Below are 70,009 nucleotides of genomic sequence, written 5' to 3' on the forward strand. Positions count from 1 at the left end.
AGCACTATTTATAACAGCCAAGACACAGACGCAACCTAAGTGTCCACCACGTATATATACACATATATATGCCAGCACTATTTATAACAGCCAAGACACAGACGCAACCTAAGTGTCCACCACGTATATATACACATATATATGTATATATATATATATAATGGAATATTACTCAGGTGTAAAAAAAGAATGAAATATTGCCACATGCAGCAACATGGATGGACCTAGAGAGTATCAAACTAAGTGAAGTAAGTCCGAGAAAGACAAATATTATATATCATCTATATGTAGAGTCTAAAAAGTAATACAAATGAATTTATTTACAAAACAGAAACAGACTCACAGACATAGAAAACTAACTTACGGTTACCAAAGGGGGAAGGGGGGAAGGGTTAAATTAGGAGTGTAGGATTAAAGATATACACTACTATATATAAAATAGATAAGCAGCAAGGATTTACTGTATAGCACAGGGAACTATTTTCAATATCTTGTAACAAACTATAATAGAAAAGAATCTGGAAATATATATGTATATATAGATATATATAACTGAATCACTTTGCTGTACATCTGAAACTAACACAAAATTGTAAATCAACTATACTTCAAGTAAAAAAAAGAAAGGAATGCAAACCAAATTCACAAATCATTTCACACTTCCTAAGATGGCTATAATAAAAATGACAGATACTAACAAGTATTGATGAGGATGTGAAGAAGTTGGAAATCTCATACACGGATGATGGGCAGTTCTCCAAAATAAACATAGAGCATCACATGACCCAGCAATTCTATTCCTAGGTATATATCCAAGAGAAATGAAAACATATATCCACACAAAAACTTGTACATGAATGTTCATAGTAGCATTATCCATTAGAGTGAAAAAATGGAACAAACCTAAACATACATCAACTGATGAATGAATAAATAAAATTTGGTATATCCACATAGTGGACTATTATTCATCAATGTAAAGAAATAAAGTACTAACAAAAGCCATAACATAGATGAACCTTGAAAACACTATGCTAAGTGAAAGAAGCCAGATATAAAAGGTCACATATTATACAATTCCATAGATATATATAGAGAGAGAATAGGCAAATCTACAGACACAGAAATAAATTAACATTTGATTAGGGCTGGGGGGATTCAGAGGCAATGGACAGTGACCGCTAATGGGCATGAGGTTCTTTCTGGAGTGATATAAATGTTCTAAAATTGATATTAGTGATGATCTCAAAACTCTGAATACATCAAAAACCATTGAACTGTATACATCAAGTGGGTGAACTGTATGGAATATGAATTATATCTCAATAAAGCTGGTATATATATAGTTTTAAAATCTCTTCCTGATAATCTGATGCCTCCAGAACTTGAGGCAACATTCATTCATTCATTTATCTGTTTATTCAATACATATTTATTGGGCTTCTACTATTCAATCATTTATTTACTCAACAAATATGTATTGACCACATACCCTGTGCTAGGCACTGTTCTATACACGGAGGATCCCACAAAACATATTAAAAGAGCTGCTTACATTCTTGTGGATGGGCCATAAACAAACTAGGAGGGTCTTATACAGTGTAATACATTGAAAGTAATTGATGCTAGGGAGAAAGATAAAGCCAGGAAGAGGGATGGTCAGCAGGGGAATAGAGAGGAGGGGTCGCAGTTATAAGCAAGGTGGGCAGGGAGAACCTCACTGAGAAGGTGACATTTGAGCAAAGATCTGAAGGAGGGAAGGGAGTGAACCACGCAGATAGCTGGAGGAAGAACATTCTAGGCAGGGAAAATAGCAAGTACCGAGGCCCTGAGGTGGACATGCCTGGTGCATCTGAGGAATCTCTAGGGAGCAGCGTCAGTAAGAAGGAAAGTAGAGGATTCGAAGTTAGAGAAGTAAGGGGAGAGACAAACTCCGTTATCCTGTTGAGGTAGGGCGTAGTGGAGTGTGTACATCTGAAAACAGCAGAAATTATTCTGGCCCCTGGCTCCAAGCTTCATGCACATACAATACGCCCAGTTTCAAGATAAGGCTGCGATCACTGGCGTACTGGAGCTGACACACACCAGTGGCGACAGAATTTTTGAGGAATCTGGAGATTCAGTTGATAAACACAGCTCTTATTAAAAATTCAGTTATCGAAATTTATAATTAAATAAATTATATTAAAAACAAAAGTATTAAATACTGGCAACTTCCAAATTATTTTGCTACATCTAACTACTATCTAGGCTGTTACGGTTATTTATGTCTTTTGTATCTGTACAGTGGGAATACTATAAAAGGGGAGCTCTGCCCTTCTATTCCCAAATCTGCATCACGCTCAGTGGTGTCACACTGGTAATTTGAAACGGGCCGTGGTAGGAGTAGTTACACCACAGAAATCGGCAAATGCTACAAATTGGGGCTTGATTTATTGTCTTATTATCCAGACATAGGAAAGTGAAGGAAAAGGTGTTAATAGTGCAGCTTTCACTTAAAAGTTTGTCACATTTGGGAATGCATTACATTGCACATAGAACAAAAAAAGTGAGGAAATATTTTCCCAGGATTCAAAAACTCTTACCCATTTCAGCAAAGAAGTCACTCATATCATTGATGACAATGAATGGACTAAGTGAAATTCTGACAAATGTCTTTGTTGCTTCACTTTAACCTTGACGATATCAACCAACATCCATGTCTTAACACACTCATTCGTCAATTCCAACCACAGGTTGGCCACAGATGGAAGAGTTCAGCAAAAAGCAATGAAAGCATTCTGAAGGAATCAAACGGCTATACAGAATTTACAATAGAGAGTTCTGTGGGTTTTTTCATTTGTAAATTGTGTGCTATACAGGTCTTTGACATCAGTAAGATTTATACTATGTGTGCGTAATACATTCATTTTTGGAAAGCCGGTTATTAAACATTTCCTGGCGACTAGCACACAGTCCAATTTCTTTTTTTTGGGCTGCGTTGGGTCTTCGTTGCTGCGCACGGGCTTTCTCTAGTTGTGGCGAACGGGGGCTACTCTTCGTTGCGGTGCACGGGCTTCTCATCACGGTGGCTTCTCTTGTTGCGGAGCACGGTCTCTAGGTACGTGGGCTTCAGTAGTTGTGGCGCATGGGCTTAGTTGCTCTGCGGCATGTGGGATCTTCCTGGACCAGGAATCGAACCCACGTCCCCTGAGCTGGCAGGGGGACTCTTAACCAGTGCAACACCAGGCAAGTCCCACACTATCCAATTTCGAATCAGCTTTTACAGAACTTAGGGACCAGACAGAGGGGAGAGAGGCTGCTCAGCCAACCCTCAGAAAGGGATGGAGTTAATTCAAAATCATTCTGCTCTAGAATTCAGAGTCAGCCAGGCTGGAAACCAGGAATTCCTTTGTATTTATATGGATGGTCACCTTATTTTTATTTATTTATAAATTTATTTGTTTTATTTATTTATTTTTGGCTGCGTTGGGTCTTCGTTGCTGCACGCGGGCTTTCTCTCATTGTGGCGAGCAGGGGCTACTCTTCGTTGCAGTGCGTGGGCTTCTCATCGCGGTGGCTTCTCTTACTGCGGAGCACAGGCTCTAGGCGCGCGGGCTTCAGCAGTTGTGGCGCGCGGGCTCTAGAGCGCAGGCTCAGTCGCTGTGGCACACGGGTCCAGTTGCTCCACGGCATGTGGGATCTTCCCAGACCAGGGCTCGAAGTCGGGTCCCCTGCATCGGCAGGTGGATTCTTAACCACTGCGCCACTGGGGATGCCCGGTCACCTTATTTAAGGTAGGTGAGTCTAGCTCTCCGTTCACGGTAGTGATCCAGCTTCCTTTTCAAACAAAATTGCTTACCGTACCAAAAAAAGGTCATTTCCAAAAAAATATTAAGTAAATGATAATACAGGTAACACACAGAAAGGGCCAAAATTCGGCCTGAATGACAGAGAACCCAGCCTCTGGAGGTGTGCACCTGGGCTCAAATACAGACATCCCTGGTGACCCATGGCTTTGCCCTCGTCTGGCCCACGGGGGCGACACCTACTCCACAGGAATGTTGTGACAGTCAGTGAGCTCAGGGAAGCCCAGGGGCTGGCACAACCCAGCTGAGTCAAGATGGGCCCCAGGGAGGAGCCTGGTCTGGGCCTGGCCTCCTCCCTGATCCAAAACAGGCACGCCTTCAACTCACCCCCAGCCCTCCTCCACCCCCCCCACCCCCCCTCAATATGTGTCAAATGTAAACATTCACACACACGCAGCATTCTTCCTTCTGTAATCACCTCCCCACGGCGGCCAGCACCTGCACTCCATGACTCAGCATTCCGAGCCTCAAGTTGCTGTTTTGCTCCTGTCCCTGGAGTTTCAGCTGCTTCCTGTAGCAGGCCAGCTGCCCCGAGAGCGGGGGAAGAAAAACCCACCAGCACAGTTCGTATATGAGTTTTGCTCTTTTATCTTTTTTTAAACTTCCGGGGTGGGGGGCGGCCTCAAAGGTTTTGGAGTTGGTAAAATAAACTTCAATAGATAAACACAGTGCAGCATTGGTTGCGAGAGTCCTCATCCCCAAGTACAGCTTCAGGGGGCATCCAACAGCTCGCGATGTAAATAAAAAGGCCCGATGCTTCTCCCGGGCGCAGGACAGAAAGCAGGAGCGGCCTCTGTCCTCCCTGCACCACTCCCTGCACCAACGGTTGCCCCGCGAGTGAGGGAGACCAGCTGTCGCAGCACAGCACACTGTGTGCTCTGTGGCTCTCCTTGCAAGGGATGAAGATTTGTCAAGTCTTCAAGTGACATGCATTCATGGTCACAACAGTCACAGCCACCCTAGCCGGCACTGGTGCTGGACAGACGCCAAGGGCTGCCCTTCCACTCCCCACCCTTCCGCAACTGCCCTGGGCCCTGGCAGGGCGCCCTCTGGGTTCTGCATCCTCCTAAACGCCTTGCCCTTTGTCCACCCGTTGGATTGGCCTTTGCGGGGCAGGGGCAGGAGATCAGAGCGGGCGAGGAGAGGGGCTCGGGGGTATGCATCCCCTCCACTCCTGCCCTGCAGGGCGGGCTGGCCCAGCGGCACTCCTGGCCAGAGCCCACAGTTGCTGTCCTGCCACCCTCGCCTGAGCCTGCCAGCTGGCTCGTGACGGCCCCTGCCCCTCGCCCCATCAGGCCCAGGAATGGAACCGGCTTCCTGCAGGTACCATTCTGTCAGCGTCCCCGCCTCTGAACCACACCTGTGTAAATGATCCCTTACACCCACCTCAGTTACCCAGCTGAGTGTCCCCCCCCAGACCCGGGCTGCCACCTGGTTACAGAGCGCTTCACACGTGCCCGCCTCTTCTCTGCATGTTATATGCATTCACTCTGCATGTTATATCCAGTCCTCACAACAGCCCTCTGAGGCAGACACCAGTATTAGCCCTGTTTACAGAGGCGGAAACTGAGGCACAGAGAGGTCAATTATTTGCCCAACTTCACACAGTAGTAAGCAATGGGGCAACATTCAGACCCAGGCAGGGCAGCGCCTGACGCCACTCTGTTAGGATGTGTAAGGGACCCGGGAAGTGGGTGTGTCTATTTTTGCTCCAGGGAGCACAGGTCCAGCCCTACAAAGTTTCTGGAGTCTGGGGTGTAGTTCCAAAACAAAAAGACCCTCCAGGCCCCTCCAGGGATCCCTCACTACCTCACAGCTCCTGATATGGCCACATCATCGGGACTCAGGCACGATCTCTCCACTCGTCCTGCCACCAGCAGCCCTGCTTCTCTCTGCTCACCTTTTCTCGTCCTCATTGCTTCTGTCTGCTGCCTTCCCTGTGTGTCCTTTAAAGTCCCCAAAAAAGGGTCTGATTGATGGGGAAGTCACCAGTGAGCCCTGAGTCACCAGCCCGTCCCTGAGTCAGGAGCTGCATGTTTACCACAGCGGGGACGGGCTCAGGGGAAAGACCTCCACAGCCCCAGGGCAGGATTGTTTCATGGCAAAGAAAACAGAACCACACACAAGCAGGAGATCACACAGCCTGCTCCAGGGTGTTCTTGTGGTGGGTGAAGGACGGTCCCTCCCCGGCCTCCCAGCTATTCAGAGCCTCTCCCCGGGGCAGGACACAGGGGCAGGATGGCCTGGGTGAGGGGATACTCAGCTTCCCGGGGACCCCCGCAGAGGCTCAGGCTCAGGGCCATGCCAAGGCCACCCCTGCAGGCACCCACCCCTGGTCAGCCACAGCCAGGGTGGGACCTCCCAGAACAGAAGGACAGAACCAGGCCGGGGACGTGTAAGGAGACACGCAGGGCCCTCTCTGCCCTCGTGGGGCATGGCAGATCCCTCGGTGCACACTCCTTGGGTGCCCCCCACTCCAGACTCGCTCAGCTTCCAGGTCCCCAAACACACCGTGTTCACCACCTGCCATCTCCGCCCAAACCATTCCCTCCGCCCAGAAAGTCTTCCTCCACTGTGTCCCAGCAAACTCGTTCCCACTCATCCTTTAAAAGGCATTCTGGAGAAAGCCTCCCCAGATAGCCCAAACTATCTCAGATGTCCTATCGCCTCAAGAGCAAGGCCTGGGTCTGATTCCTTTCTCTATTTGGGGCCCTTCCCCAGACGAGGAACATTCTAGACGTTCCCTGCGTGAGTATTAAAGAAATGAAGAGATGAGACCAAAGAACATGATCAGAAAAAAGGACGGGGACTGTCGTCCGCCCCCCTCCCCCAGCAAGCAGAGCACGAGAAGAGGCTTCAGTGCCACGTGTTTGGGGAAATGATCCCAGGGAACAGGGGTGAGGTGTGGGGAGAGGGGAACAAGCAAGGAGCGAAGGCCAGCACGCGGGTGGAGGGTGGGCTAGCAGCTGCTCACCACTGTGGGCGTCTGGGGCACAGTGCCACGGGCACTTCTGAGGAGCTGTGTGAAGGGACCTCGGAACCGCCCAGCTGACAGATGGGGCAGGCGGGGGGTGGTCCTCACCCTCCAGTTCCCATCCCCCAGTCATCGGAGGCTGCCCCGCAGCAGGGTCAGTCCCTCGCACGTCCAGAAGGCAACCAGGTGACCAGCGTGTCCACACTGCAGAGTCAGGGAGATGTCAGGCAGAAAATGAAAGAGTCTCTGTGCAGCTCAAGTGAGAGCTGCCGGGCCGCAAGCTGGCTGCCACAGCAGCGGTGAAAGGAGCTGGGCCAGAAGATGTGGAACATCCACACAGGTCTGCACAAGGAGTAGCGGATGTTAAGGCTGGAGAAATAGGGTGAAGGTTATGTTGCAGACGGCCTTGAACATCAGCCCAAGCAGTACAGCTTTATCTGATAGGCTACCAAGAGCCACTGAGGATTTCTTTGCGATACGGCAATAACATGGCCGCACCAATGGGTGGCTTGAGTTAGTTTCAGCCCCCTTCCTCCATAAAATAACAGCTCTTCACCAAGACCTCACCAAATAAACATATAATCATAGTAAAAACCAGTGCAGGTCCTCTACCCCACTGCCATCAATCAAGAGCCACACCTAATCCCCTCCATAAAGAAACACTAAGCCCCCGTTGGGTGCTGCCGTCTCTCTCTACCCATCCATGAAGAAATCCCTATAAATACATTTTGAAATGTTCAGTTCTTTATGTAGGCATATCTTTCAGATCTAAAGAAAGAGAAGCTTGGGAACCTTTAAGGAAGAAACCAGTTAAGAGAGCCTTCCTTGTTGCAACCCAGAAGGGGTCTTCAGATGATGGGGAACCAGCCAATTCCATCCAAATTTAAAAAAAAAAAAAAAAGCAACTTAGAAAAATGATAGGTGAAAAAAAAAACCCTTCAAATTGGAAAAGCATCAAGAGAGTTGCACCTGGAGAGTGCATGAGGCGCGATGACATGGCTTTTTAAATAATTCTATCAGGATACATACACTGAAAGCTGGCCTCTGCGGCCCCCTAACACATGCTCTGATGTGTTCCCTGCTCCACTGTAGGAAGCATTTCTTTATCTTACCTCCTGACTCTGGTGGCACATTTATGTGAATATCCTCCAGGGTTGCTTTCTTTGTCTTTCTGTGGTAAATCAGATTTTCCTGAGTAGTCCAAGATCAAAGGCAAGATGAGGGATTAAGATTTATTTTCTTGTGTGAGTCATAGCCTGGATCACCAAACACAGAGTTCACTAAATGTTTTGAGTGGTGGTGACACTACCGAGACAAGATTATAGAGTTCTGTGTGATGTTTAATTAAAACTTTTCATCTGATCAAGGGCACTGTCACTGTTGGTGACAATGTAAATTACCCATCACCCAGCAATTCTGCTTCTGGGAATTTATCCTAAGGAACTAACAAAAAATGTGGGATAAGATTTTGCTACAAGGTTATTCACTAGGCTGCTCTCTAAAAGACCAAAAATTTAGAAATAACCTGAATTCCCAAAGGGGGGTGGGATTAGTTAAACAAAGATAATACCATCATGTAATGGAATACTACGTTCCGTGCTGCCGTAAATATAAACACTATATATATGTATACACACACACACACACACGTACGCATATTTATATTTTACGCTTTGACGCAAGGTAAATGGAATCTGTGGTATCCCAGGGTTTGGGTAGATGCGATTATGAGTAATTTGTGTTCTTTTCGCTTGCTTTTTCCTTACGAGCATGAACTGCTTTTTGTTTTGTTTTGTTTTGTTTTGTGGCCGTACCACGTGGCATGTGGGACCCTAGTTCCTCGACAAGGGATCAAACCCACAACCCCTGCATTGGAAGTTCGGAGTCTTAACCACTGCACATCCAGGGAAGTCCGAGCATGAACTGCTTTTATAGCATAGAAAAAATAATTAAAGAAACTTCACTGGAGGGAGTCCCGTTGCTCATGCATAAGGTGGTCCTCATTTCCCTCTTTTTCGAGCTTCAGCTCATGGAGCAGTTTGGTCCAGGAGACACTTACCCAGCTTCAGTGGAATATGCCAAGCACTGCAAACTTCTGAGGACACAAAGGTGAAGAGGGGATATGGTCCCTGCCCTTGCAGGACTCATCTCAAGTGGGGACACATACACCTCAACAGAAACTCATCAGCAATCTCAGGGAAGTCTAGGATTTGAAGCACAACTGGGCCTCCCAGAGACCAGATGTTATGTTAAAGTGCTTTGAAAGGCAGCACTATAGTAATGTGGGCTCTCAAATACTTCCCATAAGCAGGACCAACTCACAAGAGAAGCTAAGTGTCCTCAAGAGAACTGATACACGGCGTGTAGCATGTGAGGAAATGGTTGTACACCCTCTTTATGCAGGCGCACATAGGTAGAATCTGAGTAATGCTGCAGCCATCCTTCCGGAAGCAACACCCCTCTGATATAATAATAATAATCTTTTCCGCCTATAGAAGAATACCATAAGATACTATATTAAAGGAAGACATTTCACTTTCCTTTGACACTAGACAGCTTAGGTCTTTTTATGGTCTGAGTTTCAAGTGTGATTTTTAACTGCAATTGCATGTCTCCCCCTAGTGTTCATCCACATTATTGCACCCTGTTGTAACAGGGTGAGGAAAGGGTGAGGATAGGGTGGAGGTAGGTCTGGGTCTCTCAACTTCCCAGAAGGAAAAAATAAGTGTATCGGACGTGTGATAGAACCGTCAAAAGCACTCAAATAACCGCCACTTCAATTGCAAAACATAAGTCATGGCTCTATATTTTCTGTAACCACATAAAATTTGCTAGTTTTTGGTTGGGATAATAATAACAAATAATATTTATTGTACACTTCCCATGTGCGAGGCACAATGCTAAGTGCATTGCATATATTAACCCATTTAGTCCTCATAATAATCCTGAGGGCGAGAACAAGTTGTCACTCTGAGCTCGTGCAGTGTCTTGAATTCAAGGGAGGGGACGGACATAAGATGTCCCGTCAAAACAAAGCGAAGGGGCACATGATATACAGAGCAAGGACACTGGAGTGAAAAACCACATGCAGAAGGCGTGGTCAGCGCTCCATACTGTTGTTTAATTGTTAGTAATGTCTGGGTGGTGTGCTTTCAGTTTACCCTCAAAAGTAAACCATCTTTTTTTCTTTTAGCAGCTTTATTGAGATATAATTCATATCCCATATAATTCTTCCACTTAAAGGGTACAATTCAATGGCTTTTAGTAAGTTCACAGAGACATGCAACACCATAATTAATTTTAGATCATTTCCATCACTCCTTAAAGAAACCACATACGCACAGGCAGTCACTCCCCATTTCCCCAAACCCTACTGATCCTAGACGACCACTGATCTACTAATGATCTCTATACATTTGTCTATTTAGCCTATGCTACATTTCATAAAGATGGGATCACACAACACATGGGCCTTTGTGACTGGCTTCTTTCACTGGGCGTAATGTTTTCAAGGTTCATCCATGTTGTAGCATGTATAAGTACTGTATTTCTTTATATTGCTGAATAATATTCCATTGTATAGATATGCCACATTTTAGTTACCCATTTATCAGTATATGAACACTTAGGTTGTTTCCACTTTTTGACTATTATGAAGAGTCAAAAATATATTATGAATAATGTTGATATGAACATTCATGTACAAGTTTTTATGTGAACATATGCTTTCATTTCTCTTGGGCACATACCTAGGAGTGGAATTTCTGGGTCATACGGTGACTCCGCGTTTAACATATCAAGGAACTGCCAGACTGTTTTCCAAAGTGGCTGCACCGTTTTTCATTCCCGTAAGTGCATCTGAGAGTTCGATTTCTGCATATTCTTCCCGACACGTCTTTTTTTTTTTTTTTTTAGCGGTACGCGGGCCTCTCACTGTTGTGGCCTCTCCCGTTGCGGAGCACAGGCTCCGGATGCGCAGGCTCAGCGGCCATGGCTCACGGTCCCGGCCGCTCCGCGGCATGTGGGATCTTCCCAGACCGGGGCACGAACCCACGTCCCCTGCATCGGCAGGCGGACTCTCAACCACTGCGCCACCAGGGAAGCCCAACACATGTCTTTCTTTACTATCGTCAGCTTAGTGAATGTGAAGTAGTGTCTCACTGTGGTTTTGTTTTGCGTGTCTCTGATGGCTAATGATGTTGAGTGTATAAAATCACTTTTTCTGATACTAGTAATACAGTAGCCACAAAGGCCAAATTAATCTAGTTTTATTTTTATTAATAGTCTAAACACCCCAGATAAAATATGAGTAAGGAATAATCAGAGGAGATGGAGTTGAAAATTCTGAAGATGGCAAGTCATTCATTTATTCTTTTATTTGAGTCCCTGTTAGAGGGAAGAGACTGCTCTGGGTGCTGGGAATGGGGCGGACAGCCACACAGGGGCAGTTTCTGTCCTCCTGGAGTTTAACAGTCTATCAGGGGAGACCGACTAAGCAACTATTTACACAATGAAATCATTACAGTCATGAAAATCTCTGTGAAAGAGAGGTAACGGAGGCTGTGAGACATATAACAGAGGGTCCTGACTTCGTCGGGCTCTCCCCCTTCACCACTTTAAATATGTCATGCCACTCCCTTCTGGCTTGTAGTTTCCTCCGAGAAATCAGCTGTTAACCTTACAGGAGTTCCCTTGCATGTTATTTGCCGTTTCTCCCTCGCTGCTTTCAATAATTTTTCTTTGTCTTTAATTTTTGCCAATTTGATTACTGTGTGTCTCGGTGTGAAGACTGGGTGCAGACACTGAGGTGAGGAGAGGCTGGCAAAGCAAGCCAGGTCACGCAAAGCACTACGACTAGTGTTCAGGGTTTCAACCTTTTCCCCAAGAACAAGAAGTCATTTTTTGTTTGTTTGTTTGTTTGTTTTGCGGTACGCGGGCCTCTCACTGCTGTGGCCTCTCCCGTTGCGGAGCCCAGGCTCCGGACGCGCAGGCCCAGCGGCCATGGCTCACGGGCCTAGCCGCTCCGCGGCATGTGGGATCTTCCCGGACCGGGGCATGAACCCGCGTCCCCTGCATCGGCAGGCGGACTCTCAACCACTGCGCCACCAGGGAAGCCCAAGAAGTCCTTTTTTTTAAAGGGTTTTAAGTTGGGGAGCAGGTGCTAGAACTGGATAGGATAGGATTTCCAATGATGACTCTGGCTGAAATTTGAAGAATGCAAAGAGGGGCTGTAAGCAGACGTTTCAGGAGGCGATTTTGACTATTCCAGGCCAGAGAGAAAGGTAACTTAAGTCTAGGGCTGGAAACAGTAGAGAGATGTGAGAGATAATTAGGAGAAATGTTAAAGAAACTTGGTGAATAATTAGATTGGGGGGCTAGGAAGTGGCACAGTCAAGGATGACTCTGCAGTTGGATAGAAGATGGAGCCATAGACTTGATCATGGAAACCCCAGGGAGGGAGCAGGGTGGGGATGAGAGAGATCATGAGTTCATTGCTGAGAAGCTAAAGTTAGGTGCCCAGAAAACACCAGAGGAACTCAGACGAAAGAGCCAAGCTAGAGGTACCCATGTGGGATACTCAGGGTGTTAATGGTAAATGCGGCCTTGGGTGGAGATGAGCTTTGTTTTATATATACATATTTATTTATTTATTTATTTATTGGCTGCACTGGGTCTTCTTTGCTGCACGCGGGCTTTCTCTAGTTGCGACGAGCGGGGCTACTCTTCATTGCGGTGCGCGGGCTTCTCATTGCGGTGGCTTCTCTTGTTGCGGAACTCGGGCTCAGTAGTTGCGGCTTGCAGGCTTAGGTGCTCCGTGGCCTCTGGGATCTTCCCAGACCAGGGCTCGAACTCATGTCCCCTGCATTGGCAGGCAGATTCTTAACCACTATGCCACCAGGGAAGCCCAAGATGAGCTTTTTAAGGGTAAAGGTATAGAATTAGAAGAGAAGGGAGCCCAGGGATGAGGGAGCCCATGTATCACTGCAATATTTAAAGGTCATACAGGAAGAGGATTTGCCAGCAGAAGAGGGAGGCTGTGGAGAGAGTAAACCAGTAGGATGAGAAATGGGGAAGTTATTCAAGTCAAGAGATAGGACAGTTTCAAGGAGATAGTGATCAACAATATTGGAAACTACCGAGATGTATAACATGACATGCATTGAATTTAGCTACAGAGGGCATTGCTGACCTCAGCAAGATCTAACATGGCTGGGCAGTAGGGGCTGAAGCCAGGCTGGAGTGAGGTGAGGGGTGTGTGGGAGGTGAGGAAACAGAGATGATGCTAGTAGGCAACTCCTTCAAGAACTATGGAGGTAAAGAGCAGAAGAGGGGGAGTAGCTGGAAGGAGATGTGAGGTCAAGGGAGAGTTGAATTTAAGATGGTAAGATGAGGCATATTTAAATGTAAATGAGAAGAATCCATCCTACTGGTAGAGATGGGAAGATGAAGATACAGAAAGGCAACAAAGCTGAGTGACAACCCAAGTGGTCTGGCTTCTAGAGCTAGACCACTTGGGTTCAATTCTGGCTTCTCCATTTGCTGCCTGTGTGGCTTGGATCAGGGTATTTGGCCTCTTTATGCCTCAGTTTTCTCATCTGTAAAATGGAGAGAAAATGGAACTTCCATTAGGAGTGTTAAATAAAAGAAGAGCTGAGGTTTGGATTGAGTTACTTTGCCAATGCAGGATTCCAAAGCCACATTGACTATTTTCACCCCTCACCTGAGCTTTGCCATTAGAGACACCCATTTGCTGCCTTTTAATTCTTCACAGCACCTACCATATAATTCCTGACTCAAAGAGGATGTTGGCGATGGTAAACTATTTCTACAATTAAAATAAAGTGCCTGGGACGTCCCTGGTGGTCCAATGGCTAAGACTCTGCTCTCCCAATGCAGTGGGCCCGGGTTCGATCCCTGCTCAGGGAACTAGATCCCACCTGCCGCAACGAAGATCCCACACGTGGCAATGAAGATCCTGCGTGCCACAACTAAGACCCGGTGCAGCCAGATAAATAAATAAATAAATATTTTTTAAAATAAATAAAATGCCAAGGGAAGGGGGAAGGATAAATTGGGAGATTGGGATTGACATATACTCATTACTATATATAAAATAGATAACTAATAAGAAACCTGCTGTATAGCACAGGGAACTCTACTCAATACTCTGTAATGACCTATATGTGAATAGAATCATAAAAAGAGTGGTGGACTTCCCTGGTGGTCCCGTGGATAATACTCCACATTGCCAATGCAGGGGGCCCGGGTTCGACCCCTGGTCGGGGAACTAGATCCCACATGCATGCCGCAACTAAGAGTCCACATGCCACAACTAAGAAGTCTGCCACAACTAAGAATCAGCACAGCCAAACTAAATAAATAATAACTATTTTTTAAAATTTTAAAAATAAATAAGAGTGGATATATGTATAACTGATTCACTTTGCTGTACAGCAGAAACACAACATTGTAAATCAACTATACTCCAATAAAAGTTAATTTTAAAAAAAGTACCAACAGAATGTGAACATGTGCTTACCAAAAGTCATAAACTAGAAAGTTCACAGCAGCGTGACTCATAATAACCTCAAATTGGAAGCTACCTCAAAATCCATCCACAGAATAATCAGTAAACAAACTGGTATATGCAGACAATGAATACTTACAGCAATGAGAATATACAATCCACAACTACACACAGTGATAAAAATGAAAGAAGCCAGATACAAAAGAGTATATGTTCTATGATTCTACTTACATAAAGGACAAAACTGACAAAACTAATCAATACTGTTAGATATCAAGACAGGGATTCCCCTTGGGGGAGTAGTGACTGGAAGTAGGGGAGGGCTGGACAAAAGGGGCGTTTCCTGGGGAGGTCACGAATATGTACTTTAATAATAATTTTTAAAAGGACATATATATTTGGAAAAAATACTTCTTAATACTTCCCACAGCCATCTTTCAAGTTCAAGTTCCTTTATCAGGTTAGTGAAGTAAGTACATACATTCTGAGATGCAAAGCAGCAACAGGTTTTTGCATTGTTCCTACAAAGGCAATAACCCCAGACTCTAAGAAAGGCGTTTAAGAGGCACCGCTTTTCAGAGGAAAAGAGTCTTGAGTCTTCTCAGGATTTGAGGTCTTCCATTTAGTTAAGACCTTTGAATAGGTAGCTTTAAAGAAAGCACCTTCCTGATTCAGCCTGGGTATCCAAAAAACCTCAGCCCCAGGGAGAGTCACTTGGTCAGCCCAGGCAGTGTTTGAAACGGCCAAGAAACTGTTCTGATCTTCTCTACAACATGCTTGCCCAGAAAACTAGTGGATTGACAGTTACTTCTCCGCATGATATCTAAATGCCTGAATGCTTCAGAGATGCCGTTGGGTGGTGGCCATAGTCCTACCTGACCTCCTGCATAGGTCTCTTGACGTTGTCTCTCCATTCCAGGTTTTTGCCTGGATTTCTGACAGAATGACTGCAGTAATCTAGCTCTGAAACTAACATAAGGATCTTCACCAAATTTTCTTTCAAACCGTACCTCCAGCTCGTTTCCACCATACTAGATTTGCGAAAGTGAGAACTGCCCTGGGTGAGCCGCGTGCTGCTTGGGAGTTGACCTGAATGGTGGCCTCCTCCCTGGCCTTGCTTCCCACACTTCTTATTCTCTTCATACTTGGGATCCTTCCCATTTTCCCAGTTGTGTCCCCTAATGTCCCGCTCAGGGTCAACGGCCATACTGCAGGGTTAAAGATCACCCTTCTCTCTTTTCCCCACCTGCCTGCTAAATGCCATTTGGAATTTGAAATAAAACCACCCAAAGCTCAGCCAATTGGTGGAAATCAATAATAAAAAATGAAGCCGGGAAATAGATTCCATCCATTCCATCCAGTCTTTGGTAATTTCCTCAGGAAACAATTATTTTCAAATTGATCTGTCCTTGTTTTCAATTCCTTTTTTTTTTTTTTTTGGCCACGCTGCCAGGGATTGGACCCGGGCCCCGGCAGTGAAAGCGCTGAGTCCTAACCACTGGACTGCCAGGGCATTCCCTCAATTCCATTCTATAAAGAGTATACAGAAATTCAGGTCCCTCACTTAGTAAATACAATCTTTCCTAATTTTTTTTAAAGAGGAGGAAGCAACTAAATAAACCACTCTGTGACGACCTAGGTGGGTGGGATGGAGGGGGGGATGGGAGGGAGGTCCAAGAGGGAGGGGATACAGGTATACATATAGCTGATTGACTTCATTATACAGCAGAAGCTAACACAACATTGTAAAGCAACTTTATTCCAATAAAAAATAAATATATCATGTTTCATTTTGTCCTGAAGAACCAAGACCTATATTCATACAATTCTCATTGAAATATAAATAAAAAGCTGCAAAAATAATATGCTGCACGTATCTTAGTGAAGTTAACACTCAGTGAAATCTGCTTATCAGAGATGCTTCAAGTGAAGAGCTCTAAGTGGCTTTCCAGGATATTCTATTGGAATTAGCAGGGAGAGAGAAACTGGGGATTAGGAAGTCAAAAGTAAAATGGTTATGCTCGTCTATGTTAAGGAGTTTACCTAGTCTAGACTGAATAATCCCGTCCATAATACCATGGTGAAGGATTCCAGAACTTTACAACTGAAAATTTGGTGCTCAATTATATTATTACTGTTATACACACCCCTTTTTGTCAACTCTCAGAAACAAAGCCGGCCTAAGCTAGTCCTGCCCAAGATGCGGTGTTCTCAAAGTTTGATCCCTGGACCAGTACCATCAACATCAGATAATTGTTAGAAATGAAAATTCGCAGATCTACCCCAGACTCACAGATCAAAACTCTGGGGAGGCACTACCAAGCAACCTATATTTTAACAAGCTTTTTAGACAGTTCTGACACATGCTCAAATCTGACAACTGCCACTCGAATTCATCCTCCCTAATACATAGAGACATCAAGTGCCCCTAATTTTTTTTTACTTTTTTTAATTTTTTGCGGTACGCGGGCCTCTCACTGTCATGGCCTCTCCCGTTGCGGAGCACAGGCTCCGGACGCGCAGGCTCAGCGGCCATGGCTCACGGGCCCAGCCGCTCTGCGGCATGTGGGATCTTCCCGGACCGGGGCACGAACCTGTGTCCCCTGCATCGGTAGGCGGACCCTCAACCACTGCGCCACCAGGGAAGCCCAGGTGCCCTTATTTTTGTGTGAAGTCATACTGGTGTCTCTCCTCCTTGCCCCATTAGCCCATCCTGGGTATGAGATGTCATTCTTCCTCTCTTATCCAGGACCCACGACAGAGACTATGAATTGTTCAGGATCCATTCCACTCTTCTCTCTCCTACTAATACAAGCAGGAAACTACATATCTAATCCTGTCTTGACTCTAGATACAGCTCTGCAAATAATTAGTTTGGACCAAGAGTATATGAATGAAAGTGATGCATGCGACCTCCAGATTATATCTTTAAAAAACAAGCAAACCTGGTTGCCTCCCTCTTCTTTTTCCCCTCCTCCCCAACTGGAAGGCTAATATGATATTTGGCTACGAGGATGAGAACGACATTGCTTTGGGGCAGCAACAGGACAGACGTAACCTGGGTCCTTAGATACTCCTCGATCAGAGCTGCCTCAAGAACCTAACCTACCTTCTTCTGAAGTATTATGTGAGAGAGAAATAAATGCACTGTGACATTGTTTGAACTACTGTATTTCTCTTTGTCATAACCTAGCCTGTACCTTCTTTAGGGGGCAGAGCTTCCTTCCTAGAGTTATAATCCTATTTCCTTTCCTAAGGCTGAGATTTCATGCCTTTGTCCCCATAAATCCACCTTTTATATATGTTCCCATCCAAAACAAGTTGCCACTTTACATAAAGGACTTCTACTTCCACTACTGATGGGCTAGGTAATTTGGACCAACTTGCCCACTGAGGACCTCTCCGAAAGCCAGGTGCAATTAATTTTAAAAATCTACTTAAAGGCATTGAAGAGCTAGCAAGGCAGGTAAAATAAACTAAGAAAATGGAGAAGGGGGAAATCCAGAGATGCATTTAGACTTGCTACTTTCCTGGGTACTTGCCAATTCTAGAAGAGGCAACTGAGAGGCCAAGCAAGATTTTTGACAGCCTTAAATGGGCTAAGGGAATAAAAAAATAATAATAATAAGAGTCTAAGCCCACCAAGTCTGGGAGAGAGGTGCTGGTAACCCCACACTTGAGACTGGGACACTGAAGGCTGCATTCTAAGCACAGGTTGAAGTGGAAATAGATTAACCCTTGTAGGGATGCAATCTAGCATTAAATCATGGCAATCACTGAAACTGGATTAAGGTGATCCTGGATTACGAGCTCTTCTAGGTTCCTTCCCGGGTTCGTGCCCCATTCCGGGAAGATCCCACATGCCGCAGAGCGGCTGGGCCCATAAGCCATGGCCGCTGAGCCTGTGCGTCCAGAGCCTGTGCTCCACAACGGGAGAGGCCACAACAGTGAGAGGCCCCTGTACTGCAAAAAAAAAAAAAAAAAAAAGGAGACAAAAGACAAGTCTGAAAATTTCAATTCAAAAATATTAAAATATGAAGGACAGAGAAGATTTTTTAATGTATATTTTAAAATATACATTATACATTAAAAATGAATTAGGAAATTCATTTTTAGAATTAGGAAACCATGTGCCAACCCCTGATTATGGCGAGAGGTTTTGAGAGATCCTCCTCATGGAAATCCCATGAAATGGAGTCTCCACAAGGAAGGAGTAGAGAGAAGAAATCTCAGCAATCACTGTCCACCAGAAGGCTTTATAACCACGAGTACCGGATGGAGAGCAGACAGATCGTGAAATTAAACCAAGGGAAACGTGAACTTTCATAATGTTTCCATATCAAACTCACCCCTAGTATAAAACTTCAGCTGTCAGATTTTCCTCTCTGCTCAAGCCATGTTCTTTTCCTACACAAACCCCTGCTTTTTCTTTTGTCTCCGGAAGCCCAGACACTGTTTGTAACTTTTCTGTTCTGCATTCGAAACCTAAGCTCCCACAACTTTTCTACTGCACCATCCAGTGAGATTTGGAAGGAGCTTCTGGGTCAGCAAATGCAATGACGGGACAGACCAGAACAAGGCCCTAGGCACTGCCCTCAAAGACCTGAGGTTATTTCTTTGCATCTGGAAACAGCAGAACACATTTCTACTTCCTCCTCCATCCCCTTCTCCCCAGTTTCTCTCTGCTGCCCACACCCACTGCTCACCCCGGCTTCCACCAGTGCCCACAGCAGGTGAAAGGGGAGCAGAGAGCTTCCCAGCTGCTGCGAGGCCTCCCATGCTGAGCCACGTTTGGGCATGGTTCCTCTCACCTCCTGAGGGAAAGGCAACCCCACAGGGCTAGGGCTGAGAGGGAAGGGGACTTTAGTCCTCCAGGCCACAAGTTGGGGACATCATGAAAGCTCCTCAGCATGATTACGGGTACGTACTTACTTTTCAAAATAACTCGGGTAATATTGTAAATACACATGTATTGCAAAATATCTATATACAGGTATACATAGAGCTGAAGTTAAAGGACTTCTTCACTCTCCCACCCCACCCCCATTCATTCCTGCTTCCTAGAGGAATTTGCTTTTAACATTTAAAACAAAAAGCCAGCCCTCTCCTGCATGAATGTGTATGCGTGTGTGTTTATCTCCATCTGTATCTAGGGTGCTGCCTGCCGTACCTGAGGGGCATCACACGTGTGTTTGTTCCTTTCTTTAGAGAAGTTTCAGCTACTGAACTCTCTAGGCTAGAAGAGAAAATCACTTTTAACTCCGTCATCTATCGCCATATAACAAACCATCCCCAAACGTAATGACTTTAAAAACAAAGCAGGACACTCACCATTCTACTTCGTTTACAGTTCTGGAGTTCAGCTGTGCGGTCCTGACCTAGGCCAGCTGGTTCCTCCCTGCGGTCAGCTGGTGGGTAGGCTGGAATGCCCATTCACAGGCAGCTGGCTGGCCGGCTGACTGGTGGAGGCAGGGCCCACAGCTGCAATAGCTGGGCCGGGCCCCAGCGGCCTAGCCCAGGCTTCAGCATACGGAGACTTCGGGGTTCCCAGCAACAGAAACAGGCAAGCCTCCCAAGGCAGGAGTGCTTTTGTACTTCTGCTTACGTCACGTGTGCTAATGCTCCATTGGCCACAGCGAATCACGTGACCAGAACCAACTTCAAGGAGTGGAGAAATGGACTCCACCTGTTGAGGGGAGAAGCCGCAAAGTTACAGCTACATTACAGAGGAGGGGAGGGAAGGAATTTGTAGCCACCTATTCAAGACCAGACTCCCTAAGGGCATGTGTAGGGCAGCTGGGAATTCCTAGGGATGTCTCTCTGAGATGCTATTTCACCTGGTCAGAAGGGCAAGAAGTTCAGTGTCTAGGGGAAAGGCACACCTCCTTTTCAGATTTTTCGTGCTCTGAGTGTTTAAGGGAAAACTCCTCCCTCAAGGGCAGAGCCTGGGAGAGAAGGCAGACAGTGGTTCTGGGTCTAAGAGGGGTGGGTAGTGGGGCCTGGTCTGGGGCAGCTATGATGGGAACCGAATGGGATAAGAGCTATAAGTTTGTGAACCCAAGCGAGGGGCACTCAGCAACCAGGATGTGGCTTCTCCTCTCTGGAAAACTCAGGGCAGCAGCCTGCGCGGTTGAGATAGTGCCAGCCAGGCAGGTAAGGGCTTAAGTGATTAACTTGGAAAAGACAGTGAGTGTGACCACTTTCACACCAAGTTTGTGGAGAGGCTTATATTAATTATACATATTTTAGTTAATGTTTAGTCACTAAACCTTGTCCTAATGTGTTTACTTCATGAAATTTGTCAAGCTGTACACTTATGATTTATACGCTTTTCTGCATGTGTATTTTATTTTTTCTTTCAATAGTTTTATTTTTTTTACATTTTTATTGGAGTATAGTTGCTTTACAAGGTTTTGTTAGTTTCTACGGTACAGCAAAGTGAAACAGCTATACGTATACGTATATCCCCTCTTTTTTGGATTTCCTTCCCATTTAGGTCAACCCAGAACATTGCGTAGAGATCCCTGTGCTATACAGTAGGTTCTCATTAGTTATCTATTTTACACATAGTATCAATAGTGTTTATATGTCAATCCCAATATCCCAGTTCGTCCCACCTCCTCCCTTTCCCCCTTGGTATCCATACGTTTGCTCTCTACGACTGTAGACTGCATGTGTATTTTAACTAAAAGTTTGCATTTTTAAAAATTGCCCCAGGTTGATCATAAAAGTGCCAAGGACATGAAGTTTTTCTGGTTTTGTGAAAATAGCATTGCCCTGGGAACCAGGTGACTTGAGTTTTAGTTCCCATGCAGCCACTAACTAGTTTTGGGCTAAGATAAACCATCAAGTATCTTTGAGCCAGAGCTGTTCACCTGTGAGGTTAGGGGTTATTTTAAATTATACCTAAAACCCATTAACTTTTATGTGATCCATCTACTTTTATTAAGTATCTACTAGGCCCTCTGAACACAGTGGAGGACAAAATAGATACATTTCCTGCCCTGGTGGGACTTAGAAACTAGTAAGTGCAAATAGACAAATACACCAGCAGAAATGCCTGTGATCTGTGCAATCTCTGAAGGGAGTAGCATCAGGGGCGATGGGGGAGGGGGCACCTCCTGGAAACCCTGAAAGACGAGTAGGTGTTAGCCAGGTGAGGCAAGGGGAAGAGCACACAGGAGTAGGAACACATGCTGCAAGCCCTGAGGGGAGAGGCACACGGTGGATTCAAGGACTGCAAAGACATCAGTAGGACCTGAACACAGGAGTGGGTGAGAGTTTAATGAGACATCACTGGAGAAATAGGGCCACAGCTTATTAAATCAGCCCCCAACCAAACCCTGGCTGCCCTGTTCACTGATACCATCATTGATGGGACAAGGTGAACATAGAAACACGACCCAGACTCCTGAGACACCCTCAGAGGGCCTCTCCTGAACCAACAGACTGTACACCTTATCCTCCTCATTAAAGCTGCACTAGGAAATAAAGCAAGATTTTTAACCCCATGGCCAGCTACTCTCATATGTCCAAGGCCTGGTGGGTTGTCAGCACTTACTGGAATGTAAGGACGAAAATAAAAACTATAATCCAGAAAACAGAGTAAAGAGCAAACCTGTGCATATCTCCCTGCTCACAGATGTTGCGCCTCTATGCTCTTCCCACATGTAACATTCCTATAGGGTCAGCCATCATTTATTCAGTTACTCATTTGCTAAAAAATTCCAGACAGTAGGGAGCTAACGAGTGGAGGAGAATCCGACTTGGCAAGGAATTTCCAATCAATCTGCCGCTTCCTTCTCAGCCTATAAATACACTTGGGTATTTATCATCTATGCCTATTGAAATCTCTCTCTTCTTAACCTTCTCACTTATTTTTTGGATCCATGACAAGCTTTGAAAGGGGCCTCCACATGGCTGCCTCTGGCCACAAACTTTAATTTCATTCTCATTGCCAGACAATGAACACCCTAAAATGTGAACAGATCATGCAATATGTACAGTGTGCCAGGAGCTGTTCTAACTTATTATGTATATCAACTCATTGAACCCTCGTGAGCAGCCTATAAACCAGTTTCAAAGAACATTAGTGCCCACTTCATGCGCTTGTCAGGAAGATTAAAATATTATTTTCATTTTGCAGATGTGGAGACTGAGGCCTTGAGAAGTCAGGTGTCTTAGCCAGGTAGTGCAGCTGGTCAGTTTGGAGGCCAGGATTTAAACCCATGTCGTCTTGCTCCTCCAATCCATGTCCTTCATCATGTCACTGTTGTCCTTCTCAATAACACCACCTGCTAGGTGCTTGGATGGAGTGACAAAGAGTCCTCTGGGAAGACCACAGTTAAGTTCCAGGAGAGGAATCAGAGACTGCAAGGAGGAAGGTGGCTTTGAGCAGGTTGTGGCCGCCATGAAAATAAACACTTGTACCCTTGCTATCTCCCAGCCCACATCCTGATTCCCATTCTGCTGAGGACTCTGGAAACAAACAAACTTGCCTCTCCTCAAACAAGCCACTTCCTTTAAGTAGAAGTGGCCAGCTGAGTTTCATGACTTTTAGGATCCCTTCCAGCATCAAAATGTTTTTATTGCCCAGAAAAGGGTTGGGTAATTTTTCAATCCATTTATCTTAATTGTATCTTGACATCTCCACCCATACTTCCCTGCGCTGGCCCCCTTTCCTACCCTGGGAGAGCTGGAATGCTTTTGAATGGGTTTCACTCTCCTCTCCAAACACCCACATTTTCCCCTTCCTTCCAAAGCAGCTCAAATATCCTCTCATCTGTGTTGACTGCTCCAATAGCCTGCAAGAGCTCTTCTTCCAACAATATTCTGTGTGTTTTCTCTCTGACTCCCTGAAGTGCACGGCAATTTTGTGCCTCTCACCTGCCGTGTTCTGTCCCAGTGCCTGAGAGCTTGCCGGACCCTTGCCCCATGCTCAGGTACTGCTGGCAGGTAGTGAGGGCAGGACACACTTCTCCTACTCACTCATGGCCCAGCACCCAGCAGAGAGCTGGCTCATAGTACTCAATAAATATTAGTTTGATCTGATAATCATAAAATATTGCTTAGTGATTCTCGACTCTTAACTTTTCACTTTCTGCTTCCTTGAAAGCCCTGTATTCGTCTCCACATACATCTTAGGGGTAAGTATTATTATTCCCAATTTACTCCCAGGGAAACTGAGGCTGGACAATGTAGGGTTATTTAGCAGAGATTATACAAGGGGACTTCTAGGCCTAACCCTGGTCACTTAATATAAGGATCAATCCAGACCCTTTTCACAACATCCAGATGTCCTCAGCCACACAGAATCTCAGTTGGCATCCTTTACTCGGAGCTGAAGTCAAACAGCAGGAACAGAATCCCTCCCACCAGGAACCCTTCTCAGTCTTAACAGGCTTTTCAAAAGAAGCTGAACTGGACGGTGAAGTCATAGCTTCCAGTCTGAGTAGTAGGTAAACAGATGTCCATTTTATTATTCTGCATACTTTTTTGTGTGTATACAAATGTCTTACACAAATTTTAGCAAGTATGAAACCAAGCAGGATCCTGCGGGACCCTCCCAGGTACAAAAGTTCTTCTGTGTCCCCTGTTTCTTGTTTGTAGAAGAAGGCTTTAGTCTCCTAGGAGCCTCCCCTGAGTCACAAAAGCCTGGTTCAAGAATTAATGATTGAAAGAATGTAGACATGTAGTGACAAAAATAGCAATTAGACCTAGAGAACTGGTAACAATTTAAACAGGAAATCGGGACTTCCCTGGTGGTGCAGTGCTTAAGAATCTGCCTGCCAATGCAGGGGACACAGATTCGATCCCTGGTCTGGGAAGATCGCACAAGCCATGGAGCAACTAAGCCCGTGCGCCACAACTACTGAGCCGGCGCTCTAGGGCCTGAGTGCCACAGCTACTGAGCCCGCATGCTGCAACTACTGAAGCCCGCATGCCTAGAGCCTGTGCTCCTCAACAAGAGAAGCCACCACAATGAGAAGCCCGTGCACCGCAACGAAGAGTAGCCCCCGCTCGCCACAACTAGAGAAAGCCCGCGCGCAGCAACGAAGACCCAACGCGGCCAAAAATAAATAAATAAATAAACAGGAAATCAGCCAAAGAGCAGTCACAGAATCTTTAGTTCTCCCTGAAGGACATAGATAACAATACCTGAGACACATTCCTGAGTTGTTTTGCAGATACTATAACCACCGAAAGAGGGAAAAAGCTAACTGCATGATGACCAGACTGTAGTCATAATATAAGCTGCTCCGTTCTGAGCAGTACTGAACCTATGGCTAGCACCATTCCAGGGACTGGCCTCAAGAAAACGGCAACACACCGATCCTGGAGCTGAAGATTAACTGTGCTTAAAACAATCAAGATGACGCTGACCAGACCACCGCATGAGCAGTTTCAAGATGATGGTCAGAGCTGACTGTGCTGCTCTGCACATAGCCCCGGCCTGCACATCCTTGGAGCTTTCCTTTAAAGGCTCTTGCACTCCGATCTGGCCATTGGGGGATGGTTTGGGGGACACTAGTTCGCCACCTCCCCAGGTTGCCAACTTCCTGAACAAAGCCCCTTTCTTTTTCCACCTACCCTTGCTTCTTGACCATCGACTTTTGAGCAATGAGCAGCCAAACCCGAGCTGCTTTCTGGCTCCGGGGGTAGCAAGTACAATGAGCTGAAAACAAAGCCCCAGAAAGACGCAGGAGATGCCTTGGTGGCCAGATGCCTCAAGCTTTTTCCACCTCCTGGATGGATGGATGAAACAAGCATCAATCAGGCCCTGGACTAGAGCAAGGCACTCACCTCGGTCGCAAAAGGTAAGCGGCATCAAAAATCTCACTAATCAAGATAAACAATATTTAAGGCAGTGTTTTAAAAAGCCAAGCCAGCAAACTACGACCAAGGACCAGTGCCAGCTTTTGTAAATAAAGTTTTATTGTAAGCTCCAGCAAGCACCCAAACGCCGGCATCAGCACTACCAAGAGGCCTTACGGGTGCCCATAGCTAGTAGCCACGCCCCCTCCCCAGTCCAAAAAGAAAAAGACTGGCTCCCCAATATTTTATAATAAAATTAAATGGAGTATGGTCTACAAAAATATTGAAATCATTATGTTGTACACTAGAAACTAATACAATATTGTAAGTCGACCATACCTCCATTTTTTAAATTTTAAAAAATTTTGAAAGGGCTTCCCTGGTGGCGCAGTGGTTGGGAGTCCGCCTGCCGATGCAGGGGACACGGGTTCGTGCCCCGGTCCGGGAAGATCCCACATGCTGCGGAGCGGCTGGGCCCGTGAGCCATGGCCGCTGAGCCTGCGCGTCCGGAGCCTGTGCTCCGCAACGGGAGAGGCCACAGCGGTGAGAGGCCCGCGTACCGCAAAAAAAAAAAATTTCGAAAGACTGTCTCCAAAGGAGCTGAGAGAGATTGGAAAGGAAGATCAATTCACGGCAGGCCGCTAGGGTTCTCCGAGACTCCGGAGAGCAGGTGCGAAAGGAGCTTTCAGTGGTCCTAGTTCCCCCCATGGTCGCTCCGTGCCTCTCCGCCCCTCTCCCCGCAGCGCCAGTCCTCCGGGCTGAAGGGTCCTGCGACTTTAATCTCCAGACTCGGGGGCCGCGCGGCCGGCCGTTGCCCAGGGAGACGGACGCACAGGAGGCCTTGCGCGCCCCAGGCCTAGACCCGCCGGTGTCCCCTGCGCTGGCCGCGATCCCGCTTCCCTCCCGCCGCGGCCAAAATGCACTCTAATCACAGCTTCAGAAAGCCCGAGGAGGAGGACGAGGAGGACGAGGAGGACGAGGAGGACGCGGCGGCGGCGGCGGACCAGGATGGGGGGTTCAGCGAGGAGTACTTATGGAAGCTTTTGGCCTTCGGAGATGGCAATGAGGAAGAATGGAAAGCCTTTCGTCCCCGCTCAGCCAGCGTAGTCAGCCCCAGCCTGAGCCCGACGCCGACGCTCAGCCGAACGCCGAGCCTGAAGTGGAGCCAGACGCCGGTGGCCAGCGAGAGTGCACCCTCCAGCACCTCCTCCCCAAAAAGTACCGTTCCCCGGCCCGCCCAACCCGTTCCTCGAAGGCTTCCCTGTCCCTAGGGGAGGGCAGGTCGAACTCCTCTAGAGCCTCCGTCTACCCGGCAGTCTGTTTCCAAATACACACAAGACTTCACACACACCCTTATCTCAGTCCCTCAAGACACTGAAATCTTGGCTGAGCGCTTGTGATGGTCCACAGTTGAGCCTCGTCAAACTGGAAACAGGCAGTGCTGTACGGAGTGCTCATTTTATAACACTTCGTGCCTTCAGTGACCGCGTCCTCTTACATTCATTCTCTCCCCCCGCCGCCCCCCTCAAACACGAGCGCGCGCGCGCGCACACACACACACACATACACACATGCGCGCGCGCCCCACTCCTAAAGAAGAAGTAGTGCTTTAAGGGCGCTCTGCTACTGAAACAGCCCAGCCAAAAATAATTCACTTTTGTGCTTAACTTCCGGGACTGAAACCACTCCAGCCACTTCCTTAAAAAGAGAGGCACAGCAGTTACTTACAGTAGATTTGTCCATCTCCCAGCATTGACATTTTGGTCAGGATCATTCTTTGCTGGGGCCGCGTGGGTTGAGGGCAGTTGGATGGACTACACATTACAGGATGTTTAGCAGCACCCCTGGCCTCCACTTCTGACCATGCCAGTTAGCCCCTACCGGGCTCTGTGACAATCAAAAATGTCTTTAAACGTTGCTAAATGTTTCCTGGGGGGCAAAATTGTCCTTTTGAGAGCCACTGATTTAAAGGGAATGGCTAAATTGTTTAATGTTTCATTCAACAGGTTTTCCTAAAATACTTCAGACATTTAAAAAAGACATGTCTGAAACGGATTTAGATAGGTAAGAAATTGTTTTCAGTGTTCTATATTATTATTTTTTTGAAGCTGATGATGTTTACTTTTGGAATAAACATGTCAGGAAGTAGAGTAAAATCATCCAGGGCATTTACAACCAATTTATTCAAAAAGGTGTTTTTTAATCTACACTGTTAGACACTTTGGAGGAGATAGATAGGGTCCCTGCCCATCACCGGCTTATTATCTATCTGTAGAGATGACATGTCTACTTACTAATATAGCATGAAATCATAAATGTCATGTGCACAACAGTAAGTGCTATGAGGCTGTAGGACGTAAGTCTCTATTGGCTAAATTTAGGAGTGATCAGGGACACCTGTGGTGGAGAGTGGAAAGTACGGTTTCTTTTTCTTGTTGTTATTGCTATTAGCCTCCAAGCACTTCTAACTATAATAGGAAGACACCAGAGAAACACATTTGGAACATCTTTATCAGTCTTCCCTGAAACCTCACACCAAACATGGGTCCACAATCTCACATTATTGTTCACCTAAGTTTTGCTTTTATAAGCAAATTTCCATTTTTAAGCAGAAAGAGAATTGTTCTGCCCCACTAATATGTTTTTATTTATCCAAGTTAACATTTTAATAAAATATAATATATGTACATGGTTAAAACATTAAAGTAGACAAAGCTATAAAATTTAAAATTTCTGTACCCTTCTCTGCTCCCACTTCCACTCACCCGAGTTAACATATTGTTAACAGTTTGTTTTGTTTCCAGTATAATTTAAATAGCATATTTTCATTCCTTGATTTATTAATCTTTGACATAGCTACTGACTTCCCACCATGAAAGCTGAGGAACGTAACACACTACTTCCCTCCTCTCCATTTTCAGTAGTTAGATTATTTTTATACTTTCTAACCTTTAGGACTTTAAAGTATTTAAACCTCTACTTCTTGATTTATCAATTTTAGTAACTATTAACTCTATTTTGAAAAATTAACACCTTAATGCACTTCTACTTCCTTCTCTCACCCTTTCCTCTCCCAATTAACAACAAATTATGTAACAGACTTTATTAAAATATATAATATATAGTCCTATAAAGTCATATTACTTTACCAAGTTTTATAATGTTTGCATATTTTGTAATTATAATTAGCTAGCTCTTAGTGCTTTGGGTACAAGTTGATTCTAAACGTTGAAGACCAATAACCAATACTCACAATTTCCTGCTAAGAACCCAATGATGTGACTGCATTCCTGCACAAGAAAATGAAATCCTATGTCTGTAAAACTTGGCTCCTAAAAGAAGAACTTCTCAACTCTCAGTTGTTTTTAGTTGTCTTCAATTTTTCTGAGTTGGGCTCAACGGCCATACTTTCTTGTTTTCCATATTGTTTTCTTTCTTTTATTCCTTTTCTTTTTGCTGGAGAAACTCCCCAGGTAATTATTTCATATTGATCTCATGTATAGTCAAATTTCTGAGTTCTCGCCTGTCTTGAAATTTCTTCCTTTTGCCCTCATACTTTATTAATAATATAACCTGGAATAAAAGAATGGGTTTAAAACCATTTCCCTTCAGAGCTCCGAAGACATTGCTTCATTGCCTTCTAGTATCCAGTATTGCTGACCAGTCTGATTTTCAAACCCTTCTAATATTTATTTCCTCCCCTTCATTTTCTCTAGTCTTTCCTTTGGAACTGCGACAGTCCAACTGGCTGTTGGACTTCTTGGATATCTTCAAGATTCTTGGTGTTTACATGCTATGATGTAGCCTTTGTACAGAATTTTTTATTGGGGGATTCATATAATTTCCAAGAACCGATTCTTACTCTCTGAAGAGGTGTGTGTGTGTGTGCGTGTTTAAATCTCTTTGAGGGTACTGTTATAAAATACTAAAGTTCTCATTTGTTCTTTGTATTTCTTCTTTTTTCTTTCAAGATCACTTGTTCTGTTTGTTTTTCTTGGTCCTTCTATTCCATGCTATGGATTGTCCTTCAGTGACTGGTAATCCTTGGTTATCCAATTGCATTTATCAATGAATGACTGACAGGTAGCTGAAACAGGATAGGAGTCCTGCAGCCAAGTAGTTCTGTTTCTTGACTGGGCTGGCAGGGGAAGGTTGACTGTGAGTCCTGCGTGGGTGGGTAGGGCAGTCACAGCCAGCTTCCTGTGGGGTGTCAGCAGGGAGCAGGCAAGGTGGGTAAGCCCACTATTACTAGTTATGATAAGGACACTTCACTGTGTGGCTGGAGTTCCTCATGCATTTCTTTCATGGGACTCTCCCTTCCTCCTCTTTCACCCAAGCCTATTGGGTAGGTCCTGAGTAACTCATCCTGCACTCTGCTTCTCTTTCAGACCTAAACTTCCCCAGGCAGGCTTTTTAGAAACCAGTTCTTTGGGCTTCATCCGGAAATAAACACAACTGCTGCCAACTGCCCCGTGTAAGAGGAGAGGAAGGGGTCTGAGTGGCCAGCTGTCCCATGTTCACTCCTTGAACTACCCTGATGACCATCTCCAGCCCCCTCCCCTGTGCATTTGGTCGAGTCTGGGCTAGGAGCTTCTCAGGAGTTCCCTTTGGAAGAACTTTACTTATGTCTCTTATCTTGAGCTGTGGCGGTCTCTGCTCTAGTTTTCCATCAACCTGAGGCCATTTATTTTCTTTCTTTCAAGGACTTCTTCAATATTACTTGGCTACTGACGACACCGCTCTTGTTTTCCAGGGCTATTGCTTGTTTGTGGCTTTGAAGTGTTAGTTCAATAAGATCTTGGAAGGAAGGGGAGAATTGTGTGTTCAGGTGCCATCTTGACCTGGACTTTCTATCATATGGGAACTTCTCTTTCCTAAATCAAATTCTTAATTTCTCCTCATAAATCTTCCTAAGAAGATGTTCTTCTGTACTTCAAAGCATTCTCTGGTGAATTTGGTGAGATTGTGTTTTTAAGGAAATCTGTCCTTAAAAGAAACAGAAATGCAACCAATACTGGCTCAATTTCTACTTTTAATTGCCCTATTACTATTCTGGGGCAAACTTTAGGAGGCAGATGAATCTGGAGAAACACAGGTTTTGGAACCAAATAGGTCTGGGCCCCATCTGCCTCTGTCATGTTTGATTTTGAGAAGGCCCCCCAGAGCCTCAATTTCCTTGCCTATAGAAAAGGAATACTACCTGCTGTATAGCACAGGGGACTCTACTCAATACTCTGTAATGGCCTATATGGGGAAAGAATCTAAAAAAAAAAAAAAGTGGAAATATGTATATATATAACTGATTGACTTTGTTGTACACCTGAAACTAACACAACATTGTAGATCAACTATACTCCAATAAAAATTTAAAAAAAAAAGGAAAGGGTATACTAATTCCTACCTTGATTGGTTTTTATAAAGATAAATGAAGTAATGTAAGTAAAGCAACTACTATGTATCTACTACAACACAGTAAGTTCTCAGGAAATGTTAATTTTGTTCTTATCCTCCAATGTCTGCCATCTTTACACAGAATTTCAGAAACAATCTTTCATGTTGGTTCAAGGGAGGCAGAGACCTAGATGAGTTATGTATTGATTTTGTTAACTACTGTATTGGGAAAACACTGAAATGTAAAATGTTGTCTAGGGATTGCTCGTCAATGTTCCTTTACTCTTGGTCCCATAACTTTTTTCGATGGGAACTTAGACAATCAGGACTCCCCCAGACACTTGTTCAGGTGGCTTCTGCAGAGGAGTTCTCAACACACAATGTTTCAAGGAACAAAGCACCAAAAAAGGAAGGTGGAGACATAAGAGAACTGAGAAAGGTGAAAAAGTGACAATCCTAAAGTTGACTAAATTATTTGGGAAATTTTGTTTGATAATTTTAGAAGAGCCAGCAAATTATGGCAAAAAAAATCGAAATTCAAAGAGGCAAAGGAACTTGAAAAGCAATAGGTATTGTTTACTTGTTACCAGTAGCAGTCATTTTAGCTAGTAAAAGTCAATAAATTCCTGCTTCCTATCATGTAGATGATAACTAACTGATTAAACTGCTTGTGGAAAGAATACAGATTGCTTAATTACAACGCACTTAACTTCAGCCCTTTAAAAAGAGCTTGGATTATTTTAAAGCTATTTTAAAATGAACAACACGTTCTAATTTAAATTCAAGTAAATGTTTAAACACACATACCATCATCGCCGCCGCCACCACCAACACACAGCACAGATAGAGGGGTAGTAATTTACTCCGTGAGAGAAATACTACGGTATTGGGAGCCTCCAGGATTGAGAGAAGAGTGCTTTGCAAAGAACAGATATGATGCAAACACACTGTGCCTGACTTTACTGAAGACACAGAACGGAAGAAAATATTTCAAAGGAAAAAGAAATCAGGATCTTCTAAGAACATCTGTTATTTGATTGTTAAATGTACTAGATTTAGAAGAACTGCTAACAACTCTATAGGTATACTGAAAACTAACATTTTGTCTAAATTTCAGGGCTGTCTATCACAATCTGTATCCAAGAATTTCAACATCAGTACAAACAGAAGAAAGTTGGCTTCAAGAATTGTCAGGCATGCAGCAGCCGAGTGAGTAGTTTGGTTTTTTAGCTTTTGCTGGGAGATGGGATTGTACACTGGAAAGGGCACTGGTGTAAATGGCCAGGAGAGCTAGGATTGAATCCCAGCCCCCAAACAAACTAACATCATGACAACTGGGCAAGTCACTTAACCTCATTGACTCTGTTTCTTTCTCTGTTGGCCTTAATAATCCTTCTGCAACAGGACTGTTATAAAGATCAAAATGAAACTCAACATTTAAACTCCTTGGCACTGAGCCTTTAATAAATGGTAGCACCTGTATTCACATCAAGAAATAATCTGTCATCATACTTTGAAACACATCTTTATTTTTTATTATAGAAGTAACATGCGTGCCGTTTTTAAAACATCAAACCATTAAGAAAAATATAATGTAAACATTAAGTTTTTAACTTATCCCAGTATATTCCTCAGAAGTGATCGTTACGAATAGCCTTTCCTTTCAATTTTATTGTTTTATGTTATATCACTTATTCATGAGATGTTTATTGAGCACACACCAAGCACCTGTCATAGGTCAGTTTCCTGTTCTAAGGTAACAGCAATGAATAGGGCAGGCAAACCCCCTGTCTCAATGGTCTTCTATTAAAGTGTGGGAGGTGGAAGTAATAGTGAGATAAATGATACACAAAGTAAGTAAATACACAATATCTTACATAATGTAAGTGCTAAGGAGGAAAATAAAGCAGGGAGAGGGATGGGAAATGTTGGGTAGATGGGTACAAGCTTACCCAGGATGCTGAGGTAAATCTTCACCGAGAAGCTGAAATATTTGAGTAAAGACCTCAAGGAGGAGAGAGAGTGATAATGATCTCTGGGGGAAGAGTGTTCCAGGCACAGGGAAGAACAAGTGCTTCCTTCTAGAACAAGGAGGCAGCCAGCTTGGCTGCAGTGGGGTAAGTAAGGAGGTGAGCCCTACGGGATAAAATCAGAGACAATGAGGACCAAATCTTACTCAATGAGAATGAAGTGGGAAGTCACTGGAGGGTCTGCACAGAGGAGTGACACAATCTAACATAATTAAAAATTTGGGCTTCCCTGGTGGCACAGTGGTTGAGAATCTGCCTGCCAACGCAGGGCACACGGGTTCGAGCCCTGGTCTGGGAAGATCCCACATGCCGCGGAGCAACTAGGCCCGTGAGCCACAACTACTGAGCCTGCGCGTCTGGAGCCTGTGCTCTGCAACAAGAGAGGCAGCGATAGTGAGAGGCCTGTGCACTGCGATGAACAGTGGCCCCCGCTCGCTGCAACTAGAGAAAGCCCTCGCACAGAAATGAAGACCCAACACAGCCAAAAATAAATAAATATTTTTTTTAAAAAATCAGACGTATAATTAATATTAATATATTAAACCTAATATTAAAACATGTTAATTATTCCCAAATTAATCTATATATTCAATGTAATTGTGATGAAGTTTTTCAATGGAGTTTGACAAGTTGATTCTTTGGTCCTGCTCTGCAGCGTTCAAAGATAAGTTGAGGCATTTTCAAATTTTTAAGAGTTTATTTGAGCAGATGTGGATTGGAAACAGGTAGCGCCAAGCCAGAAGTGGTTATGTCCACAGACAAGACCTAAGGAGAGGTTTTTATAGAGAAGTCGTGGGAGCAAAGCAAGGAAATCATCTGGCTGTTGCTCAAGGTTGCATTACAGTAGGTCACCTACATACGAACGAGTTCCATTCCGACAGTGTGTTCGTAAGTCCAATTTGGTCGAAGTCCAACGAAGTTAGCCTAGGTACCCAACTAACACAATCAGCTATATAGTACTTTACTGTAATAGGTTTATAATACTTTTCACACAAATAATACATGAAAAACAAACAAAAAAATCAAGAAAACATTTTTAATCTTACAGTACAGTCCCTTGAAAAGTACAGTAGTACAGTACAACAGCTGGCATCCAGGGGCTGGCATCAAGTGAACAGGCAAGGAGAGTTACTGATTGGAGGAGGGAGAGGAGGTGGGAGATGGTAGAGCTGAAGGATCGTCAGCAATAGGAGACGGAGGGCAAACTACAACTTCACTCACACCTGACGCTGATGGCACAGGGTCTGGTTCCTTGCCAGATTCAGTTCTATCTACCCTCTTGAAAAAAGGATCCAGCGATGTCTGGGTAGTAGCTCTTTTTCCTTGTCATAGATGACATGGTAGCACTGGATTGCATTCTGAGCGGCTGCTGCAACCTTCGTGTACCATCCTATGCCTCAAAAGCTAACAGCGCCTCCTCAAATAAAGAAAATCCCCTTGCCATTTCCTGCATCGTCAATCTCTTCGGTTCTTCAGTTACTTCTTCCTCTTGTCTCTCTTCGTCCTTTCTCTGGGCCTCCAATTCCATCAGGTCTTCATCAGTCAGCTCCTCGTGTTGCACAGCCAACAGTACTGTACAGTAAAGTACTCAAAAGCACAACCACTTGTAGAGGATGCATTCACGTGACAATGTACGCCAGACACATGAACTAATTTATGTGATTGGACGTGGGAACGCACGTTCATATCTTTGAAAGTTCGCAATTTGAAGGTTCATGTGTAGAGGACTTAACTGTATTTGGGAAAGCCCGGTTGGCTGTTTGCTATGAGCTGTTCTTAACCTTGAGGCATTAACCTTGAGGAACTGACTCTGGCTTAGGTTTCACTTTGCTTACAATTGGCTACCAAGGCATTAGAGCCCCCTCATCTAATGGCTTCCTTGTTTGATTAGTTTAACAGCAGGAACCTAATGTACCTTTTCAATTTTTTCATATCTTTTTTTGTAGGTTTTTTTCATAGAGAACTGCTATGCACCTCTTATTAGTTTATTCCTAGGTGTTTTACAGTTGTCTTTTATTGATGTAATAATTGGAATCTTTTTTTCCTATTATATTTTCTAATTGGTTATTGTCAATGTATAGGAAAACTATTGATTTCAATGCATTAATTTTGTATCTGATTCCCTTGCTGAACTTTTTCTAATATTTTATCAGTTAAAAGTCCACTAGACAATTACATTTCCTGTGAATAACAGCAGTTTTATCTCGTCTTTAATTTTTTTTACTTAGCAGTGTATCAAGGACATCTTTCCATGTCAGGAAATATTGATCTAATTCCTTGCAATGACTATGTAGTATTGCCTTATATACCTACAGTTACTGTGACTTATGAATACATCTGATTGTTAGATGTTGCAGGGTTGTTTGGTTTGGTTTGGTTTTGTGTTTTGACCTCTTCCCTATGACAAATAATGCCTTAATGAAAGTCTTGTTCATTCGTTTGTTTGTCTTTTAATACCTGTGCTGGTATTCCTGTTGGGCAAAATGCCCAAAACATATTTTTAAATTGTTCAGGTACTCAACATATGAAGTATGTCATTTTCTGAAGCCCACCTCTTTCTCCAGCACCAGCCCTGGCTATACAGGGAAAATGGGTCTGCCCTCTCCCTTTACCTCTGTTTCATTGTAGGTTGTTCTGATCGGTTTTTCATCATCCCAGTCCTGTCTGCTTACCTTTCCAGATATTTACTCCAAGCGGCTCGTGTGCTGATAGATGGCTGTCTTCCCCATTTCCAGTATTGCCCTGGAATCTGCAGAGGGAATTATTCTGGTGGTTTAGTTCACTGTCTTGAACTGGGAACCGCCCTCTCACCCCACGCCAGCACTCTTCTCCCTGAAAAATCTTTTGCAGAGTAACAGTCATAAATTAGACAGAATAGTAATTTTAAAAGGCAGAACACAAAAGGGTCTGCAAACCATGATTATAATCAAATAAAATATGCATTCGTGTAACATTCTAAGACTAAAAAGAAGCAAGGAAGCATTTTTTTTTTTTTTTTTTTTTGCGGTACGCGGGCCTCTCACTGTTGTGGCCTCTCCCGTTGCGGAGCACAGGCTCCGGATGCGCAGGCTCAGTGGCCATGGCTCACGGGCCCAGCCGCTTCGCGGCATGTGGGATCCTCCCGGACCGGGTCACGAACCCCTGTCCCCTGCATCGGCAGGTGGACTCTCAACCACTGCGCCACCAGGGAAGCCCAAGGAAGCATTTTTTAATGTGATTCATTAGTGGTGAGCCTTCTCTGTTTTTTACTTACTGTTGACAAAATGTTATTTGGGAAAAGGCAAAAAAAAAAAATTAAAAATAAAACACAAAAAGGGCACTTATTTTTCCAAGAGGCATATTTTCTTTTCTATTAGACTTCTTTCATCCTCTGTCAGGATTGATGACAAATGTACACTCTTTTTACAGAGAAGGAAGTGCCCTCTGTAGAGAAGGAAGATGAATCTGAAAATCTAGCTTCTAAATTAAGAGGTAACTGGATGTTTGGCGTCATCCCCTCTGCTGGCAAAGGCAAACTGCCCTTAGGAAACCAGCCTTAACTTGGACGGTGTCCAACCCCTTTAGAAAAGAGCTCCCCTAGGAGAAGGTGAAGGTAGGGTTTCAGGGCATTTAGACAGCATGTGTGTGTGTGTGTGTGTGTGTGTGTGTGTGTGTGTGTGTAAGTGAGTGTGTGTCATGGGCTAGGATCTTCAAACTAGAGAAAATGGAATACACTGCACAAAGTTTTCAAACATTCCTTCTAAATCTGTCTTTTTGTCTTCAGCAAAATGGGTAATTAACCCAGAAGAGCCAAAACTAAATATTTTATGTGAGCTGGAGGTAAGAAATGTTTATCAGTCCAACTAGTACACTGAACTCATGGTAAAAATCACTTATTCAATCTTCAATTTTTTTCTTTCTCCCTCTTTTTAAAATTTAGTTTAAGGAAGACTTCATAACACTTTTTGAGCCCTCTCTGAGAACACTACCCAGCATCGGACCACCATCTATTTTCACATTCAAACAAGAGAGTTCCAATTTAGGCATTAAGTTCAAGGTAATTTTCATCTATATTTCTTTTTGCTTTTACTGTAATAAATGGTATAAAAAGCCCCATGATGATCTGCACAAAAGACAGTGAACATACTTTTACAAAAAAAAAGGCAAGGAGCTCATTTACTTGGAATAGCACTTAGGGTGGCTCTATTCGTTTCCTAGGGCTGCTGGAACAAAATACCAGAAACTAGGTGGCTTACAGCGACAGAAAAGTATTGTTTCACAGTTCTGAAGGCTGGAAGTCCAAAATCAAGGTGTCAGCAAGTCTAACCTGGAGGGGAGAGTCCCTCCTTGCCTCTTCTGAGCTTCTGGTGGTGGCCGTCAATCCTTGGCATTCCTTGGCTTTCGGCTGCATCACTCCAATCTCTGCCTTGGTTGTCCCAGCACACTCTGTGTGTCTCTGTCCAAATGTCCCTCTTCTCCAAGGACACCAGTCATATTGGATTAGCGCCCACGCTAATGACCTCATCTTAACTTGATTATATCTGCAGAGACCCCATTTCTAAGTCAGGCCACATTCACAGGTACCAGGGGTTAGAAATTCAACAGAGCCTTTGGGGGAGCACGACTCAACCTATAACAGTGGTCATAAAGCCAGGCAGCACAGGTGAACGTGAGCTGTATTTGATCACATTAAATGACCAATTAATGTCTGCATTCAATGGGCAAGGGAGAGGTCACCTTAGTAATTCCAACAGGACACAAACCACCCTGCCTTGCCACAGAGGTAAGGGACTGACCGGTGGTATGATTATTTCCAAACTTGCACGGCATGGTCATGTGGAGAGAGCTGCACACTCCCCAGACTGGAACCTCCTTGATTACTTCTTTTGGGGTACACTAAAGGTACAGGCTTATTCACAGAAATCAGAGATACCAATCATGTGAGGCAGGACGGCACAGATGCGTGTGCAGGAGTTGACGGGAATGCCGTGTGGATGCACCAGTGTGGTTGGTGTTCACTGTCATTTTGTGCAGCACGTTGAACTATGCGATCTAATGCATGGTAATCATTAAATACATCACGTAACGTAATATGAGTCAACATTCACTGTTTATATTTGCCCAGGTTTCTAAATTGTATGGTCACCTTATAGACGCTTCAGGCTGAAATTCTTTCTTCAAACATAGCACCTTCCTTTTTCTGAAGCACAAAGGCCTGTATCCAGGAAGTTTCTTGAGCTCTCTTCCCCTGACACCCAGAGATGCGCCTGAACATGAGGAAGGCCTTGGGGACTTCCTTCCACAGAGCTGTCCCTACACCGGCCCCTGGACAGGGCTGGCTCTCCCTGCATCCCTGGGCCAACCTTTCAGGTCTTCTGAGATGGGCCTGGACACTGGTCTAGTTCAGGGGCAGCAGCAGCTGGTTGGCCAGCTCTCCTCTTCAGCCACACCCTCTTGAGGTGGAAATTCCAACCCCACTCATGTCTTTTGAAGCATCTTTACTTACTTCGCCCCCAGGTGAAGGAGTGAAGGGGTGAAGGGGCCATGGGCAGAGGAGTTCACTACCGAGATGCTGGCAGCACAGTCTGTAGCTGGCCTGGTGTTGCCAAGCTCTTCCTGCCCATTCCATCATTTGGTAGCTGTCCTGGATTCGTCACCACCATCTCTCTCTTACAAGGCTTTCCTCCCTGAGTGTTCTGCTTTCAGCGATGTGCAGTACTTATTATGGGGTACTTTCCATGGCCTAATTATACTGGACTGTACTCTAGGGTCCCTGGCTGCACCGGCCATCTCAGTCACCCTTTGGCCCCATTGCGGTCATTTTGCCAGGCTCGGAGAATGGTTTCCATGGTAACTGCAGGTGCCCTGGTGGTTTCATGACATGCAAGTCATGATCTGGGTCTTTTCCTGGAGGCCTGTGCCGAGGCTTGGCTGCTCACCTGCCAGGAGGCTCTGTAGTCACAGCCATGACCTCAGATCACTAAGAGTGCCATAGTGCATCCACCCCTCACTGAGTCACCTGCGCCCGTAACTCCCAGCCTCCTCTTGCGTTCCCTAGCCTCCCCTCCCCTCCTGGATTACCTTCACAGCACAGACAGGAGAATGTGGTGCCCCAACTGGGGCTTCCCTTGAGAAAGGACTCTAATTTATTTTAGAAAGTTGAGCATTGTAAACAGTGGCCTACATAGTAATGTCAAGACTTTTTCTTAGCTGACACTTCTTTTTTAATTTTTATTTATTTATTTATCTTTGCGGTACGCGGGCCTCTCACTGCTGTGGCCTCTCCCGTTGCGGAGCACAGGCTCCGGACGCGCAGGCCCAGTGGCCATGGCTCACGGGCCCAGCCTCTCCGCGGCATGTGGGATCTTCCCGGACCGGGGCACGAACCCATGTCCCCTGCATCGGCAGGCGGACTCTCAACCACTGCGCCACCAGGGAAGCCCTTAGCCGACACGTCTTGAAAGAGTTTATGGTATTTAAACACCTTAGACCATTTACACAAAATCAAATATGTGTTATCCTTTGTGTCCCGCATCTAGTCACACACTGTACCTCCCCCTGCTCGACAAGGGACACTGATGTCAACAGTAAAATCATTTCTGCAACTTTCTTCTTACACTGAGGAGGCATCCCAAGGACCCACAGAGCTCCTGATGGGCTCAGCTGCGCCCCAACGAACTGCACCAGACAGAGGCCTCCAAAACACCACTTCAGCCTCCCCAGCCCTTAAGAGCCCTTGAACAGAAATGATGTCTCATTTCTGGAATACACAGATCCTGCTGGCTTCGTGCCTTCTGATATAGGATCTCAGACCCCTGAAAGTTCCCTACGAATCATCGCTGGGAGCCCTCATGTTGTCTGACAGGAGTTCTCAAGCAGGTTTGTACATCCCTCATCAACCTGTTGTCTGACTGGACATTCGCTGGCCCCGTCCAGGGCTCTGGCTCCGCCTGCTCTGAGAGGCTCTGGGCCTCCTTGTGGGCATGTCTTCATTTTTTTTTTCTCCTCTCTGAAGAGAGAAGAGGAGGAGGTATCGCCCACGTGTGAGTTCTGTGGGAGCGATCTAAGACCATTTCTCTCCAATGTGGATCTTTCCTGTGACTACAATAGCTCTGAACTAGTAGAACAGGTAAGTTCTAAAGCAGGTTTACGGAGGAAATAGTGTTACTTTTAGACACTAATTTAAGCATAAGTAGTATTTTCTTCTGCATCTTTCCAATGCATTGCCTTTTTCTTTTTTTTTTTTTTTTTTTTGGCTGCACTGCGTGGCTTGTGGGATCGTAGTTCCCTCACCAGGGACCGAACCTGGGACCCTGGCAGTGAAAGCCCAGAATCCTAACCACTGCACTGCCAGAGGATTCCCTGCATTGCCATTCTTAAGAGAGTTACGTGTTAGCCGTCAGGGCAACGCAAATCATAACCACAATGGGATACAATTTCACACCCACTAGGATGGCTATAACCCAAAAGACAGATAATAACAAGGATGTAGAGACACTGGAACCCTCATACACTGCTGAAGGGGAATATAAAACGATGCAGCCGCTTTGGAAAACAGTCGGGCAATCCCTCAAAAAGTTAAACATACAGATGCCATATAACCCAACAAACAATTCCATTCCTAAGTATATACCCAAGAAAATTAACACCATATGTCCACCCAGAAACGTGTATACAAATGTTCACAGCAGCATGATTCAGAACAGCCAAAAAGTGAAAATAACCCAGACATTTAGCAACAGATGAAAGGGTAAATAAATGTGGGGTATCCATACAATGAAATATTATGCAGCCATAAAAAGGAATGAAGTACTTATACATGCTATGACATAAATGAAAATATTTGCTATGTGAAAGAAGCAAGTCACAAAGTACCACATGTTGTATGCAAATCTATAAAGACAGCAAATAGATTAGTGGCTGCCAGGGGCTGAGATGAGAGGAGAATAAGGAGTAACTGTTAATGGGTACAGGTTTCAGTTTCTAAAATTGATTGTTGTGATGGTTGCAAAATTCTGTGACTATATTGGATTGGCCAAAAAGTTCGTTCGGGTTTTTCCTACAATGTTATGGAAAAACCTGAGCGAATGTTTTGGCCAACCCAACACTAAAAACCATTGACTTGTACACTTTAAATGGGTGAACTGTATGATATGTGAATTATATCTCAATAAAACTGTTACCAAAAAAAAATGTTATGATAGATTGTTATCCAAAACCCCATTAACATTTTTGGGGTTTTTTTCCCTCCTGTAATTATCATCTAGGACTGATGAGATGAAAATGAACTCTGTTTTTCAGACCTCTTGCTGTAGTTATTTCCAAAACCTGATTGACTACATCTATGAGGGAAAACAAAAAATCCGAAGCTCTAAAGCTGAATTAATCTGTATTGACCCTCATGCCGCCCACGGCAGTGAAGTCGACAGACTCAAAGCAAAGGAAAAAGCTTTGCGGAGGTAACAGTGAGCCTTTGATATTGAAACTCAGATAGGCCCACTTAGTTAGTTTTTTGTAAAATGAACCTCATTTTCTCAAAATAGATAATTTTGAAGATGCATTCCCAGTGAAGAAACAAAAATTGGCCAAAGCAAACCTATTGCAATTCCTGGTGGACACTGTAAGAGTCAGAAGATTTCAGAAACTCAGTGAACTCACTGACTTAGAGTAGAAATTTGCCAATCCCAAATTCTCAGGGCAATTCGGAATTCCTATATTGGAGAAATCTGTCCACTAAATATAGTAGAAACACACGCACACTGATTAAATGACTTGATTCGCAAGTAGTAACAGATAAAAATAACAAGGAATAGCGTTTAAACAGTAAAAATTTATAGTATACTGTTTTAAACTTCCAACATATTTCAGACTTATGCATCATCTTTTGATTTTGTAGAAAACTGGAGCGACGAATGGCCCAACACTATGCAATGTTTACAAAAGAACAGACTACTTTCTCTGAAGAAGGTAAGTTCCTTAACACTGATGTTATAGATCAGAAAGCTCACATGTTTGACCAAGAGCAAAAACTGACATATTCTAAAAATAACATTAAAATTTTTCATTTTGGTCAATACATCAGTCAAAATGGCTCAGAAAATCCCGCTTTTCCGTCATCTGGCTTTTGAAGCTTTTAGTCTTCAGCTCACTGTTGTTATTGATTGAAATAAATTAGCAACATCTATAGAGCACTTTACAGATAGCTAGAAAGAGCTTCTGAGTTCATTGTCTCTCATTTTATCAAACATACATTCCATTTTGTTTCAAGCTAGGATATGGAAAATCTGTCAAAAACAAATCAGATTCCTTTCTTATAGGCAGGCCCCATCGGTCAGCTGGCCAGTATAGCTGTAGTACTGGTACGACTGAAGGGGCACCGATTTTAGAATCAGAAGTTCTGGATTTATGTCCTTGCTTTTCTCCTCATAGGCTGCCCAATTGGGGATAAATTATTTAATATTTCTGAGCATCAGGCTCCTCCTCTGTGACTCAGAGCCATTGAAAAGATACTTAGAGAAGATTTTTTTTTTCAACGAAACCCCTAGTATAAAATTCCTTGGTATTCAACTGTTTTCTACTAAACCTAAGGCCAGAAAATTCCACGTAATGAAAATCATCATTATTTTTCTTTCAACCAAATGAGAATTTCTCATTTTTTTAAACAAAAGAAGGAGGTCCTCATTTTTCTTCCATTAAAAAAATGTCCAATGAATCAATGCATCCGTAACAGAGTTTGCAATTTCATTTTAGAAGAGAGGTTTTGGAAAGTTTTAAACATCGTATATGTATTTCATGTGATTCTTTTCCCATTAGATGCAAAGCAGTTTAAAACAATTTCTTATCAACTTTCCATGGATATTCCAGAAGTAGAGTCAGCTAAGGAAGAACTAACTGATTATCAACTAGACGAAAGAAATATATCCATTGTTTGTTGTGATTCTAGGATAGCATGTGGAAAGGTAATTAGCTTGTAATTTTTTTTTATTTGCTACTCTTTAAAAATCAGTTTTACCTAAAATTATAAAAGCTGTCATGATGAATATGGCAGCGTGGCTACATGACACATTTAACTATTTGTCAAAAAGAATTGGTATGGACTTGGCCTTTTCACTTATACTAGACTTTATAACAATGCTTTACATATGTTTTATGAGGGGGTATTTTGGTTAAAGCTTTTTTACTTTAAAATGTGATCAGTGTATAGTAAGGAACATTTGGAACCCTTTAGAAAACTAAAAAGAATGGGAGAAAATCATCAGAAGTCTCACCCACATCCCCCAAATCATTATTAATATTTCAATATTATCTAGATCTGCACTGCCCAATATGGTAACAAATACTCCACATGGCTATCCAAATTTAAAATAATTAAAATTAAATAACTCATTTAAAATAATTTAAATTAAATAAGTAAATAAAATGTAATTCTTCAGTCATGCTAGCCCCATTTCAAGTGTTAAATAGCTGTGTGTGACTAAAGGCAACCATATTGCAGGGCAGATATAGAAAATTTTTATGGTCACTACAAGTTCTATTAGACAGCACTGTTCTACAGTTTTTAAGCATAGGTTTCTGTTAAAACACTTGTAATTATATTACACATGTAATTTTTATCCTTTTAACTTAATTATCAACAATTTTTCCATGATATTACATAGCTTACATTAACATCATTTTAATATCTATGTGCCTTTTCATATAGTTTAACCATTGCTTTCAATATCTTTGTGTATAAATTTACACTATACTAAATATAGTTCCCCAGAATAGATCCCTAGAAATTAAACTCCTGAGACCAGTTTTGTTTCCCCTGGGTGATATAGAATTTAAGGCATGGCAGTGAACTGAGGTTCTGACAGAATCAAATCCAAATCCTGTCTGAAGGAAGGTCGCTTATCTAGCCCTGAAATCACTCCTACAAATTATCTTTCAAGTTCAATTACCAGCACACAGTGAAAAATAATTAAGAACACAAGGAAACTCAACACCACAAATGAAAACTCAGAGGATTAGTATCAATAAGAGAAGATCTACAAAGACTTCGAAAACTGAAGTAATCTAACTATGTTTATGAAAACAAAAGATCAGCTTGAAGATATATGGAGGGAACAGAAAACTATAAAGGGACATACAATTGAAAAGAAAAAAATGAACTTTAGAAATGAAAAATACAAAAACTGAAATTAAAAACTTAAAAGATGAGAGTTAAATGCAGGTTAGACCCAACTAAAGAAAGAACTAATGACCTGAAAGAAAGGTTAAAAGAAAACTATCAAAATTTACATGGGGGCAAAAAAAGGTAAGGAATACACAAAAGTGTGTATAATATGAAAATAGAATGAAGGGTCTAAAATGTATTTGTTCAGAATCCCAGAAGGAGAGGAAAAAGATAATCAGGCAGAGGCAGTATTTGAAGAGAGAATGGATGATAATTTTCCAAAACTGATAAAAGAGACCTATTCACAGATTTAAGAATCCCAAGCAGGATGAATTAAAAAAATAAAATAAAGTAAAATAAAAATAAATCCTAGACACAGTACAGTGAAACTGCACAAAGACAAAAAGAAAATCTAAAGATTAGCAGAGAAAAAGAAGTCTGTTTACATTTGAAAGAGAACAGTTAGAAATCAGATAACCTCCCAACAGCAACAATGGAAGCCAGTATAATGTCTTCTGTGTGCTGAAAGAAAATAACAGTCAGTCTAGAAGCCTATACCCAGTTAAAATATCTTTCATTAAAATATGCCCCCAAAAGACATGGTCTGGCAAAACAGAGTTTGTCACTAGTAGCCTCTGACTAAAAGGAATTCTAAAGAATGTACTTGGATAGTATGAGATTCAAGAAAGATGAAGAGCAAAGAAAACTGTTCATGGGATATATGTATAAAACTAAAAGTTGACTGATAAAACAATAATAATAATAATGGCTCAAGGACTTTCAAGAAACGGTATAGAGTAAAAATACTTGAAAAAATAGTACATGATTTGGCAAGAAAGCTAAATGCAATTATAGTGTTATAAAAGTCCTTGGTTTGGGAGAAGGGCAAACATAGTTTAAACTCAGACTTTGATAAATTAACTTTGCTTGCTGAAATTTCTGGGGTAGCCAGAAAAATAACAAGTAGAGAGTATAACTTCCAAGCTATCAGAGGCAGAGCAAAAAAATTAGAATAATTCACTTTAAATGCCCCCCAAAAGATAAGAAGGGAAAAGAAAAACACATAACAGAGGACAAATAGAACACGTCAAGGAATGTCAGTAGTTATATGTAAATAGAGTAAATGCTTCAGTTAATAAACAAAGACTGCCTGACAACTTTTTTAAGGAAAAATTCCAACCACATACTGATTACAAGAGACTATATCTAAAATATAAGGATAGGGGCTTCCCTGGTGGCGCAGTGGTTGAGAATCCACCTGCCAGCACAGGGAACACAGGTTTGATCCCTGGTCTGGGAAGATCCCACATGCCGTGGAGCAACTAAGCCCATGCACCACAATTACTGAGCCTGCACTCTAGAGCCCACGAGGCACAACTACTGAGCCCGTGTGCTGCAACTACTGAAGCCTGTGCGCCTAAAGCCCGTGCTCCACAAGAGAAGCCGCTGCAATGAGAAGCCCACACACCGCAACGAAGAGTAGCCCCCGCTCGCTGCAACTAGAGAAAGCCTGTGAGCAGCAACAAAGACCCAACACAGCCAAAAGTAAAATAAAATAAATAAAAAATAAAATAAAAGGATACAAAAAGATTAAATATAAATAAACAAAAATGACGTATCATGAAAATATTAAAGAACATCAGTGAGATAGAGGACCACTTCACAGTGACAGAAGTTTTAATCCACCAGGAAGGTATAATGTTACAAAATATGTTTCCCCTATTAACATAGCCTCAAAAAATATAAAGCAAAATTTCACGGAAGTAAAAGGGAAAAAAATTTAATCCATAATCATAATGGGATACTTTAGCCTGCTTCTCTCAATAATTGAGAGGACTATTAGACCAAAAAAAAAAAAAAAAAAAGCAGTAGCACGATAGAATATTTGAACAACCCATTTAACAAATTTGACCTAATATTCATGGATTGGAAGAGTATTTTAATATGACATTCTTCCCAAATTGATCTATAGATCCAATGCAACTGTAATTCAAATTCTAACAAGGTTGTATATTTGCGTGTGCAGGGGGAAGGAAGGTCTTGACAAGTTGATGCTAAGATTTACATGGAAATATAAAGAACCTAGAAGAGCCAAGACTTTCTTGAAGAAGCAGCCTGGGAGGGAGGGGAACACGCTCTATCAGATACTGAGATCTATTACAAAATATAGTAATTAAGACAGTGTAGTGTTGGGGCAGGATAAACAAATAAATCTATGATACAGAATAGTTCAGAATCGGATTTATGCACACACAGACTTCTGATCTATGCCAGCAGTGGCACTGCACAGTAATGGAGAAAGGAAAATCTTTCCAATACATACTGCTGGGACAATTGGATATCCATATTTTTTAATGAAATTGGAATCATACCTCACATCATATAAAAATCAGTTCCAGTAGATTAAAGACCTAAATGTGAAATGCAAAACTACAATGATTTTTTTTTAATAGGAGACTAGCTTTATTACTTAAGGTTAGGGAAAGATTTACTAACCGATTTTAAAAAAGCAGTATCCATAAAGTAGTTGATAAATTAAACTTAAAATTTGGGGGACTTCCCTGGTGGCGCAGTGGTTAAGACTCTGCGCTCCCAATGCACGGGGCCTGGATTCGATCCCAGGTCAGGGAACTAGATCCCACACGCACACCACAACTAAGAGTTTGCATGCCACAACTAAGGAGCCAGTGAGCTGCAACTAAGGAGCAGGTGAGCCAGAACTAAGGAGCCCACCTGCTGCAACTAAGACCTGGTGCAACCAAATAAATAAATAAAATATTTTAAAAAATTAAAATTTGGAAGACAAGCCAAGGGAGATATTTTGCAGCACATAGGATATACAAAGGGCTTTTATCCTAAATGTATAAAGAACTTCTATAAATCCACATGAAAAAAAAGTCCACCTAATAGAAAAATGAACTTAAAAAACTTGACCACTTCTCCAAGGAGAAAATTCAAATAATCAATAAACATATGAAAAGGTGTTCAACCTCATTAGTAACCTGGGAGAGGAAAATTGAAACCACAATTAGAGATCAGTACATACGTATAATATTGGCAAAAAAAAAAAATTGTGAAGTCTGATACTACTGAGTGTTGGAAAGGATATAGAGTAACAGTCCCTATTATTTGCCTCTAGTGTGAATGCAAATTGGTACAACTTGAAAATCATTTTGGCAGTACCTTGTAAAGTGGGAGACAGGCATATCTTGGGGTTCAGCAATTCTACCTCTGGGTATAAGATCTGAGAGTAACTGGGTACCAGCATACATGCAAAAGACGGTTCAGAGTATCATTGTTTATAAGCCAAAAACTGGGAACAACTGAGCTATCCATTAACAATAGAATGGATAAGTAAATAATGATGAAGTCATACAATACAATCCTACACACAAATGGAAGTAATTGGACTACAACTACACACTGGGACGTGTATGAATCTTACAAACATAATGTTGACTAAAAGAAACAAAGTATTAAAAATTCATAATGTTCGATTCCATTTATGTAAAATTCAAAATGGGAAAAGTTAAACTATATTGTTTAGAGATTACAGAACACTGACTTTGGGGTAGCACAGAGGGAACTTCCAGAGTATCAGCATTGTTCTATATCTTGACCCAGATGGTGATAACATGGGTGTTCACATTATAATTGCTCATTAACAAAATAGCATATTTTAGTGCTTATCTGAATCTATTTTATATTTCATAAAAGTGAAAAGTGTATTATCTTTCAAAATAAATGGCAACATTTACATGAAAATTTAGATTGTTTCATTGTTTAGCCCTAGGAATTCTTGTATGCATTTTATTACAATTCAAGATTAGGAAGAAACAGAATTCAGCTGAAGCTTTAGTTCATTTTAAAACATTGTTGGGGGCTTCCCTGGTGGCACACTGGTTAAGAATCCGCCTGCCAATGCTGGGGACACGGGTTCAAGCCCTGGTCCGGGAAGATCCCACATGCCACGGAGCAACTAAGCCTGTGCGCCACAACTACTAAACCTGCGCTCTAGAGTCTGCGAGCCACAACTACTGAAGCCCACGTGCCTAGAGCCCGTGCTCCGCAACAAGAGAAGCCACTGCAATGAGAAGCCCGCGCACTGCAACAAAGAGTAACCCCCGCTCGCCGCAACTAGAGAAAGCCCGCCCGCAGCAATGAAGTCCCAATGCAGCCAAAATAAGTTAATTTTTTTAAAAAGACATGTCTATAAAAAATAAAATATTGTTGGCTACAAATTCATTCCCCTATTGAGTATTACATAGAAAGTAAAATAGTTAAGCTTACAGGTACAACAAGCAATATCTTTTGTATTTCTTTCTTCATCTTCCCATATTCCACTAGTGTTTTTCTCAAATGAACTTCAAGAGCAACCTTGAAAAGACACCAGATGCTGCAGCTTACACTGGAGTGTAAAGTCAGTTTATTGAAGTATAATTTATTGTAAAACTCACCTTCTTATATGGACAGCTCCATTAATTTTGACAGTTATGTAATCACCACTACAACCAGGACACAGAATATCTCCACTGTGCTAGGGCTGGGGTTTTTTTTTTTTAATCTTCTTTTGTTTTTATAACAATATGCATATAAAGTAAAGGCAGATAAATAAAAAATAAACCTGATTGAAAAATTGGCATAAGACCTGAATAGGCATTCTTTTAAAGAAGACATACAGATGGCCAACATCATTAATCATCAGGGAAATGCAAATTAAAACCACAATGAGATATCACCTCACACCTGTCAGAATGGCTGTCATCCAAAAGAACACAAATAACAAATGTTGACAAGGATGTGGAGAAAAGGGAACCCTTGTGCACCGTTAGTGGGAATGTACATTGGTGTAGCCACTGTAGAAAACAGTATGGAGGTTCCTAAAAAACTAAAAATAGAACTACTGTATGAACCAGCAATTCCACTCTTGGGTGTATAACTGAAAAAAAATGAAAACACTAATTCGAAAAGATACACACACTCCAATGTTCATAGCAGCATTTTTTACAGTAGCCAAGATATGGAAGCAACCTAAGTGTCCATCAACAGATAGATAAAGAAGATGTGGGGTGTGTGTGTTTTTTATATATATATATATATATATATATAAAACACACATACACACATATATATATGGGAATACTACTCAGCCATAAAAAAGAATGAAATTTTGCCATTTGCAACAACATGGATGGAGGGTATTTGGCTAAGTGAAATAAGTCAGAGAAAGACAAATACTGCATTATATCATTTATATGTAGAATCTAAAAGAAAACAAACTAATGAATAAAACAAAAAAGAAAACAGACCCACAGACATGGAGAACAAACTAGTATTTTCTAGTGGGGAGAGGGAAGTGGGGAGGGGCAAGATAGGGGTAGGGGTTTAAGAGGTACAGACTGCTATGTATAAAATAGATAAGCTACAAGGATATATTGTACAGCACAGAGAATATAGCCAATATTTTATAATAACTATAAATGAAGTATAACCTTTAAAAATTGTGAATCACTATGTTGTTTGCCTGAAACTTATATAACATTGCACATCAACTATACTTCAATTAAAAAAAATACCTACCATATAAGTTATTTTTAAGTGTTTGCTGTTATGATGATGACGATTACTTAAAATATAATTCTGACTGAAGCCTGAGCACTCTCTTCTATCTTGTTCTATTGAATAAAAATTGTTTTTAATTTTTTAAAAAAGACAAAAAACAAAAAACACTCTTCAAACAGATAAGTAATGTCAGATTCCTGCCAGAAAGGTTTAATCAGGTTATCTGCAGGGGTTAGGGACAATCTTTAATGATTCCTAAGGATTGTTCCCTGTTGCTGATTTAGGATCAAAAATTTAAGTTAAGAAATGGTTTGTGTGAGTGTCTAGCAAGCAAAGGATGTCTGTTGTCATCATGTAACTGTGCTTTTGTTTTCTACGGTGTATAGATCATGACAAATGAGCTCTTTGAAAAGCACTACAAACATGGGAGCAAATTTCTGACTTCATTTCCAGACGGGACAACACAAATATTGTATCCTTTCTTTCAACAACTTATTTTCGTTAGCTTTATTTCTTCACAAAAAGAAAGATAAAGAAAAAATAGATTGAAAAATATGAAGAAAAAAATAGTTATTACCAAATCCTACCACCCAGAGCAAAGCTGTTAACATCTTTTTATACATCTTGCCTTACTTTTTTCCTATGAGTAATTATATGATTCTTTAAAAATTAATTCAACTAGTTATTCATATTTTGTAACTTGTGCCCTTTACATAATATTATACAATACTCATAAATGTTATGAGTATATAATACGCAATAAATATAGACATAACAACACCATCTTTATAAGCACATGGCATTCCATCACAGTGATGTACTGTAATTCCTTTCATCTATCCCCTATCACTAATCAAAGGTGGTTTCACAATTTTTGGCTGTTTTATACAACAGCTACATGAACAGCTTTGTGCATCCTTCGCTGCACACTTATCACTTACTTCCTTGAATTAAATACCTAGGGATAGAAATTCTGGGTAAGAAATTATGGACATTTTAAAGGTTTAATAGATTTTGCCCCCCAGAAAATGTGTACCAGTTTACACATCCATGAGCAGCATGTTATTTTTTAATACAAAAATTCAGTATCCATTTTATGCAACACTCAGTTATTGAGTGTTCAAGTTATTGATCACTTGAACTTCTGCCTGATGATCAGACCATTTGCTATTTTGACGCAAAGGCCATTTAATATCTCAAGGAAAGTAAAACAAAACTATGAAACGAGAAGGACTTTTTGGCGAACTAAGGGCCTCATTTTGTAGGAGAAAGTCATTTTTAGTCACAGTTGCCTAAATGTTTAGTCAAACCCCAGTAAGAAACCATAAAAATGGCTTTCATGGCATAGAAGTGTAATGAAGTTTTAGTTCCCTAGGCCCTTTGAGAAAGAGTGTAGGTTTTTTGTTTTAATTATATCAAAAAATTTTAAATAACTTCCCCAGCTTGTATCATTAGTTATCATTTCCTGCCCTGGCTTTAATTCGTTTTCACTCCTTTGAAGGCTATGGCTGATTTTCAAAATGATTCAGAATCAATTTTGTGTTTACTTCATCTCTGGACTTCCGATCAGCTGAGATAGGACTGAATATTAACAGTTAGTGAATTATCCTCAGTATATTTTATACTTTTTGATGCTATTGTTAAGTGGAATTATTTTAATTTCATTTTCAAAATGTTCACTGCTAGTGTATAGAAATACAACTTATTTTTATACATTGATCTTTTAGCCTACAACCCTACTGAACTCTTCTGTTAGTTCTAACATTATCTTGTGGATTCCTTAGGATTTTCTATATACAAGAGCATGTTATCTGCAAATAGAGATAGTTTTACTTCTTCCATTTCCAGTCTGAATGTCTTCATTTCTTTTTCTTTCACAAAATTTTCCTGACTGGAACCTCCAGCGTGAGGTTGAACAGCAGTGGAAAGAGTGAACATTTTTGTTTAGTTCCTGATCTTAGGGGGAAAACACCTAGTCTTTCATCATTAAGTATGATGTTAGCTCTGGGGTTTTGTTAGACATTCTTTATCAGGTTGAGGAGGCTCCCTTCTATTCCTAGTTCATTGAATCATTTATCATGAAAGGTATTGGATTTTGTCAGATGCTTTTTCTGCATCTATTGAGATGATCATCTTTTTTTTGCTCTTTATTCTATCAATATAGTATGTTTCATTAATTTATTTTTAGATGGTAAACCAACCTTGCATCCCCGGGATAAACTCCACTTTGTTGTGGTACACAATCCTTTTAATATGTTGCTAGATTCCATTTGCTGGTATTTTTGTTGAGGATTTTTGTGTCTCATAAATATATTTTGATCCACATAAAAAGCATGAAATTATTTTGTAATAACCCTCCCATTTTCAGAATGCTTTATAGTTTCAAAGGGTTCTCTTATAAATTGAATTTATTCCCAGTATAAAGACCATTAGCATAACTCAAATGACCTTATCTGATCTCAGCTACCCATCTGGAAACCTAGCCATCATCCGAGTGCCCAATGAGATAAATGGCTTCACTTGCATAGTCCAAGAAGACATGCCCACTAACCCTGCAATCCTGGCAGTGCTAGATTCTTCGGGTCGAAGTTCCTGCTATCATCCCAACGGAAATGTCTGGTAGGCTTCTAGGTTCTCTCCTGCTGTCATTTTGTTTCTCAGGTTTTGTGAAATTTTATTTTTCCTTTTATTTTTTCGACTTTATTGAGATATAATTGACATATACTGTGTAAGTTAAAAGTGTACAGCGTGTCGATTTGATACACTTATATGGTGCAAAATGATTACCTCTATAGCATTAGCTAACACAGGCAACATGTCACATAATTACCATTTCTTTTTTGTGTTGAGAACATTTAAGATATACTCTCTTAGCAACTTTCAAGTTTATAATACAGTGTTAACTATAATCACTATGCTATACATTAGATCCCCAGATCTTATTCATCTTATAACTAGAAGGACAAAAATAGCTTTAAGAAGATTTATTTATATTAGTGGTCTTTAGATAGTAATGTTCAACTCAGATAAATTTTTGATTTATGTCATTCCATATGCTGCTTAGTGGAAAAATCCCAGGCAACTACATAAAACAAAGCTCATCATATTTTTTTTCTATAAACAGAAAGAAAATATAAACTATACAATTTTAATATTAGAAAAACATCTCTAAATAAATTGTATGGCCATCCTAGGGATCTGAGATATGAACCCAGGCAGTCTCTCTAGATGCTATGCCCTGATAATGTTATCCTGGCTTCATCTATGGAAATAATTCGCAATGGACAGCTGCCATACTGTGTTGTTACTGTTTGAGATATATCCCTAACAAGTAGGCTTCCCATAGCCACAACCAACAATAATATACAAACAAAATCTCTAGAGAAATGAAGGTCCTAATGCCTTCGATCTACTAACTTACACACTCTGTGATTTCATATTATTTCATTTAGTCTGAGAAAGTGAAATTTGGGTTCTAACTTCAAATACAATTTAATCTTTTGAAGCTTTTCAGAAAGAGAGATTCTCTCCCTTTAACTTATTTACAGGTATAACAATCTTATCTTGAGACACTCTGCCAATAATTGACAGAAATTTGAACACTCTGCCAGTACTTGAGAAAGTTAGGACACAGGGAGATATTTGTACTTTTAGTTCAAAGCAGTAGTCAATCCATTACCTCCAAGTCTATTGGAGACTTTCTGCTTATCCTTCAGGGTTCAGTAGCAGCTCTGTGTCACATCTGGTGGGGCACTATATCAACTGTCACCAGATATTCACTGGCTTCTAGGACTTCTCCCTTTACCAGTAAAGACCTCCCAGCCACCGACTGAACTCCTGGGCCCACTGACATGACTCCTTGACACTCTCATAGCCCCTCTCGCTGCTTCTTGTGTAGCAAGCCCACCTCCCCTGTGGGACTGAAGTCCCTTGAAGGCACACCCTGCACCTTTGCCACTACATAACATTTATCTGTACATGGCATAGACTCAAAGAAAGTTTATTAAATAAACAATTTATCTAGATAATTTTAGCCAAATGTTATTTTCACCCACGTACCAAGATAAAACTAAATCTCCCTCCTCCCAGATACAAAGATAATCACCTCAATTTCTCAGTTGTACTTTTGTTATCAGACTACTGCCACTCATCAAAGCTGGGAAAATACTATGTGAGTTATCTTACTCTAGGGAGCCCTCCTGGCCAATTCATCTGGTTTAAAAAAAAATAATTTATTATCAAATTAAGCCAGCTAAGTACCCAGAACTCTACCTATCCTCTCTCCTTGAGAAAGAGATGGTGACCCCAGATGGAAGAAAGTGAGAGGGTATGCAAAGGAGCTCATAGAGTAGGATGGCAGTCACTAGTGCCACTAGATCTCAGATTGTGCAGGGCTACATCTGTAGGTAATGTGGTAAAATGTGGCATTAACAACTCTAAGAGATTGGGGAGGCCCTGCTGGCCTCAGTTCCCCCTTCTGCTCCATTACCAAACTCTTCTAAACCACAGTGATCTCAGAGATGATCCCTGAGCCTCTCCTGCCCACACTGGCCCTGATGAGAGGCCTCCTAGAAGGACTCCTGGCCCCCAGTTGCTGGGCACTGTTAGGAAACAGGTCTCTGTACTGAGGCCAATTTGGCCTTTCCCAGAACTTACACTCACTGATCTTCATTTTGACACAGGGAAAATCTAAGTACGAGTCTTCTCCCCCCTTCCATGTAGAGCCTGCTCTCCTGTATTTCTTCTTATCCAAACTAAACCTTCTGTGCTCCCTCTTCATCCTCCCCAGCACATCATTTTCCAGATCCCTTTACCATCCCGGTTCCAGCCTTTGGACCCATTTTGTTTATTACTACATCTTAAATCATACCCAGTGCTTCAAATTAGTATAGAATTCAGTCACAGTATTATTGCTCCTAAGATTACCTGAGGTTTTCCACTATTCATATGCTATTGGCTACTATAAACTGCTATTCCCTTTGGTTAGCAAGTGAGCAGGCTAATTCAAGGTTGAATTATAATGTAACTGTTTATGATTTTTAATTTCCTTTCTGCCCAGGGTATACATCAATCTCTTGGGCGGTCAATGTTCAGATCAAGCTGGCAACAGAGTAAGGGCTTGGAATTGGTCAAGTTCCGTCACTTCCTCACCCTTCGTTTCATTTAAACCTGTCTTTCTGGCTTTGAACCGTTATGTTGGAATCCGCATCTTAGAACAAGACAAGATTTCAATCACTTTTCTAGCAATGGGCCAACAGGCAAGAATCAGTGTCGGAACCAAAGTGAAGGTAGGTACATTTTTATAAACAGTTGAAAGCATTTAGAATAATAAGAGTAAAGCAATGTTTGTTAGTGTTATTACTGATAGATTATACTTGTGTGTAATCCACTGTGCACTACTGTGAATTTTGGAGTTCAATGAAAAAACATATAGTGAAAGTTTCATATGGATTGAGGCAACCTTACTGTTTTTTCTTCCTCAGAAATTCCTTTTAGTTCAGACTTGATTCCAAATAACATTTACTGAGTGTTTACTCTCTGACTGAGGTAGTGCAGCTTTGGGGGTTTGGTTTTGGGATTTTGTATTGGGTTTGCTTTTCTCTGTGCTCTAGCAGAAAGCGCCTGGCTGAGTCAGGAGACCTGGGTTCTGACCACGTTCAAGACCCAGCACAAGCCCCATCTTCTTGGAAACACTTCCCAGAGCTCCTAGCCCTTTGTCCAATCAGGGTCGAAAATGTCCTTCTCTGGGTTGTCCGTGTACTCACCTCTGTCCATGCACTTGCTGAACCATGTGCCTTACTCGCCTCCATGGCTGTCTTTCCTACTGGATGGTGAGCTCCTGCAGGACAGAATCTGTCTTACTGATTCCTTTATCCTGCCCGGGGCATGGCCCAGAGTACACTCTCAGTGACCAGAAATGCTGCACAACGGTTAAGAACACAGACTTCAGGTTACAGAGACGTAGTTTCAAACCTCAGCTCTGCCACTTAGCTAAGTAGCTGAACTTGAACTTCAGTTCCCTCCTCTACAAAATGGGGATAATGATTCCTCTCTTACAGATTGCTGTGAAGATTCAATGAGAATGCAAAGTACTTAGCATGGTGCTTGGAACTGACTAAGTACTTAGCAAATGATAGCTCAGTAGATATAGAGTTTGTCAGTTATACCTCAGTAAAGCTGAAATATATATAGGCATGTAGAGAAAGATATAGATAGAGATCTATGTCACATATAGAGCATATATAGTATGTGACTTTGAATAAGTCCTCTAAATTCTGAGGACCTTGTTTCATCAATTATTCAAGGAAGAGATTGTTCCAAACTTCAAAGACATCTTCAGCTTCTAAAAAGTCTATACATTTAATCGAGTGGAAATATGACTTCAGGATTCCACACAGGCAGGGATATTTCATAAACACCAAACAAAAAGGAGACTTCAGATTCAGCCAACACAGAGCAAGGGTCTACAATGTGCTAAGCACTATTTGAGCTACTTCAGGTCAGTCTAGCTACTGCAGTCAGCTGTCATGCTCCAAACAAGCTGCTTCCTTGGTTAGAAATTTACAAGATAGCCTTTTTTTGGTTCATTACATTCATGGTAAATATACATTTTTACCAAAAATGTCTAAAATGCTCTTTCTCCTCACCTCCCTCCTTCGAAATGAATTTTAATCAGAAAAGAGAGTTGGTGCAAAAGAAAGAATTTGATGTTAAAAGTGATTGCTTTTCTCATCATCCTCATGAACACCCTTTCATTTTTTTAAAATTCCAAAAGTGATATGTGGATACATTCCCATATTTGAAGATTCAAATAATATAGAAATATAGAGAGTAACAAAATGAGATACCCCCCTTCATCCTTTCTTCTATTCTAATTCTCTTCCCAAAGGTAATCACCACTGAAAATTTGGTGTGTACTTCTCTTTTCTATGTACTTATAAATTATTCACATACATCTTTTTAAAATAAAAATTGGATCAGACTACACTGATTGTATTATTAGGCTTGTTCTATTTTTGTTTTCCATTTAACATGTGTTAAAGATCCTTTCATGTCTACATATCCAAGCATATTTGTCTATTCTGTTGCTACCTCATCTTTCACATGTACTATAGTTAATTTATGCTGAATCTACTGCCTTCTCAGTGGCACTGGGCACAGTCGCTCACTTCCTCCTCCTAGAAGAATTTCCTCCCTTGCTTCCAGCACCTACTCTCCCTAGATTTTACTTCTACCTCAAGGGTTACTCCTTCTCATTTTTCTTTGCCTATCTTCTTCACCCCTGCCTTTTTCTAAATATTGAGGGGCTCCAGGGCTTGTCATTGGGCTCATCTTTTCTCTAGCTATACTCACTCCCTAGGTGATCTCATTAGTTTTCTGTCCTGAGATACCATCTGCTTGCTGATGACCCCTCCATTTATCTCCACGTGGATCTCCCAGGAACTCTAAACTTGCAGATCTGATTCCAACCCTCCATCTCCATCTGGTGTCTAAAGGGCATTAGAAACTTCACAGAACAAAATGACATTTGAAAGCGTGCTCTACCTTGGGTCTTCTCCATCTTAGGAAATGGCAACTGCTTTCTTTCAGTTGCTCAGACCCAAAACTTGGGGGTTGCTACCCTCCTCTCTGTTTCACAACCCCACATCTTTCATCTGCAAGTCCTATAAACTCTACCGCCAACGTATCTCCAGACTCTATAACTCCTGGCATCCTTCAAGACTACCACCCTTATCTGCCTCATGTACCTAATCCATCTCTTGTTTAAATTATTACAGTAGCCTCCTCCTAAATCTCCCTGCTTCCGGTCTTCCCAAAGTCAATTCTGCCATGATAGTGGAGGTGATATTTTGAAAACAAAAGTCTGGTCAAAACTGGAGACTTCTAACCTTACTCACAGTAAAAGCCAAGATCCTATAACTGCAATACTGTATGTGATCTGGACTTCCTTCTATTAACGTTCCCTCTGTAGTCCTCTTTTCCTACCCACTCTGTTTCAGCTTTTTGCTGTTGCTAGACAATACCAGGCATGTCGCTGCCACAGGGCTGTTGCACTCGCTATTCACTCAACTTAAAATATTCCTCCCCCCTTTAGCACATAGCTGCTGCACTTCCCTCAGGTTTCTGCTCTCGGAGTCCTTTCCTGACCACCCCCTGTAAACTCGCACGACCCCCACACCTACCCTGGCACTCTGAGTGCCCCTTTGGCCACATATATATGCCACAGGTTCTAATATGTAGGGCTCCCATTGTCTTTCACCTATAAAGGGTTTATGATTTGTATTCTGATTTCTTCAACTCAGTAGTTATTGAATTTTCAAATAGAGTTCTTAAATTTTCTCTTTTTCTTGTTAACTTCTAAATGGTCAAGGAATATGGCTTGTATTTTTTCCCTGCTGTTCAAAATGTACTGATATTTTCTTGGTGGTTGATGACATAACTTATGACTGTTCCATGTATATTTGACCCCCCTAAAAGGTTTACTAGCACAAAACTGTATATGTCTAAATGTTCTATTTACACTTCTCTCTATATCCTTTTCTTTTTATTATGGTTGGTTTATTTCTGAGAGATGTATGAATGTCTCCCAATATGACTGAATTAGTACATTTTTCCTACAATTTCTATCAGGTTTTGCTTTATCTGTCCTAAAGCTCTATGGTTAGGAAATTAAAGGTGTCGACTGTCTTCATGGTGAGTTATACTTTTCACCCCTGGGCCACCTCATTTATTTGCCTTTCAGCTGTGCCCATTACATGACTCAGCATATCACTGAGGGTTTTTGTTTCTATTTTGACAAAAAAATTTAATGTCATCAATATGTATTATTCCCAGTTTCCCTCTTAATGGTCTTTGCCTTAAATGCTACTTCATATGATGTTAAATTGCTACACCTGCTTTCTTAGTTTGCACTGGCTTCATACATCTTTTTTTCATCCTTTGATTTGCAACCTTTTTATGTAGTTTTGAGTTAGATGTGTCCCTGCAAACACATCTAACTTTTGTTGCTTTCCTCAACTTAACAGACTTGATCTTTTAATACGTTATATTTTAATGGTTATTCTAAAAGTAACGTATCTTTTTTTCTATGTGCATAGAACTAAGTTCCAAATCCTCTATTTTCCTTGACAACAATAATTCTGCCAAATCCCTCAGAAAATATTAACTATACACACACACACACACACACACACACACACACACATATATATATATGTATATATATATTCTAAGGTCTGTTTCCCTGAATATTAGCATCTCTGACAGGTAAATCTGGTGCCTCTCATTGAGAAGCCCTGTTTTCCTGCATGTTCTCCTTACCGAAGTGTCCTTCTGCTAACTGTGGAGGAGTGGCATGTGCTGCTGAGGGGTGGAAGGCGAGCTCCAGCGCCAGGCTTCCAGCCTCAGCCTGGGGGCACCGCGGCTCAACACAAAGGGGAGGCCAGGGGACCATGGCAATATTTACCTCAAGGCCTCTCCTCCTCCCATTGCTGTTGACTTTGATCTCAGAATGTGTGTGTTTGGGATTAGTGGTTCCATCTGGTCATTTATCTCTGTACGGATGTGGTCCCAGCTGCTTCTTGATTTTCAGGAATTCCTTAAGATTATTCCTGCAGATAAAAAAAATCTTTCCTATTTCCTATTGATTTACTCTCTGAAAATGTTTTCTGCCATTTTATGGGATTTGGTATCGAAGGAAAACTAAAAATGGAGATCCATCCTCATTACTCAGGCATCTCATCCTCCTTCCCCCCTCCCTCCCTCCCTCCTCCCTTCCAAAGAGGGGAGGGATAAAAATGCAGGAAGATGCTGCGAGTTCTCACATCTCTGGCAGGTAAGAGGTCACTCAGCTTTGCAGGAGGTAGTAGGTGGGCTTGCATTTAGCCCCGCCCCGCCCCGCCCCGCCGAGGCTATACAGCCCTCCTGCGCTGCCTCAGAAGCCGCAGCTGGGAAACACCTCAGGCGAGGCTGCCCTAACAGACCCTTGACCTTCCCGCAGCTGCGAGGAGACAGCATCAGCCTGAATCACTCAAGGCCGTAAGGAAGTGGGGAGGGTGGAGGGCAAGGAGGGTCGTGTGGAAGGGCCTCCTGGAGATTGGGGCGCGCTTTAGAAGAAAGGTGCCTTAAGTCATCCCGGCTCCTTCTGGAAAGCCCAGCTCAGGGCCTTCCCAGCCTCTAGGCCCGCACCCACCACGCTCTCCGCACTGGGCGTGTCCCAGGGACGGGGTGCCTGCAGCATCTCTGTGCTTCCCCCAGCAGATGCCAAATGACTTGAACACATTGTAAGCATTTGAAAGAAAGTATCCGATTTCTATGTGGTCTGGCCTGCTGTAGTCTCTCAAATCTCCAGAGCATCTCAACTCATTCCTGTTCAGACTAGAATTAACACCACTGCCCCTATTTATAGATAATTAGACTCAAGAGGGAATCCAGCCCCAGATTAGTGTCGCCTCTCGCCTCCTCCCACCCCCTGCTTCTGCAGTCACCATTTCCACCCTGGACCCTGAACTTCCCTTCTCTCTTTCCTGAAAAGCTACCAAACCCTGAAGAGATTCCAGCACTCCGACACCTGAACGGGGACGACCTTCTTCTGCTAGCCAGTTTAATAAAGATCCGACGCCTGTTTCATAAACTGGAAGGATGTGTGAATTTCCCCTCCAGCCAGGTCCGGGAAAAATTAAAGCAACCTTCCTACCTTTCTTCACTTTCTCTAAAACTAATTGCCCTTTGTCACAATTCTGGTATGAAGCAAGATACAATAACAACAATAGCAGCTCTGATAAATGAAAAGATTTAACGACAGTGATGGTGCTTTCCTTTGTTTTCTTGAGTCTTTCCGGGAGGGGGTGTCGGAGATTTCAAGAAAAGTGTATAAAACGACGAGGAAATACCAAGGAATGTGTTTTATTACAAATTTAGAGCATATCCAGAGTCATCACTGGTTTGCATTCTTGGTGGGAAAACTAACAACTCACTCTGAGGACAGCAGAGAACAAGCAAGTCAGCCAAAGTGCCCCTATCAGCCAGAGTTCCATCAGGAAAACCGAAAGCAGGGAGGGAGCAGGTGCTTCCACAACCTTCCCCTTCCTAAAGGCTGGGAAAGTGAAGGTCAAGGAACTGCCCTGAGGTCGCTGGGGAAATGAGGGAATCTCAGGAAGCCAAGAAGCCAACAGCACCGAGGAAGAGCTGCAGCCTCACATCCCGGCCAGTGCAAGACAAACAGCTACCCCCTCCCCAAGTCCACCCTCCTGCCAGAGGTGAAGGATGGCTGCTGCTCCTCTCCCGCCTCCCACACCTCAGGCAGCTGCCTCCCCCTGGGGAAACATAATGGTTCCCGCCGGCAAAGGGTTACGGAACAATATGTATCTCCCCTTCTGAGGGGAGGGAGGAGGGATGTTGCTGGATCTGCAATGATGGCCCAGCACAGCATCCTCTGCTCAGTGATGAAGATGCTTCAGAGCAGAAAGCAGAGTTGAGAGTCGGATGTGGAGAACCCTAAAGACTGGACCGCCCAACCCTGCCCTCTCCTGAACTTCTCTGACTTCTCAGTTCCCTGTTCTTTGGGAGAGGGAGGAATGTAGTTGGAGGGGCCATTCCTTCTAGTGAATAACGCATTTGGTGCTAAGGTGTAGCAAGAGAGATTAAGCCTATCCACCGGTGATTGATCAGTTAGCGTGAGGTACTAAATCATACTGTTTTCCTACTAAGAGCCCGCTGAGGAAGCATGGGGAGGAGAAGGAAGGGACAGGAAGAGTGGAAGGATGCTGTATCCCAGGGAGGGCCGAGTGCTGGGCAGCACGAAGCAGGTGAGCTACTGGGAGACTAGGGGCTGGTCTTGGTATTAATCCATTCACCACCTTTTTGTTTAAAGCTGCCTTTAACAAATTTACGGTTACCAAAGGGGGAAGTGGGTGGGGGAGGGATGAATTAGGAGTTTGGAATTAGTAGATACAAACTACTATGTACAAAACAGATAAACAACAGGGCCCCACTGTATAGCACAGGGAACTATATTCAATATCCTGTAATAAACCATAATGGAAAATATGAAAAAGAAAATATGTATAACCGAATCACTTTGCTATACACCAGAAACTAACACAACATTGTGAATCAACTGTACTTCAATTTAAAAAAAATATTTTTTTAAAGCTGCCTTTAGGGGACTTGTCTGGTGTCACAGGGTTAAGAATCTGCCTTCCAATGCAGGGGACACGGGTTCGATCCCTGGTCAGGAACTAGATTCCACATGCATGCTACAACTAACAGTTCTCATGCCACAACTAAGGGGCCCACAGGCCACAACTAAGGAGCACGTGCCACCAACTAAAGGAGCCAGAGAGCCACAACTAAGGAGCCCACCTGCTGCAACTAAGACCAGGCGCAACCAAAATTTAAAAATTAAAATAGAAAAAAAAAATGTTTTAAAGCTGCCTTTGGGCTTCCCTGGTGGTGCAGTGGTTGGGAGTCCACCTGCCAATGCAGGGGACACGGGTTGGAGCCCTGGTCCAGGAGGATCCCACATGCCGCGGAGCAACTAAGCCTGCGTGCCACAACTATTGAAGCCTGTGCGCCTGGAGCCCGTGCTCCGCAACAGGAGAGGTCACCGCAATGAGAGGCCCATGCGCCACGGTGAAGAGTGGCCCACGCTCACCCCAACCAGAGAAATCCCGTGCACAGCAATGAAGACCCAGTGCAGCCAAAAATAAAATAATTTTTTTTAAAAAGCTGCTTTTAATTATCTTACTTTTTAGGAACTGTGTCAACACTGAGAATTCAATTTTCTTATTTTTTCATTTCCATTCTTGCTAATCTCCACTGCTTTCTGAAAAAGAGGTTCCGAGGCTTACGTCTTGATCAATGCTAAATGTCTCTTTCTCTTTCTTTTTTTTGCCTTTTGCCTCTTCCTTTTCACTGATAAGTGAAATTTTATTTTCTATAAAGTGAGACAGAAATATTAATTGAGCTAATATGTTTCAATATAGCTCTGAAAAATAGCATATAACAGTATAACGTGTAACAATGACAACAAAGCCTTAACTGGATCTGTTTTTGTACATCATTAAACACTATTTTTGGGTGTGCTGAGCCCTAGTGGATACTGAATAAGGCCTTGATTAACTGGAGATTGGCAGATAATGAGACAACATCTTTCAACAATTTTGCTTCATGTTTAATAATAAAATGTTATTTATTTAAAATAATTTATGTGTAATAAAGCAATTTATGCTGCTTCTTTAAAATGTATTAAAAATGAACATGTTTGTATCTACTTCTAGCTATCTTTTACGGTCATATTTCAAGGCAACTGTATTTACTGAAGGGACTGAGTTGTTAAAAATAACAATAATGATAAATTTTATTTTGAGTATCTATGTATACCAAAAGTGCACTGGGATATGCCACAGATTTTATTTATCATTGTCCATTTTTCCACTTCTCTGTTTCAGGTAATCTTGGTTTTGAATAATCTATTCTGTTAATTCATGGGGTGTATTTTTTTTTCTCATTTTTCACAATAAAAACCTCTTCAAAAAAATTAATCTCGTCTAGGAAACCATAAACAAAACAAAAAGACAACCTACTGACTGGGAGAAAATATTTGCAAATGATGTGCCTAACAAGTGCTTAATTTCCAAAATATACAAACAGCTCATGCAGTTCAATATCAAAAAAACAAACAACCCAATCAAAAAATGGGCAGAAGATCTAAAGAGACATTTCTCCAAAGAAGATATACATTGCCAACAAACACATGAAAGAATGCTCAACATCATTAATCATTAGAGAAATGCAAATCAAAACTACAACGAGGTGTCACCTCACACGGTCACTAATAGTAAGTCCACAAATAATAAATGCTGCTGAAGAGGGTGGGGCGAAAAGGGAACCCTCTTACACTGTTGGTGGGAATGCAAATTGGTGCAGCCACTATGGAGGACAGTATGGAGGTTCTTTAAAAAACTAGAGTTACCATATGATCCAACAATCCCACTCCTGGGCATATATCTGCAAAAGACGAAAACTCTAACTTGAAAAGATAAATGCACCTCAGTGTTCACAGCAGCACTATTTACAATAGCCCAAGACATGGAAGCAACCTAAATGTCTATCAACAGGTGAATGGATAAAGAGAATGTGGTACATATATACAATAGAATATTACTCATCCATAAAAAAGAATGAAATAATGCCATTTGCAGCAATGTGTATGGACCTAGAGATTATCATATTAAGTAAAGTAAGTCAGACAGAGAAAGACAAATATCATATGGTATCACTTATATGTGGAATGAACTTATTTACAAAACAGAAACAAACTCACAGACATAGAAAATAAACTTATGATTACCAAAGGGAAAGGGGATGGAGGGATTAACAGAAACACACTACCATATATAAAATAAACAAGGATTTACTGTATAGCACAAGGAACTATATTCAATATCTTGTAATAACCTATAATGGAAAAGAATTTTTAAAAAGTATACACTTAAATATATAGATATGTATAACCGAATCACTTTGTACCTGAAACTTAACACAATATTGTAAATCAACTATACTTCAGTAAAAGAAAAATTAAACTCTTCTAGCCATACACCTGAAAACTAACACAATACACCTGCAATTAACACAATATTGTAAATCAACTATATTTCAATAAAAGAAAAAAAATTAAACTCTTCTAGCCATAAAGTTGTCATATAGTAATATTGCATAAATTGAGGGAGAAGAAAACACTCTAAATATGTAGGTTTTTCCAGATGTAAATTTCAAAAGAATTATTGATGTACTTAAAGCTTAAAGCAGGACTACAAATCCTTGTCTCCATTTATTCCTGATCTCAGGATTTTCACTTTTTTATTTTGTTCATGAATATTTTACATTTTATGTGTACCATTTTGAACAGATAAAATGATCATCTTTGAGAAGATACATATATGCACTTCAATGTAACTGATAAGAAAGGAAAACTTTCTGCTTCAGGTAAAGCTGGCAGCAAAGCATGTCAGCAAAGCCTTGGAGAACTGAAACGTAAGAGCACATCCAGTGTATGGGCCTCTGCGCAGTTCTAATAGTGTGTGAGCAACATACACCAAAGTGAGTTTCATTGGTAGCTATTCCTGCTAATAAAAGTCATACCAGGGAATTCCCTGGAGGTCCAGTGGTTGCAACTCCACGCTTTCACTGCCGAGAGGTCTGATAATAAATAAAATTAATAAAAAAAAACAGATTATAGACATAGGTCACATAGACTAAAAATTAACAGGAACTGGAGGCTGGTATCAGAGTGAATGATTTAATTATTGCTGTGACATAAGCTATATTGATAAGTACTGACAACAGCAAAAGTAACTTTGTACTATACAGACATATTTGTCTTTCACAGACAGAGAATGGATAGAAAATGCCGTGCACATACAAAACACATCCACGTAATTTCCATAAGCACACTTTTTTTTGCAGAGTTTATTAGTTATCAGTCCTAATACAGATGAAGTTGTGAAGTATGAATCAACTTCTGCTTCATTAAACTATGAAGAAAAGGTTTAAAATAAATTACCTTCTAGTGAATGGTCCTTGGCCCTCCAGAAGGAAACAAAGGAATCCATCTAGAGCAGTGATCTTCACTTTTCCCTTCTCAAGCCCTTAAAAAAATTTTTTTAATGCATGTTCTCCCTTGTACATTTTTCAGTTGACATCTATAATGATTCATCACAAGTTTAAGCAATTGCAAAGAATCTAATTTCCAATGTATTATAAATCTTAACATTTTGAAATAAAACGTTACTTTCTGAAATGAATCCAGTGGAATCTAAATACCATAGCAATATGATACCCGTCATTATCCATTAAAAATATATGATTTTTTAAAAATTTTATTTATTTTTGGCTGCATTGGGTCTTCGTTGCTGCGTGCAGGCTTTCTCTAGTTGCGGCAAGCAGAGGCTAGTCTTCGTTGCGACGCACGGCTTCTCATTGAGGTGGCCTCTCTTGTTGCACAGCACAGGCTCTAGGCGCGTGGGCTTCAGTAGTTGTGGCACGTGGGCTCGGTAGTTGTGGCTCGGGGGGCTCTAGAGCACAGGCTCAGTAGTTGTGGCGCTCGGGCTGCTGCTCCGCAGCATGTGGAATCTTCCTGGACCAGGGCTCAAACCCATGTCCCCTGCATTGGCAGGCGGATTCTTAACCACTGCGCCACCAGGGAAGTCCCTGACTAACTCTTCTTAACATCATTCTTTTTTTTTTTCTTTTTGAACTTACACTTTCACCCTACTTCCTTCAAAGAAGTTTATTGGACTGTGATATATTTTTATGCTTGAAGATCTACTACTGATCATCTGCTCATACTTCTTGACTACAAAAGTATTTGACTACAAAAGTATTTTATTTTAAAAAATTTTAAACTTCACTTCTTATGATCTTAAAGCTGTAAGTGTTCAAAAAAATTATTTTGATTGAGTTAACATTACCATTACTAGTAACACATAATTGATCAAAACAACATGACAAATTTTAATTGAAAGTAAAATTTTAGTGGTAATTTATACTCACCCTTTTAAAATTTGATTTAAAGCAAAGAATTGCAAACCCCTTGACAGTGATCTTCAAACTGGCGGCTGTCAATTAATACACAGGCCCCAAGCACTAGGACCTAAGGTGACAAAAGAAAATTTTTCCTCCCAACAGTGTTTGTGCGTTTATGTGTAATAGTATCTGTTTCATGACCAAGAACCATCTCCATTTTGCACCCCATATGGTGGGGAAACTGGACAAAGCATATTTGGGGTGTCAATTTTACCCCGGATATTCAGCTAAAGCTGATCCCCTGGAGAATCCTTCACCCCTGGGTGTCCTCATATCCCCAGTTTAAAGATCACTATTCTCACCATTTCAGTATATATTTAAAAATTTTCACGTTAAGTGAAAAAACCACAACATACATATATATACATACATATAAAATATACATATATATTTTATATTTATATATACACAAAATATACATATTTTATATTTATATACACACATACATATATTTTATATTGAGACACACACAGACACACACACACCTCAGATGGCTGGCTCCACCAGCTGATTCTAAATTTAAGTTGGTCTAGGATGGAGATGGGCTTCAGTAGTTTTTTAAAGCTTCCCAGCTGATTCTAAAGTGCAGCTGAGGCTGATAATGACTGGATTAGGGCTAAAAGAAGGGAGAAAAAAAATTCCCTAAAAGCATCATAATCAGCACAGACTCCTGCCTACACTCAGCAGGGCCTGCTTTTTTTTTGTTGTTTTTTCCTTTTGTACTGGAAGGAAAAACCATCACCTCCACCATGAAGAACTCTGGGACATGGTATTGTCTGGGAATTCAGGGACAGGGAAAGGGTTCTTCCCTGCAAAGCATACTGTCTCATGCAGAGATCAAACTGACAGTATTCAGACTCAAAGGAAACGTGCTTTTTTTTTTTAAACCAAATTTTTACAAGAAATTCAATGCATCCATTTTAAGTGTAGTGTCCTTAACTTCTGTATTGGAAGGCTTCCTCTTCCTCTATAAGCAATGTGTCTTGTTTTCCTCCGGCTGCTTTATAAGGTTTTTCTCTTTATTATTGGTTTTCAGCAGATAGAAAAACAACAGAAAAAAAAATCAATAAACCAAAAGTTGTTTCCTTGAAAATATCAACAAAATTGACAAGCCTTTAGACCGGCCAAGGGAAAAAAGAGAAAAGACTCAAATTACCTAAAACAGGAACAAAAGAGGAGACACGAAACTTACAGATATGAAAAGGATTATAAGCGAATACTATGGACTATACTAACAAAATAGATAAATGAAATGCACAAATTCCCAGGAATACACAAAATACTGAAACTGATATAAGAAGAAATGGAAAATATGACTTGGCCTATAAGATATAAAATTAGTAATTTTTAAATTTCCACAAAGAAAAGCTGAGGCCCAGATGGCTTCACTAGTGAATTTTACCAAACGTCCAGAAAAGAAATGATATAAATTCTTCACAAATTGTTCTGAAAAACAGAAGAGGAGCAGACACATCCCAACACATTCTATGAGGCCAGTATTACCCTGATACCAAATCAAAGATAGCACAAGAAAAGAAACTAAAGATCTATATTGCTTATGAATATTGATGCAAAAACTCTCAATAAATACTAGCAAACCAAATCTAGTAACATATAAATAAGATTATACACCACACCATGGCCACATGAAATTTATCCCAGGAATATGAGGTTGGTTTAACATCTAGAAATCAATTAATATAATAGACAATAGTGTAGAATAAGGGGGGAGGGAGAGACATGATTAAATAAATGCAGAAAAAGCAGGGAACTTCCTCACCCTGATAAAGGACATCTATGAAAACTTCACAGCTTTACGTAACATCATACTTAATGGTAAAAGACTGGATGCTTTCCACCAAAATCAAGAACATGCAAGATGTCTGCTCTGGCCACTCCTGCTTAGCACTGTACGAGAGGTTCTCGTCAGGACAAGAGAAAGAAATAAAAGGCATCCAGATCTGAAAGAAAAGAAGTAACACTATCTCTATTTGCAGATGGAATGATTTTATACATAGAAAACCCTAAGTAATCCACACACACACGCAAATATTAGAACCAATAAACGAGTTCAGCAAAATTACAGAATACAGGATTAATGTACAAAAATAAATTGTATTTCTACACACTAGCAATGAACATTCTAAGAATGAAATTAAGAAAACAATTCCATTTATGATACCATCAATAAAATATCTGGGTACAATTTTAACAAAAGAATTCAAGACCTGTACACTGAAAACTACAAAAACATTGTTGAAAAAAATTAAAGACCTAAATAAATGGAATGACACCCATGTTCTCAGATCAGAAGACTTGATATTGTTAAGATGACAATACTCTTCAAACTGATTTAACATAATCTACAGATTAACAATCTCTATCAGAATCCTTGCTAGTTTCTTTGCAGAAACTGACAAGTTGATCCTAAAGCTCATATGGAAATGCCAAGGGACCCAGAATAGCCCAAACGATCTTGAAAAGGAAGAACAAAGTTGGAAGACTCATCAAACCCTATTTCAAAACATACTATAAAGCTACAGTAATCAAGATAGTGCCCTAATGGTACAAGGCTAGACAATGGAATAGAATTGAGAATGGTCAATGGATTTTGACAAGGTGACAACACAATTCAATGAGGAAACAATAGTCTTTTCAGCAAATGTATTCCACATGCAAAAACTGTACTTGGAACCCTCCTTAAACCCTATACAAAAATAATGCAAAATGGATCAAAGACCCAACTGTAAGAACTAAAACTATAAAACTCTTACAAAAAAAAATAGGCATAAATCTTGATGACCTTGAAGTAGGCAATGGTTTTTCAGATATGATGCCAAAAGCAAAAATAACAACAAAAAAAGAGAAATTGAACTTCACCAATATTAAAAATTTTTGTGCTTCGAAGGACACCACCATTAAGTAAAAAAGACAACCCACAAAAAAAAGAAAACCTGCAAATCATATATCTGATAGAAGTCTAGCATGCAGAATATATAAACAACTCTTATAACTTAATGAGTAACAACCCAATTAAAAATGGGCAAAAGATATGAATAGACATTTCTTCAAGTAAGATATACAATGGCCAATAAGCACATGAAAATATGCTCAACATCATTAGTTATCAAAATTTCAGATAAAACCACAATGAAATACCACTTCAGACACTAGGATGGCTATAATCAAAAAGTCAGATAAAATAACAAGTGTTGGTGAAGATGTAGATAAGTTGGAACACTGCTGATGAGAATGTAAACTGGTGTAGCCACTTTGGATTTTTCTCTGTCTTCACTTTACTTTCTTTTGCTATGTCTTCAAGTTCATTGATCTTTTTCATCGGTGTCTAATCTTCTTTTAAGCCCCTCCAGGGAATTATTCATATAAGATATTGTATGGTTTCATTGCTAGAAGTTCCATTTGGTTCCATTTCTGTATCTCCAATTCCTCTTATCATTGTATTCATGTTTCTCTTTAAATATCTGAGCATATGTATAAAAACTATTTTAAAATCTTTGTCTGCTAATCCTATCGTTAGTTCTGGGTGCTTTCTATTTATTGGTTTTTCTGCTGACTATAGTTCACATTTTCCAGCTTCTTTCTATGTACAGTAAATTTTTAATGGATTAACACTGCAAATTCTGCATTGGGGAGTGTTGAATTTTGTGAATTCCTTCAAAAGGTGTAAGATTGTTCAGTGAGGTAGCCTGGTTACTTTTGGATCATGCTGAACCTTTCAAGGCTTCTTATTAAATTCATGAGTTTGAGTTTAAGATAATCTTTACTCTGGGCAGTTTAGCCCTACTGCCAAGATGTGACCCTTCTGAGGTCTCTACTGAATGGCCTAAATGTATAACTCTCCATTCTAGCAGCTCAGAACATGAATGTTTCCCAGCCTTTTTGAGCTCAGGTAATTTGTTCAGCTTGCCAACTACCCATTCTTTGCCCAGCCTTATGAAGTTTCAGCAATACACTCAATGAAACTCCTATGGAGACTTTTGTGGCCGTTTCCTTTTTTTTTTTGTGGTACACAGGCCTCTCACTGCTGTGGCCTCCCCCGTTGCGGACCACAGGCTCCAGACGCACAGGCTCAGCAGCCATGGCTCACAGGCCCAGCCGCTCTGCAGCATGTGG

At 41.7% G+C, this 70,009-nt stretch overlaps 1 protein-coding gene across 1 annotated transcript; it reads left to right on the forward strand.

Annotated features, from left to right (window-relative positions):
• Window positions 1-26,082: 26,082 nt before the first annotated feature.
• On the forward strand, window positions 26,083-60,083 carry ERICH6 (glutamate rich 6; the record flags this gene model as incomplete). The annotated part of the gene is made up of 14 exons (XM_082839281.1): window positions 26,083-26,383; window positions 27,172-27,229; window positions 31,674-31,765; window positions 35,995-36,057; window positions 36,350-36,405; window positions 36,506-36,622; window positions 39,581-39,694; window positions 40,867-41,024; window positions 41,462-41,532; window positions 42,379-42,524; window positions 49,672-49,757; window positions 51,749-51,904; window positions 54,345-54,573; window positions 59,820-60,083. The coding sequence occupies 14 exons, from the start codon at window positions 26,083-26,085 to the stop codon at window positions 60,081-60,083; spliced, it is 1,911 nt and encodes a 636-aa protein (XP_082695407.1).
• Between the last annotated feature and the right edge of the window lie 9,926 nt (window positions 60,084-70,009).

This window comes from Leucopleurus acutus (genome assembly GCF_964270905.1).
Source record: "Leucopleurus acutus genome assembly, chromosome: 5".
Lineage (NCBI taxonomy): Eukaryota > Metazoa > Chordata > Mammalia > Artiodactyla > Delphinidae > Leucopleurus > Leucopleurus acutus.